Source organism: Amphiprion ocellaris, chromosome 4 (genome assembly GCF_022539595.1).
Source record: "Amphiprion ocellaris isolate individual 3 ecotype Okinawa chromosome 4, ASM2253959v1, whole genome shotgun sequence".
NCBI lineage: Eukaryota > Metazoa > Chordata > Actinopteri > Pomacentridae > Amphiprion > Amphiprion ocellaris.
This window is the reverse complement of record NC_072769.1, coordinates 16,044,505-16,115,932: the sequence shown is the minus strand read 5'-3', so window position 1 is coordinate 16,115,932 and position 71,428 is coordinate 16,044,505. Positions and strand designations below refer to the sequence as shown.

Sequence of the window (71,428 nt, the reverse complement as noted above, 5' to 3'; positions counted from 1 at the left end):
ATAATCTGTTATCAGTCAGAACCCTGGCAAACTTATTTTCATCAGTTTTTTTTAGTGGAAGTCACAAATAAAGGAGCTCTTGGTTTTTCCTGGCGTTACTGAGTCAAAAGCTGCTGTTTCAACACAGATACGTTCACTTACATCCACAAACCTCTCAGCACTCAAACACCCACAGACAGGCGGCCGGCTGGACCGAGGCTCGGCGGCGTCCTCAGACCCACGAGTCGGGGAGTCGGGGAACTTGTTGGTCCGGTTTGAAGGCCTCCATGTGGTCCAGTAGAAGTCCACGTAGTCGGTGTTGGCTTTGAACCACAGCGACTGGCTGCCATCAGGTGGACCGGCTCGTCCTCGTAGGGCTCCTCCTGTAGCCTTGAGGGGACCACAGGAACGTTCAGTAGCTGTTGGAGTTCTTCCTGTCAGGCTTGTGGTAGAACGGCTCTGAAGAATCTTGTATTTGTCTTATCTGGAACAATCTAACAGCCTAAACTGTTAACAGCGGTGTAAAGAAGCAAACACACAGGCATAGATTAGGACTCAAACTAGATTTATTTTAGAAAACAAATCAGCTTAGAGGCATTTGTTCACACATGTGGATGAATAGGAGGCCGTCCAATCAGATTTGAGGTCTTCACTCTGTAGGTTGTTTGTTTGGTGAGACTCTTGGACCTCCATCAGCTGACGTGGATGTTTGATGGTCTTCTTCTCTAGTACCAGATGATTCATCCATGAATTCAGCAGCTACAGACTGAAATGAAGCTCATGCTGCTGTTATTGAATTCCTGTTCCAGATCAAATGTTCAGAGCTCACCTTGAATGCAGCCGTCTGCTGTCTGATAGTTTTTCTCATTGTAGTCTTCAATAAAGTCTTTTTCCTCATGTCAGGATGTGGTGAGACTCTTTCTCAGTCTCTGCAGACGTCCCTCATTGTGCATCTCCAGAGAAGAAACAGAAAAACTGGTCACTGCTTCAGCATCAAATGCTCTTCAGCATTGAGAGTGTTTTAGGAATTCATTCATTGTGTTGTGAACTTTGAAGGAGCAGAAACTTTACAGCTGCCAAAGATATGAGCTCCAATTCTGGATGTTTTAGGAAATCAAATTCATCAAATGAACACTTGATTTTTGCTGATAACTCTCATTAAATTACTGAAGAAATCCAACATAAAAACCTGTAAACTCTCAGGCAGCTTTTGTTAAAGTTTGTCTATAATTCTATCATCATGTTCTGGAACCAGGACTCTGCAGAAGTTCCTTCAATCAGATACTTGTGTGTTTCTATTTAATGCCTCAGGTTTGAACGTACAGCAGAGGATTAGAAAGGAGTGATTTTAATATTTAAATCAGTCCAGTAAATGTTTGGCGTGAAAATTATTAAAATTTTGATTTAGATAGATTTGTGTCAAATAATATTGTAGAGTCTCACTTAAATATATCCAAATGAGTTCAGTGTATTTACATTTTATAGAATATTTGATTTCTTAATCTCAATACTGTAGGGTCTGACCCTAAATATTATAATAATGATGTCAATTTAAATAATGTTTTAGTGCAGAGTCATAAACTTTAATCAGCTAAACTTACATAATAAATATCACTGCACAATCTTAACCTGAACATTCATATTATTGAAGTAAATTTACATAAATCATGATATTCTAGAGTCTTAACTGGAATATTTCTAACATTAATCTTTTTGTATTGTGCTGATAAACAACAATAACCCGACTTTCAGATAATATTTATTGTCTGTGATTGTGAGACTAAATTCCTCCACATTCTGGAACTGGACTGCATTTCCCAAAATGGAAACATGGACAGAATTTAACACTCATGTATCCATGGCAACGCTAACGTTTCTGCTTCTTACCAAAGTTCACAACACAAGTAAAGATTTTAATGTAAAACTTCAGGGATGACTGCTGACCATAAGTATTCTGATCAATACTTCATGATCAATATCAGGACAGATGTTACAACTCCAGCTGTTGCATTAGACTGCAGTTATTCACAGAGAAATTAAAACATCACATTCATCATAAAAACTAGATGGGACTTCATAGGATAACGTTATATTTTATACCGACAAATCAAAGTAAAGATGGTTTTACCTTAGCTGACATGTTTCAACTGCAGTCTTCTTCAGAGCGTCATCCGACGTGTCCTTTTTTATCATGGGACCGGTCTGACCAATCTGTCAGAATCTGTCAGACTGGCCACGCCCCCCGCCGTCCGGTGGTCTCTGGAGGATGGAATCCCAGGTATGCGAGAGGGTGTAGACCCCCTCGTCCCGGTTCATGGAGCAGCTCGCCCGCTTCCTGATCAGGCCGTAATGTTGCACATTACAGTCTGACAATCCAACACCATCACAGTTTTCATCTGGTTGTTTTGCTCCAACATGCTGTGAAGTTCAGTTTTTACCTGAATCAATACAGAGATTCTATTTCCAGCCAAGACTGAAATAAAAATTAGAATGTTATGAGGTTATTAATGCAACTAATCCTTTCAGATGGAAGGATTTACTTCTAAGTTTTAATTCAAGTTTCAGTTGGAGCACATTGCATTCACAAAGAAAAACAGTGATACCTTCATAGCAACATTTAATAAACCTAAAGCTTCCCTGTTGGCTCATTGGTGGAGTTTGTTACTGAGCATCTGAACCTTAAATCCAGTGAGACGACCATCTTCAGTCGAGGCCAGTCAGAGAACTTCAAGACCTTCCATCAGCTGGACCAGATGTGGCATCATCTCCCTCTGAACATCTGGATGACAGGAGAAAAGACAGAAATCAAACACAGATCACAGAAATACAATTTATTCACTTTCATCACTTTATAAAAGTAGCATGAACTTTATTAAAACTTGACAACATCAGTAATGAAAGTAAATGTTTTTATCTTGTGTTGAAGCTAAATTTAAAGTCAATTTTAATGACAGTTTATCCTGAGAGGAGTGAGAATGGAGCTTTTCTTTCCTTTTTAGAATATTCCCTCAAAATATTCTGTTTATTATTGGCTGTAGAAGCATTTTTCTTTACTTATTTTTAAATACCTCAGACTGATACACTTTGCTGGTTTGCAGATAATTTCATGTACAATGACAATAAAGATCTTCTATTATAACATATTTTGCTAAAACAAGAACTGCAAACCTTCTCAACCATCTCTCAGGCTGCAAAATTCCAACTGCACCCAAGAATTATCTGATGAAGTTATTATTATAATCTTTACTGAACCAGCCCTGGAATTAATAAAGATCTGTATATGGATATGATTTTCTCTGATGGAACCACTATGGAAGCCGTAGTAACAATTAACCATCCTTTGAAGGGAAAGATTAGGTCTTCTTCAGGTGGATAAAAAAATGCTCTCCCTTAAAAAACAAAAAAAACTGCATACAATAAAGTAAATCTCTTCTGCACTGCACACATACTACACTTTTGTATAACTCTGGATGTCAGAGTAAAGGCAGACAGATCCACCAATCAGCCACAACATTCTGACCACTGACAGCTGAAAAGAACAACATCCATCATCTTGTTCTAATGCAACGTTCTGCTGGGAAACCTTGACGTTCATGTGGATGTTTGACATGTACCACCACCTAAACACTGCAGGACAAACAACCCCCTAGTCTCCATGGCAACAGCATTCCTTGATGCCAGCTGCCTCCCTCAGCAGGACAAACTAAACTGCTCAGGAGTGGTCCGAGGAACACGACAGAGCTAAGCTGTTCACCTGGGTTCCACACTCCCCACATCCAGATCTGATGGAGCATCTGTGGGATGGTCCAGGATCAGCCTGGTCTAGGTAGGACCCACCCTGCAACCCACAGGATCCACAGAATCCACAGGACATCCCCAGAGGTTCTGATGAACCACTGGGTCAGAGGAGTTTTAGCAGCATAAAGGGACCAACACAGTGTTAGTCAGGTGGTCAGAATGTTATACGGTTATATTGTCATGCTGATTATATGATCAGTAAATGTTACCATCAATTATAACGTCCACATTGATCAGGAAAAAACAACTATCAGTTCATTCAGAAACTGTGGGGTTAAACCTAAAAACACAGACCTCAACAGCAGTTTGTTTCAAAGCAGAACACCAGCTGGTTTTCATTAAAGAAGCTTTCAGAGCAACAATTAAATGACAGTTTTGTTCTCATTAAGTTCAGAGTCAGCCAAAATAATGTACACACATCAGGAAAAGAAAAACTTTTATAAATATTTCATTTGTATAAGTACTTCTATACATACAGATTCCTTTTTCTAAGTTTGATCAAATCACGATAACTCTGTGTCCTGTTGTACGATGTTTTCCCAACAGATGGCGCTACCCTCATGAATGGAGCATCAACAAGTGACGTCTACAACACAACAGAAATGTCTGGAAGCCAGTGGCCACCACTTTGAGCACCTCTTGTAATTGTAGAGGCCAAAGATAACTTTTATTAATCTTGTGATGTCTGAATAAATTTGGTATTGAAATATTTATGCAAGTTTTTCTTTTCCTGATGTGTGTAAACATTACTTTGGCTGACTCTGTATGATGGGTTTCTGACAGGTCACCAGGCAACATCTTTTTATAATAATGACAAACATACCTGCATTCTACAGGAGTGATTTTCCTCATGTGCAGGTAAAGATGTGTGAGGAGCTTAGAGATGACAGGAGCAGGAGTCATCCTCACTAATTCAGCTTCCACCTAGAAACAGAAAGACCACAAACAAAAACACTGATATACTCTCAAACGTTCAACCTCACAGCCTCAAAATATCTGTTTAGGAAGTGTTGTGTTCCTAAATTCTTCCGTAAGCATTGACAGACATTCTCTTACAAGGTTGTGTAAAAAGCAGCCTGTCCTCTGAGCTACTGAAAAATTTTCCTGAACAAAGTTTCTACGTGTAAATCAGCTCAACAAAAACTAAAGCCTCAGTCAGAGATAACAGGTACCGCAAATTATAAAGAACTTTCTTTGTTAACTCAGACTTTCTGCTTCAACCTCACAGAAAAAGGGGAGTTTAACTCGTCAGGTGACTGAAAATGAACGGCTTGTGCAGTTCTAGATCCAAAAGTAGGATGTTTTAACTCATGTTTTACTACAAATACATACAGTAATAAATAAATACAATGGCTGGTTGTTAGTTTATTCACTATTAATGTCACTTTATATACTGGATTGAACTTGAGCAGTGGAAGAGAGAAGGAATTTAATGAAATTATGGAGATTCAGAGAGGTAATGTTGCGCAATGTTAAGCGCGGTTTAATTCAAACCAGCTGAATGTTAAACTTCAGTGCAGCTCAAATGGTTTCAGTTAACCTTAAAGTAAAATAACTTTTTAAAAGCTCAAATACACAGCAGAGAAATACAGGTTGAGAAGGTCTTTCTAATAATGACGGACAGCTGTGGCAGCAACTAACACAGGTGTTCAGCGGTAAGTTAGCCACCTGTGTTTATTAGCCCGCTAGCTAACTTAGCCGCTTAGCTAGCTAACGCGTCCGGACCAACTGCTCAAACACGACAAAACACAACTCTTCACAAGTCGCTGACTTAACGTACAACAAAACAACGCTACTGGTTAGAAGTATTTATCTTCTTACCGTGTTTTACTCCAAGAACAAGATCAACAGCAGCCAGAGATGCCACCAGACATGCCGACCATAGATATACAGAGACTTGATCCGCTAGCGCGCTGTCTTCTATATTATCTGTCTGACCAATCACTGCTCTCTGGCTCCGCCCTCTGAGAATCTTGTTGTTGTTTCGCTCCACACTTGCTGATGACCATTTCCGGTCTCAGAAAATGAAAAAACGGACCTTTTTTCGTTTCTGTCTCTTACTGATTTTACTTTCTTGTTATTCTAAATATAAAACGAAAATCAAAGCATTTAAAAAAATCGTATATCCCTTTTTGATCATGAAAAGGAAAAACGCTTTGTATTTAAATTTTAATATTTGTGTTTTAAAACGAAAATCAAATAACCACTCGTTTTTTGTTTGTCAATACCCGTTTCAGAAGGGAAAATCCAATTACCAGATCCGTACACGGACCCACCACACACACACCTTTGACACACTTCCACACATTAGTTGTGGAGCCGCGAAAACCTGGTCGCGCCAAACTATTTACATCTGGAGCAAAGCTCTCCAGCAAACTCCAGTCGGATGAAGAGTCCAGCCACTCATCTGGCCCGGATTCTGCCACCAGCGCGGATGAAGCCGATCTTATCGAAGGAATTGATCATTCCAGTGACATGTAAGTCTGTATTCATGACAAGTTGTTTGTTTTGAGTTGGACAAAAGTAAAGAAAGTATAATATACATGGAACGCCGCCGAAAGCATTCCGCGCAAAATACGCATCATTTTTACAAGTCATGTGCTGCGCACAGCTAATGTACCACGTAACTTTTTCTGTGTGCAGCATTTACAATGTTGGGAAGGAGGAGGAGGAGGAAGAGGAGAGAATGGAGGTCTCCTGCTGTCCTGGTACCCAGCGAGAGGTAGAGGGACAGACCGCCTCCAGCCAGGAGACGCTGCAGCAGCCGCTCCACCAGCGAGCGCTCCGGGCCAGAGGCGCTCCCTACAGCTGGCTGGAAAACTGAGAAGGAACCTGACAGCTTACCTTCTCTGCCACATTTCCTGCCCAAAAGGAGGCCAGGTGTCCAGCCACCTCTGTCAGAATATGTGGACAGCCCTTCTCCATCAGACCTGTCCAAGTACTTGGACCAGGAGACCATCAAAATACTGTTTCTGATTCAACTCAGTAATAACGATTTTCTTTTATTTTCAAATGCACTTTTTATGGTCTGACCATGGTTTTGTACATAAAATATGTGTGTTCATAAGTATCTGGCACACTTAGAAATTTGATTGCACTATTGTAAATAATTTGTTTTGATGTTGTCTCTTTGCAAATTTTGCAGTTTTGTTTATTTTTTTTTTTTACAGGTTATAAAATTGACCATATCTCAAAAAGCAAATTATGTACAGACTCCAAATAAATTTCCTGTGGTTCCAAAGGATATTGTGCAACTTTTTTACATTTACAAATCTGAGGGATACAGCTATGCAATTTCTGTATTTTGAAATATATGTGGAAAAAAACAAAACGATTTTCATTTTTTTAAGGTTTATTGCACTTTTAAGCAATTTTTTTGTAGTAGTTAAAACATAAGTCAATACATATTATTAAAAACTGGGATATCAGGGTTATTTTGATGTAAAGCAAATAAAAATACTCCAAAAAATGGCACTACAGCATGTAAAAATGTAAAAATATGTCCTGGCGGACTTGCACAATGGTGGATCTTAAAGGGTTAACACTAGTCCTGGTGATATTCTGTCTCTTATTGTTAGGGGAACCTTATGAAAACACCAAAACCAATAAATGAATGATTGCTCCTACTGACAAGGCACATTCTTCTATAGCACAGACCGCTATTGTTATTAAAAAGGTTTTAAATGCATATAAGTAGGGACCTATTTTGCCCAACAATCCCATTTACACTGTCTGCTGCTGTATACTCTGATATCAAACCAAATTTGTATTAATCAGTTGCTCAAAGTAGTCCAACAAATCCTCTGTTTTGTTCTTGCTTGAGTGTTGTTTGCTAAAAACTTTGGTGCCCAGCTGACTTAGAAAATCTGTTTCCCCTCTTTATAAACTAAACTCTGTAGCTGTGCTTTGGTTTAGAAAATGTTAATTCATAGGAACAGATTTACTTGAGCTTGAAAGTCAGATTGTTCATGGTCTTTCAATGGGTCTTTCTAATAGTAAAAAACATTAAAACAGAAAATACCAGCCCTGCCTGTTAATGTTTTTGTAGTTTTTCCCAACATTATAGGAATTTCTCATGAAACTCGTTGGTATTTGATAAAAGGCAGTAAATGTGGCAACCGTTTACCTCAGTCTAATATTCATCGCTGTTACCTGCCAACAGCTGGTGTGGTCAGTGGGTTTCTCTCAGCAATAGCTGAGCTCTAAATCAGGTTTGAAGGACTGGACATAAACATAACAGATCACAGAGAATCAGACAACAATCTTCAGCTGAGGGTTCTGAAAGATCTTAATGGACATAGAGGATGACAAAAGTGGAAGCTTTGAGTAGCTGGAAACACACATCCAGGACATGAAGATGCACTCAGATTAAAGGCTGGCTGACAAATGGTGCCTCCATAGGGTAAAGGCAAATATGGCAAAAAAAAATCCAACAAGCCAAAAGGTTCATGTTTTTTTTGAATGCACAGCTCAGTATCACCATCTACTGGTTTGTGACTTAATTACATGAGACAATTTCACCATAATACCTGATCTGTTCTTACAGAGCTGGACAAAGCAGAAGGTTCTCTGAAATATTAAAAGACTGGTTAAAAGATAAACAAATAAGTGTGACTTGGCCATAACTGGCAACATGTGGGATTGTGGAATACACAGATTATATATGCAATTTGTTTTTTTGGCGGTAAAACAGTAAGACAGCAGCTTCACTCATCTCTTTGGAGGCGCTCCAGTCTTGCTCATTGCCCAGGGTGTCCCAGTCAAATGATGGAAAATCCCCACACTGTTCTGGATGGAAATACCCTCCTCCTCCTATACAATACTGGAGACACAAAAAACAGGATTGTCAGGCTTGTATCACTTCTTGTGTTTCCTCGCTGACAGCAAAAGCCTGATAATGGATTGAAACTCACATGTTCAGAGTTACAGCCGGTTGGCTTGAGCCCAGAGCAGATAGCCATGGCTGCACGCTCATAGTTTATTGGTCTAAATGTGATGAATCCTGGTTCAGACTCCCCTGTCATATGAAAAAGAAAAAAACGTGCAACCTTCATGAGCAGAATGGTTCATTAGGACATTCTCAGCTATTTAATAATTTGAATATAATTCTCTAATTTATAAAAATATTATACATAACATTTGTGTAGCAAATATATAATTTATGGTCCCAGACATTAATCCAGATTGATATCCACATAGACCAATGACGGTGACAAAGTTCTTTATTGTCTTCTATCTCCTTTGCTACGTGAGCTTCTTACTTCTTGGTTTCGGTCCATAAAACTGTCTGGTGGACTCCTCGTCTCCAAAGTCATACACAATAGGAATGGCTGGACCTCTGTTGCTGCACGAACCAATGTTGTATCTCACTGGATATTGCTGGAAAAATGCAACAATCTCATCATGACCACTCATTCAAATAATTATTTTTGTATCACTGTTATATATTTGCATGTCGAAAATTCAGCCTGAGTCTGAGTCTTGGTGTTTGAGTTATTTATGTCCATAGTAGCCTTGCACAGTCAGATGATACTGCAGTACAGAATGGCCTCACTGCACCTCTTTACCATTCCGCTATAAAGGGAAAAACTGTCTGCCTTGTTTGCATTTCTTCAAGCCAATCACAATCATACTGGGCAGAGTGAAATGAAGGAAACAGCGACAGTGCCTCATCAAATGACGGGGAAATTGTTTTAGAGGAACATTTCCATGTACGGATTTGAGCACTGTCATTAAAATGGTTTATATACTTTTTAAGAAAATAAGTAGCAGAGCTGCCTTAGTGCATGATCCAAATCTTCTGCAAAATGTTCAGTTTTCATTGTTGATAGTTGTTCGGTAAATTCAGTGAGGGGGATTTTGAAAACAGTAACATGTAGATATCAGAGGACATAAAAACCACAGGAAAGGCATGGCCAATGGCAGGTCTTTCCCTGCAATCTACATGCAGTGAGTCAAACTATGCAAACACCAGCAACAAATGCAAAAAGATAACAGGCTTCTAATTGACAACCACACATATTTAACTTTGGGCAGAACCCATTGTGTCTCTATCTTTCTTTTGTTCTTTTTCTGCCACTGCAGTCTATCACCGCCCTGAACACCATATGATAGGGCCCATTTACTGAGGACTATCCACCAAGTCTTCTCACCAAGTTTTATGCCAGTACCTCGAGCACTATTTGTTACAATGGGTTAAAATTGGAGGTGCATTTAAGCCTGTAATGTTTAAACCATATGCCCAATTTTCAAACATAATGCACCATTGGATTCCTTGGATTTAGCCACTTCCAGTGCATGTTGATGTCAATTGTCACCACATTGGACTCCCACTATATTGGATTTTATGAAAAAGTTAAACAGCAGCACACAAATTGTTTTCCAAAATTAATTTTCACCAAAATTGGTACATACAATCTTCAGACCAACCCTCCCAATGTTATCATTGGATTTTCTATTTTCAAAAATACTCATTACATTTGTTACAGCACAGGAAGCAGCTTCATATCTCAGCAACACTTTGATCTTTTAACAACAAATGTTGATGTCGCATTACACCACTAGGGGAAAATGCAAGTGGAAAAACTATGTTTTGCATAATTACTGTTGATGTGTTTGTCCTACAGAAATGTTTTCTTGTCAAATCAACAGAAAAGCTGCTAAATCTCAGAAACTGTTCTACATATTGACACCATGCACTTGATGTATGGACTCGGCAAACATTTGTGAGGTTGTCCAAATAACTGCATCTTTTGAGCACTGAACGGCACTACAATGAGCAAATAGTCTTCAGATAAAACATATGTACGCATAACTAAGCCACTGATCATCCCAATCACAGAAAAAGGCAAACAGTAGCAGCAATCTTGACTCCTGACATTCATGTGGATGTTTGACATGTACCACCCACCTAAACTTTGTAGGTCAAGTAACCCCCCAGACCCCTCATGGCAACAGCATCATTGATGCCAGTTGCCACCCTCAGCAGGACAATGCACCCCGACACACCACACAAACTGCTCAGGAGTGATCCGGGGAACACGACAGAGCTAAGCTGTTCACCACTCCCCAGATCCATATAATGTGCCAGGATAAGTCTGATCTAGGTAGATCCCACCCCACAACCCACAGGACCCACAGAATTCACTGCCACCATCCCAGTGCCTCAGGACATCCCCAGAGGTCCTGTGTCCATGCCCCACTGGGTCAGAGGAGTTTTAGCAGCATAAAGGAGACCAACACAATATTAGGCAGGTGGTCAAAATGTTATGCCCGATTGGTGTATAATTCATGGTCCCAGACATTAATCCAGATTGACATCCACATCCACCAATGATGTTGACAAAGTTTTTTATTGTCTTCGTTTTTCTTTGCTACGTGAGCTTCTTACCTCTTGGTTTTGGTCCATAAAACTGTCTGGTGGACTCATAGGCAGGTGGTCATAATGCTATGTCTCATTGGTGTATTGGTGATGTCAGAAAAACATCAAAAGAAAGGTACTACGATAGACACCTGCTCATCTGCAGATCCTGAATTCCACTTTTATCATCTTGTCATCTGACATAAAACATAAAAGCTGCTGTAGCGACTGTGTCCTGCTGAATGGTTTGGCCCCTTAATTACTGCTTGCATCTAGACACGTTTCATTAGAATGTTGTTAGGGTTTTTTGTCTACCTGAGAATTAATTAGTGGATGGATCACTTGTTTTTTGTTTGTTGTTCCAGGTACAATTTGTGATTTAGCGAATTAGAAAATGTGGCTCTACAAAACTTAAGAAAACTGTATATGCAACAAGTAACAGCTTTTTCACCTTGGTGTCATTTGTTGTCACAAATTTCAAACATTCAGCAGTGTCTGAATCTACGCTTGTAATTAAAAAACAACTCATTTACCTGGAAGAGCTCAAAGAGGTTCCCTCCATACAGGCTGAGAAAGCGGTTGCTAGTGTGGTAGCGCAGGATGGATGCCAGGTTCCAGTGCTCCAGCGGAAAGTTGTTGGGAACGTGCCACACAGACATATCTTTTGCTGATATATCATAGTAACCTGGATTCTGTAAAAACACACACATTATTATTGTCATAACTGCAATCATGGTTGAGATTATATTTCAGTTGTTGATTCATTCAGCATTCAGTTGTCTGTCTTGAATCTAAAACTTGCCACACCTACAAAGCAGTGAAAAAGTATTTGCTCCCCTACAGATATCTTCTATTTTTGCATATTTGAATAAAAGACAAAGATAACCCAAGAAAATACAGAATGCAGTTTTTGAAGGCTGATTTCATTTCCTGAAGAAAAAAATGCTGCCCATTTCACCAGCCACACCCAGGTATTGTTTCTGTCATACTTGTTGAACCTAAACATCCCTTAATAGAACCTGTCTGGCACTGTGAAGTAGCTGAAGGGTCTCAACAAGCAACACATGATGCCACAATATAAAGAGATTCAAGAATGGGTACAAAATCATTGACATTTATCAGTCTGAAAAGGGCTACAAAACCATTGCTAAGGTTCTGGCACTCCAGAGAACCACAGAGTCATTGTCCACAAACGGAGAAAACATTGAACAGTGATGAATGTTAGTTCATAAGGTCACTCCACGTTTAGTTCAGGAAAATTTATTTTGCCTCTGGCATGTTCAACTACCTCGTGACAACCAACATCAACATGGTCATTCACTTGAACAAGAACATGCACCACAGGAGTAATAGAGCCCCCTAGTGGAATGGCATACAACATGTACATACAACAAAGGAGTAACAATGAACCTTCCCAGGAGTGGACCAATGACCAACATTTCCCCAAGAGCACAGCGACGATTCATCCAGGAGGTCACAAAAGAAGCCAGATGAACATCAAAATATCTGCTTCCCTCAGCTAAGGTCCATCTACATGATTCCACAATAAGGAAGACGCTGGGCAAGAACAGCATCCATGAGAGAGATACAAGGATCAAACCACTCCTGAACAAAAAGAACATATTGGCTTGACCAACATTTACAAAACAATATCTAGATGAGCCCCAAGACTTTTGGGATAACATCCTCTGGACTGATGAGTCAAAGGTGGAAATTTTTGGGAGACTCCATTAGTTCTGGTGTAAAGTTATTGCTGCATTCCAGAAGAAGAGCATGATACCAACAGTGAAACATGGTGGTGGTAGTGTGATGGTTTGAGGATCTGGACGACTTGTCATAACTGATGGAGCCATGAATTCTGCTCTCTGTCAGAGAATCCTCCTGGACAATGTCCAAACATCAGTTCAAGACCTAAAGCTCAACACAGATGGGTTATGCAGAGTGACAATGACCCAAAGCACATAAGCAATCATGAATTTGAATGCCTCAAAAAGAACAAAATTAAGGTTTTGGAGTGGCAGAGTCAAAGTCCGGACTTCAGTCCAATTGACATGCTGTGGCAAGAATTTTAAAGGACAGTTCATGCTTGAAAACCATCTATTGTGGCCTAATTAAAACTATTCTGCACAGAAGAGTAGAACAAAATTCCTCCAAGGACATGGAAAAGCAAACATTTAACTGCAGTTGTTGCTGCCAAGGGATCAACCAGTTATTAGGTTTACATGTCTTTGTTACAGGTGTGATATAGATTTTCAATAAATCTTTAATGAATCATCATTTAAAAACTGTATTTTGTATTTTGCGGATTATCTCTGTCTAATATTAAATAAATATAAATATTAGTTTAATGACCTGGAACATTTAAGTGTGAGAAATATGTAAAAACAGAAGACAACATATACTTTTTCCCAGCACTGTAGGCTATAAATTGACTAATAAAATGCTAATAGCAACCAGTCCTCAAGAAAGGTTTGCCTCACAATCTGTTAACATCATTAGAGAACGGCTTTGCAGACCCACAGGGGTGAAATATGACCTTGAGTGGAAAGTGCAATAACACTGGCCACAGTAGAAGGTGCTGTTTTCAACTTTTCCAGTGACTAATAACTCAGAAAGTTATGCACATGTCACTTTTGTTGCAGTCTGTTCTGCAGGACGTAGAATCAAGTGTGGAGTTGATCAAGACAAGAAAAAAAGACAAAAAACACTCTAGCCCACAGTGTTTACCCACATTAATAGATGCTCTCTGAATAGATGCTATCATAGGTCCCAAATTTCCCATATACCTTATAATCATCAGAAGTGGTGCCCTCTGCAGTTCCAAATGTGTTTCTGTTGGACCAGTTCCCATCTCCATCTGGCCGGTTGGCGTCGTTGCCCTGTTGACTGGACCAGCGATCACCCACTGTGCACCTTCCACTAATGCTGCTCTCATGGATGCTGGCCACCAGCGTCCAGCCACCTCCAGCGGTGGTCATGTCACAGAAAGTCTGATAGACCATGCCATTGGCTGTGGTCAGGTAGTACAACCCATCTGGAAACATGATAGTAAACATAGTTGAGAGAATAACTCCCACCATTGTTTTGAATCTTGGGCCATCAGCTTCAGCTACATGCCAACATATTTGTACAAATCATGTTTGATGGGACTAAAACATACTGAATTGATTAAAGATTTTCATTTTTATTGCAAATAGAAATGTCTCCTACAAACTAGGCCTACTTACCTTCTTGTTCATCATATCTGTCTCTGATGTCTTTACAGCTACTTGCAACATAATTGAACCTGTTTCTCAGCTTCTCCAGTTGTGCAAAGTTTGTCCTGGTGAGGGCTGGGTTGCATTAACATTCCTGGCAGCATCAGTGTCACTGAGCTCCAAGTTTTCTGAAATGAAAGCCAGATTTCATAAAATAAGAAAGTTCAATCATAATGATGTGCATTGGAAAGACAGTGAATGAGCAAATTTGTGTATGTGTTGCATTTTACCAGTTTGAAAAGAAGCAGCAGTAGAATATGTGTGCTCCACTAATGCCAAAATCAGCAACAGTGAGAGAATTTGTCGTAGCGTGTCTGTAAAAATATAATATAAATGTAAACATTAAATTGTCACTCATTTCTTTCTTTTATGCTTCTTGTCTATTTTCAGAATTCTAATCAATAAAACTCCATCTCAACCCTCTAGTCGCTGCCAGATCAGTCTACCGATACATGTGGTAGCATTGCCTCAGACAACCTCAGTTTTGTTCTTCTGGAGTTTCTCTTGTGGTTTAAGTGGCTCTGCTACTCCTTGTGTCTGAGGTTCAAGTCTGGAGCTTCTCTGCTTCACACATTCTGACAGCCTCTACATGGTACACCTCTTCTACCTACCAACCCACAGACATTCCTGGATTTTATCCTGGAACCTTCTTCCTAGGTTCCTGACCAAGCCTCCATCGCCACCAACAAAGACCAAAAAACTGACAATAAATGATCCTTAAAACCTCTATCCACATCTCTTAACTGTGTGTACTGAGTACCACATTTTGGTCGAGAAAATAATTCAAACCTGATGCAAAAATCACAATAATTGCAAGGGTATCATCCTCCCACTGTTAAATACTGTTCTTTATAGCTTTACGCTATGAATTATTCCAGACAATAAATCATTTCCAGAATTCTGAAAATGCAGCTGGAAATGAGAACAATCAGCCACATAACTCTAACAGTGAGTTAAGACTGAACAGTGCTTAATTACAAGTGTCAAGTGTTATACCACTATCACTTGTTTTCTTAAATTAGGTCTATTTCCTACCTGTCTCTTCAACCGTGAGAAGTATTGATGTAAGTTTTCGCTCAGCACTTTACTGCACATCTACACAGTCCATGATGTTGATTGTGAGTTTTGGTAGCCATATATATAGTTATGAAGATCCCAAAGGTCTTTGTTATCTTGCTTGGACTCTTTTCATCAAATGTCATGCTAGCAATCTACTATTTACCACCCACTTCATGAATGAATTATCTCAATGGCCCATGTGTAGCCAGTAATAAAACATCATGTCTCACGAAACACTTCATTTCTGAAGTCAGGCTGACAAATGAAAGAACAAAACTGAATGGTGGACCTCTACATTGAGGAGATCTGGTGGCTCTGTTGTGCTGTGGGGGGCATGCTGCTGCCATGGTTTGGGTTCATTTGTCCCCTTAGTGTGAAAAGAACCTGAAAATCAATACAAAGTTGTTCTATGTCATCACCTTTATTTTATGAGGAAGCAATTATGTCCTAAAGGGAGTGGTCTCTTCCAAGAAATGCACTAATTCCTTTTTCAGGTCACATGTGGTCACTGAATAGTTCAATGATGATAGAACTGTGTCTGCCAAGGGGCAAGGTGCATTAAAGATAATATGGTGGCACGTGTTGATGCAACACCATACTGAGACACTTTATGTAGGTTTTCCCCAACCAGGAAATAGAACACTTCAGGAAACGCTAAAGTAAATGTTGTTGAGAGAGAATAGTCTAGTCTCACTAGGGGACCAACACCTTGAATGCATGATTTTAATGATTAATGTTTGACTTGGTGCAGTTCTGGGTTTTTCCTCAAGGTTCTTTGTGATCCTAGTCTTGGAAACTAAAAATATAGTTCAGTATATTCACCTATTAGCAATAACCTGCTGTATCCTGTAGAGGGTCTCAGGGGGCTTGAGCCTGTCTCAGCTGACACTGGGTGAGAGGCAGGGTACAACCTGGGCAGGTGGTCTGGGAAAATACAGTCAATGTCATTAAATAAGAATGTTAGATAGCAAGGATGTGGAAAAGCACAGTACATTAAGGAATTTATATGCACATTAGTGGTGACACCTTTTTGAACACTACCAGTCAAAAGTTTGGATACACCTTCTCATTTAATGGTTGTAGGAGCCATAAATGAATTGTTTTATTTTTAGGGTTAAAAGTTATATTAATTGTTTGTTTATATATTATATATATATTATATATATTATATGTATATATATTATTTTGTGTTTATGTTAAATACGTTGATATCGGGTCACCTGCATATGGGCGGGGATAATCAAACAAATATATTGACCTGTCTTGATTTTTTTCTTTGTTTGAGAGGGGGTGAGCTGGGTTGTCCTATTTTTTTCTATTTTTCTTTGATTACTTTCATTATAACTTTGTGCACGTTATCATGAGTTGATTATCTTTTTCCTTTAATAAAAGGTTAAATTTCATATTTACTAATCTCAATGGATTCTTTTGTTTAGCGCGTCAGACAAACAGGCCCAGTTTCAGTCTCTCAGCGACTCTTGTTCGTTTAAGTCGCTACAATGGTTTTTCTTTATTTTTATGACTATTTATATTCTAGATTCTCATTGAAGGCATCAAAAATATGAACGTACACGTGGAATTATGTAGCAAACAAAAAAGTGTGAAATAAGTCAAAACATGTTATATATTTTAGATTCTTCGAAATAGCCAGGACAGCACAGTTTCTGTTTGATAACGAAGTAAGAGTGTAGCTGTAATCATTGGCTCCCTGTATCATTTTTTCCTAATGTACCTTTAAAAAATTATCATGCAGCTGTCAAATTTTGGCATATATTTCACTAAAAATGTATCTTAAAATACCAATGTCTGGATCTCTCTGATCTTCAAGAATAAAAAAGTAAGCTCAATATAATTTTCTTTAAAATAGAAATTGGTGAATTAAAGCTTGTACTGCCCAAAGGACATTTAACATGTAAAGCCATTGCATGACAATGAAAATGACAGTCAGAAATTGCAGAGAAAAATTGTCAGGGACAGTGGAGGAATATTTGTGATCACCCTGAGTCAAAAATCTATAATCAATTACATACAGTTTCCAAATTTTAAAAATTAATTAATTAAAACTTAATGCCACCTGAAGATCTGTCATGGCTTAAAAACATCTGCTTTGTAACTGGAGTAAGACGTTTATTGGCAGAAGAATACATGTGTGTTGTGGTCACATGTCAGTGAAAGCAAAGTTTACAGTCAAACCAGGCTGACGGTAAATGACTGTCTGCTTTAATCATCAACTACAGTCCATAGTTGGATGTTATTGTTGCTGATGGCTCTCCTTCATAAGATGATGTCCTGCTTTCAGTTCTAAATGTCAAGGCCGGTGGTGGTTTATGTTAAATGCTGCACAGATAAATTCTTTCTGTTTCACTTTCCGTATTGCTGAATTAATCACAAAATTATTTTTACCTCTAGTTAAATTTGCACATTGTTGTGTTAATTCTTCTTTGCTCAAATCCTCCAACACAGCTTAGTGAATGTAATGTCTGATTTCTGCCACTAGGTTCCACTCTCCTCTTGAATATTTCTGCTTCATTCTCTGACCAGGAAGACATAAACTCCACTGTTTTCCTCCGAGCCTGTGCCTCTCTTTAAGGTCTATTTTTAGAATTCAGAAGGACATGGCAAGAGTGGGGTGGCAGGCTTTCACTAATAATTCAACTGCTTCACACAGCAACAGGAATAAGAAGTGGCAGCCAGCTGTGTGCAGCTGCACCGACCACATGTGGCTGTCTGCTGGAAATATTTACTTCCTTTTAATAAAGTATTTTGTGTCTTCTTTGTGCCCTTCCCTCACTGTTGCTTTATTCAGGCCCTTCACAGCTATTTCTGGCACCTTCCCTGTGTTAAAATGATGAGAAATCAAACGCATTATGTGAACTCGTATCTTTAATGTGTTCATGCATGGCGACTACGATGGATGCTTGGAGTGTGTAAAAACTTAGTGGATCTTCCAAATGTTTGCTTTTACTTATATCTGTAATATATCTGTAAACCTGGTTAGGTCTACAATGTTTAGTTTTTACGTAATGTTACTTTAAAAAACACAAAGCTATTTAAGAAATTACAGTTTCATCGCTATATTTGTATTTTATTCTACAGCTGTTATAAATCCAGTTCACATTCTGGTGTTTTGTGAAATCCATGAAGCCAAACATATGTTGATGTATCTGTCATGAGGCCCAACATCTAATCTCCCACATAATACAACACTTACAGGGGTTTACATGTTGAGCTTTTAGAATGCCGTACACATGGATACTAATAACCTACAACAATGGATAACCTCTAGTTCTTTGTACTATATAGTTTAAATTTTGTAGAAATGACTTGATAACTGGATTATAAAGTTAGAAAATACAGTGAGACAATGCCTTTTGTGTCTGTCTGCAACATATATGTCAAAATTACTATTTACTGGTTAGACAGAATCTACTTTGTTGGTCAACATGTAAAGTGTAAGAATGGCTAATAGCAGTAACTGTTAACGTTCACTAAAAGGAGCGCTAAATCTGATTTGGTTAACTGCTGAGTAACTTTTTCCTTCATTGCATGTGTCCCAGTAACCTTTCTGTGCACTTGCATTTCCGCTGACCCAAAAAATCTCCACATTTCACCCCCAAATCCTCCTTTTATTTCATTCATAGTTCAGAGTTTACTCTCGCACACAAACACACACACACATTGTGGCACTTTTCTCTGCTTTTTCCTTTTTCTGTCTTGTCTGAATGAATTACTTTTTTCAAACCAAATCATCTAGAATCATTCACTTGAATCATGAATGAAGAACATATACAGTGTTTACTTGTCAGACTTGCTCTGGGAGTTCCCAAACACCAAATACAAAGGACATATAGGATATAAGATTCATGTTGACGTGATTGTAAGTAAAGCTGTAAATCTGTTTTCCTCGTGTATCTGTAGTAATGCAAAAGTCCAGGGACCTCTCCCTCTGTAGAATGAGGATTATTGCAGCAAATAATGTAACAACATGATCTGATGCCCTGAAAGAGACCAAAGGGGATTATAAGGTCTTTCAGATTGAAAGACTTTGCCAACTGGATAAGAGAAAGTAAACATAAATGTCAGTCTATGTATCTGACATATACATGCACATTCTAATGTAAACATTTGCAAAACTATGTTTTTTTTTAACTTTGGAAAACAACTTTTCAGCCAAATTAAAGTTTCTAAAGGCAAGTCTTATCAGTCTGAATGGACAGATACGAAGAACCTACAAACTGATGTGATTATAAATCAATTTCATTCAGTGAGATGAGTCTACATGTATGCATTAACAATCCAGACGTTGTGACCATTTCAGAGGGTCCACAGGATAAATCTGAGTGGTCATGCAATGTAGGAAAGAAGATCAAATCTTTGTTTTACAATACAAATCCTTAAGGGACTGAAATACATAGAAGGTGAATCAACATTACTTTATTTCAAGGAGTCACAAGTCAATAAGTTTTGGAAAACTGGCCTAAAAGATTGAAACAAGATGGTCTCAAGGTCACCAACAAGAAATAAAACATGAAAGCTGTGCAACACAAATTTACCGTAACTTTATTTTTCCAGATTTTCCTTTGACTCTTTTTATTCTTGTAAAATATTTGGTAGTGCTACGACTGCAGGCCTCCTAACAATGCAGTTCTCAGACTTAACAAGTAGAGGAGTATACTTTGTCACAATTACTGTTTAGTTTTTTCCATTTTAAAGTTCATGAAATAAAAAGTAACCATTAATTCACATTTGAAAAGGGCCTCATTTGTCATGTCTGCTTGCTGTAAAGGCTGCATTTTCTTCTCTGTACTTGAAAAATCAACAAAATATGTCATTTGCCCATGGCTGGCCAAACTTATTTAATATGAATATTATTTGTAAGTAACACTTGCTCACTCCTCACTTAAAATTCCCTGTATGCTGAGGCCTCAGGACAGAAGTCACCTTTGTTAGATGAATCTTCCCACCTGAACCACAAAAATCGATTAACATTTCCCTCTGAAACTCTCTCTATTCTTCACTTGCTCTGATTTTCCTGCAGCCTCGAGGGCTCATTTAAGTCTCAGACATTCAAGGTGGGCAGGTGTGGCCCATAAAAAGCTTCCCTCGGCAAACTACCCTGGGAGGAATGTTAATGCAATGAACTCCTTTTGGGTGACACAAGAATAAAATAAGGACAGACATTTGTCCGTCAATATTAAATGATGTAATCACTTTACCATGAACTGACTTCCAGTCAGATCTGTAAAGACTTTTCTAACTTAATAGCCTTCATCTGCACATTTAAAAAATTTATTTGACCTTTGTTTAATTAATCTTCTTTGGTATGGTGACTATTCTTACACGCATTGCACGCCTGCAGCTGATGGATGTCCTATGTAGGTTAAAAGCCCATTACACCATGAATACCATAAAGATGCACATATTTCCCCTCTGGAAACAATTACACAGTAGACTGTGTTTTCCAAGTTCCGCATTACAGACACAAACATGTTATCGCTGGTGGCTACTACAGATAAACTGTGTTTACTCCATACATTTTCAGTGAAAGACTAGCTATTAATTGTTGATGTAAATTTAAAAAAATAAGTTAACATTTTTTAAATACATTTATACAATCAAAAATGCAAAAATAATGTTCTTAAACTGCATCCTTTTCCACAGAGTTAATGTGTTAAATCAGCCTCAATCTTCCAGCCTTTATGTGAGCTAGATTGCAGTAGTTTTATTTTTACCACATTGACATGAGAATGCCTTAATTATGCTTCTCCAGTGATACGCAAAGCCACTGAGCCTCACAGAGAACCTAGCACACACGCAACAAATTTCAATAAGGCATTGGTAGGAACTGTATGTCACGAATCCTGATTGGTTCATTAACTCCTTTCAACAAGCAGGTTTGAAACATTAATGAAAACGAACGTATGCAGACACTAAAGGAAACTGCAATGTTTCTGAGCAGGCCCAATATATAATCTAAGGTTTAGTTCTACTTAAAATCTCAAACTATTGCTTTAATAGTTACCATATGGTACAAATCCATTTTTCTCTTGTGATTGTTCTGAGTGTTATGATCTGTGAAGACACAAAGACATTTACTTCTGCCATTAATCTTATCACATACAACTAGACTTTTGTAAAGTGTCCTTGGGTGTCAAGAAAAGTGCATATACTGTGTATAAATGCATTATTAGATAGCCTCCAAGCTTTACATGGCAGTAAGAACTTTATCAGTTGCTACAATTCAACAGCGGAGCCAATATTCGTCTAGCACAAAGTTTGCATAATGCCCCCTTACTGCTTGCTGCTTCCAGGTGAGCCATTCACGAGGAGCAGATGCCTCTCAAAGCAAAGGAGTGTTTCGCTGTTGGCTGAAAGAATGAACACAAGAGTCTACATGCACTCCCAGCATCTGAGGATCTGTCAGTGATTACTTACACTATCGTTCAAAAGTTTGGGGTCACTCAGAAATGTCCTCATTTTTGAAAGAAAAGCATTTTTTTTCAATGAAGATAACATTAATCAGAAATACAGTCTAGACATTGTTAATGTGGTAAATGACTATTCTAGCAGGAAACAGCTGATTTTTAATGAAGTATCTACACAGGGGTACAGAGGAACATTTCCAGCAACCATCTCTCCTGTGTTCTAATGCTACATTGTGTTAGCTAGTTGTGCTGAAAGGCTAATTGATGATTAGAAAACCCTTGTGCAATTCTGTTCGCACATGATTAAAGTGTGAATTTTCATGAAAACATGTAATTGCCTGGGTGACCCCAAACTTTTGAATGGTAGTGTAGATTTTTGATGGCAATTACCCCACAACAGCAGGAAAAACCTCAGTATCAGCACATTGTGCTTCATGTGGCTACTGTTGCTATTAGTTATGATCATATGGCCACAAGTCAGACCACTTTGGAAGTTAAGGGCCATTCAGAAATGGTGGAAAGTCATTACAAGTTTGAAATGAATAAACAAGGACTGTGTGTGGGTTAATTTGTTTTCATGTCGCCATGTGTGCTTCCTTGCAACATAAATTCCATCAGTGTTTCCATCTGCTTGCTTCTCTCCTGCTCTCTGTGCCCACATTTATTACAATTTAATACAGCCAAATTCCTAATAAAGCTGTTTCGTTTTAATATTCTTCTGTTTCTGCTGTCAGGCAACAGAGCAAGTGTGAAATAGTGACTGAAACCCAGACCATCAAGATCAGATGTTAACCAGCAGTCACTCCAGAGCCATTTTCAAGCTGCTACTCTGGATCGCTATAATGCTGACTGTATAAACACAACATTGTCTGACAAACTATCCATACACATGAATAACATGAGTACGATAAGTGAATCAGGCTGCCCGCCCCTGTCCAAAGATACCAACTTTGCTTAGTCCATAGGACAAAGAAAGTGTAAAAGCAACAAATTGTGGTTTTTCAGTGGCTATATAAGTTCCAGACTATTCTTAGCCACATACATTGGCTTACTGTCTGGGCTTGTTGCCTAGAAACCTGGTGGTGACAGTAAGACTCAATAAAGACACTGCACTATTTCAGATTTTATATTTTTAAATCGCAGGTGAGTGACTTTAGAGGAGCTGGTAGGTAGATTGCGTTGCTTCTTCATGCTAAGCTCAGCTCTCTGATTGCTGGTTCATGATACTTACTAAACTGAATATGAGTGATATCAATCCTCATTTAGCTCTCAGCAAGAAATAGAAAAAGAATGGTTTCCAAAATCTCAAATTATGTCTGTAAATTGTACAATAATGAACAAAAAATATGGGAATCATAGGTTTTGTTGGTTCCATTAAGACTTGTGGCTCCTTGAGGTTACAAGATGGGCTTCCATATTTAACAGCAACAAGGAAGTCTCATTAAACAAAAATTAACAGATGTTAATATGTAGAAAGTTCATCAGAGAACAGAATATGAGACTACATGCCTCTGCTGTTATCCTCCCCATTCCTGCATCAACCTCACTGCAATGAATCACATCTTACGTTTCTGAGTGTTGTCACCGTAAAAGCTTCTGTGTTCTCACTGGTCAGGGCATCTTTCACAGGAACAACCTTTACAAATTATTCATGATTGTTTCTTTCAGGAGGTAGAGGGGGAAATAGAGTGCACAGTGCATCCACCAAGATGCAAAGCTGACGAGTGCAAATGTGAGTTAGTTATATAATCCCATTTCTAGAGATTCAAAGAAATCCTGACCTCTGATAAATCTCTCTGTCTCCAGGGTGAGGAAAGGGAGTGAGCAAAGCTTGACATTTGACCTTGAATGGTCACACTGCAAAAAAAAAACCCCTGTCCTCACAAGTAAATTGTTCTGCTAAATTATAGATTTTTTAAGTTAAATGGGTAAAAATATTCTCACTTCTTTGCTCTAAAAGAAAAACTTTAGCAATGACAAATTTTGTGTTTTAGCATCCATCCTGATGTGAGATTTACACTAAAAATGAGAGAGAGATGACTGCACCTCTCCAGGCCTGATTCAAGGCGCAGAGCATCCTGCAGGTCTCGGTTCTGAATCGACTAAGTAAAGCAAGAAGGAAAGTATCTGTTCAACGTTGGAATTAATTTTCAGTGAACTGAAGCAACCAAAAATACAGTCATTATCTGCCATCTGATCTTGCTTTAGAGCATTTTTACTTACAGTAGTACTTAAATCTGAAGCTATTTATCGCTTAAACACCAGTTCTGCCTACAATTATCCCAAATATGAAACCCCAAGAGAAAATGACATCACATGATTTTCAGGTGTGTGGCATAAACAGAGCTTATAGCCTATATGTTCTGTATTTAAGGTGGATTTATTGCCTGCATGTTTGACTAAGACTTACTAAAGTGCAAACCTCTTTGTGCTTCATTCTTGCTTTTTTCTGTACAACCAGAGTTGGACCTGCTCTCTGACCCCTCAACTGTCTGTTTTGAACCATGTCACTCATATGGGTATCTGCGTCAGTCTGTCCTTGTCGTTTCTGTCCTCGGTGTCCATCACCTGCTCCGAGGTTGTCCCTCTGTGGTAAAACACAGTCATCGTGGTGTTCCCGCTGTCCTCACTCCCCCTGGTGTTTGTGGCACAGGAGGCGTCCAGCCTCACCTTCAGCGGGCTCTCTCGCTTCGGGTTCACGGCCTCGTTGCTCGCCATCATCGTCTCCACCGCTGCGCTCACCGCCGCCAAGCAGCGTCGTCCGCGGCAGCGCAAAAGGCGCAAGAACGCGTCTCTGAAATCCGCGTTGAACGCGTAGATGACCGGGTTGAGGGACGAGTTGCTCCAGCCGATCCACACGAACACGTCGAAAGTCTTTTCACTGACGCAGTAAGGGCCACGCTGGGCCCCCGGAGCCCCCGGGCCGGGGCAGAAGGGCAGAGCGCAGTTAAGGATGAAGAAGGGCAGCCAGCAGCAGACGAAGACGCCCATGATGATGCTCAGAGTTTTCAGGACTTTAGTCTCTTTTCTGATGGAGACTTTGAGCTCGCGGTGTGACTGATTAGAGCGCTGAGACTCCGGATGAAGGCTGATCTGAGACTGATACGAGCTGGCACCGATTTCCGTGCACAGGTGAGGAAACAGTTCAGGTACGTCCGAGCGGCAGCTCTGCGCGTGCTCCGCCGCCCGCTCCAGCGAGGATATCATTCGGATCTGCATCTGGGCTATCCGGTAGATGCGGGTGTACGTGACAATCATGATCGCAACGGGGATGTAGAAGCTGATGAGGGAGGAGGAGATGGCGTACGTGCGGCTCAGGCTGGAGTCACAGCTCCCATCCGTACTCCCACCGTGGTGCGCCAGACCCTCCGCTGCCGGGTCACCGATCTCCGCCCGGTGCCAGTTGAGCTGCACGGGGACGAAGGAGATGACCAGGGACACTGTCCACGTCACGCCAATCATAACGGAGGCCACCTTTTTGTTCATGCTTCTCTCGTAGCGGAACGGGCTGGAGATGGCCCAGTACCGGTCCACGCTAATGACGCACAGGTTGAGGATGGAGGCCGTCGAGCACATGATGTCGCAGGCCAACCAGGTCTTACAGAAGCTCCCAAACGGCCAGAAACCGGCCACCTCAGCAACAGCTTTCCATGGCATCACCAGCACGGCGACCAGAAGGTCCGACAGAGCCAGAGACACGATGAAGATGTTGGTCACTTTTGCGCGCAGGTGCCGGTAGCGATAAACGGCTGCGCACACTGTGAAGTTGCCTAAAAGCGTCCAAACGATGAGCAGCGCCAGGACGCAGCCCGTTAAAACTCGGTGCGCTGGTAACTCTTCCCGGCTGCCGGCTCCTACCGGTACCCAGCCGGTTGTGTTATTCATTGCCCCGGCCACATGTCAAACTGAAAGGACCAGAATCTAACCCATCCGTGTTAAGAAGAGATAAAACACGAGGCTCAACAGTCGCTCTCGGTGCAGATCGCGCGTCCTGCTCCGGTCGGGCTGATCTTTTCTGCTGCTCTGAGCGCGGAGCAGATTTTCAGGGGACCACATGCACCACCAGCTGGTACTCAGCGCTGACACACAGCTCCGAGACGCGCAGAGAAGTTTGCCACTTGAGAAAAGCAGAAATCATGCCGAGCCATTTTTAATCATCTCTGTAACTCCACTTTCATTTCCCATTAATATTCCATCTCGTCCCGATATTTTTTGTTTCATTTCTCCTGAATCTCACTCAACACACGCACCACTGATTGGTGGTTCTGTTGAAGTCTAGCTCAAGACTGACTTATTTGAACTGCTGTAAACATGGCAGCACTAATAGCAAATAAGAGTGCTTTAATTGCATAACAAAGACACAAAGTCCCTGAACATTGCATTAAAAATTAAATGGAATACAATCCCAGTTGTAAAAATAAGACAAAGAAGGGTGAAGAATACTAAGAAAACAGATAATGCATATTAGAACTGTGGGGAAAACTGGGGTAATAGAATAGAGCTGAAAGGCCAAACTGACCACTGATCAATAAATTAATCTAAAATTAACTGAATATATGCCACATGGTGCAGTTAAAATAAAAGGAAAATAAACGGGTAAATTTGTTCACAGATAATTAGGAATTCATTTTCTGAAGTGAATCTTTTACTCATCCACAACCTTATAGTGAGCAACCCATGAGACTTCTTTCCTAATATTGTATCAGAGGCTATTTGGTTTGACTCATTTCACTTGAATGATTCCTTAAATCTACTGTTATGAAATTATTAATACAGGTCTAGATTTTGCATGTGTGATTATCCATTTGGTGCATTATTAACTATACCACATATAAAAGGTGAAAAGTGTTGCCATTTCCTCTCCCTTTTTGTAACCCCGAACATCCAAGAAAGTCTTCGTATACGAGTTGTTTTTGTGATATCATCTTAATTTTCTCACACAATAAGCCACTACACATGTTATGCACAACATAACATAAATCTAGCATGTAAATGTGGACGATCAGTACAAACACATCACACTAAACACACACATCAACACACTTTTTCACATATCCTGTATATCCATTGCTACAACTCTTTAGGCTAGTTATGTTTACTCATCATGTCACATCTGTACATACATGTAAACTCACAATGTCATATGTACACATATACCCATGGATGCATTTAAAGCTCTGGAAATGGTCATAAATGGACCAAACTACCATTTTCAAAGAATAGGATAGGATTAAAATCCAATGTTGAGTTGTCCAGCATAAACAGGGAACTAAAGACATATTTAGGGATTTTAAGCTTCCATATCAAAATCACAAATAGGATATTTTACCCCCTAAATGGCACAATTTTGTTTGAAGAGGATTCTAGTTGAAACTGATTTATTTACTGATGCGTGTGTCATCAGCGGAATCGATGTCAATAGCAAATTAAAAAATCAAAAGTAGCTTTGTAGTAAAATATATGCAGTTAAAGTACAATAAAAAGGGGGGCTCCAGTTGAAGTACAAACTGTGCTTTCATTTGATGACATATACATAAAAAACAGTTACTACTGAAGCCATTCCTGCTTAATAGATAAAAGATGAAAACACACTGACAAGGCAGAACATAAACAATGAAATTTTCCAATGAAACTGACAGATGTAGTGGATCCCAACTGCTTTCAACAGACTTCTTTCTTCTTCTCTACAAACAAACACCACTGATCCTAAACAGCACTCCAAAGCATACCGTATCCAACAATGCCCTTTTCTCGTACACTAACTGTCGTGACAATGGTAGGCCTGGTGGACAACATGAACGCACACATACCTTCAATTATACACCGATGTAGGCTACAAATATGCAAGCTCGGTTTTTATAGAAGCCATAAGAACATTTTTCATATGAAATGAACAGAAATACATAAGGTCTCAGTCCCACAAAAAGTGACCTTTTCTTAAAATAATGCATGTCTTCATGGATTATTACAGTTAAACTCATGTACTTATAGCAAATATCTTTAGCAGATTTGAAAGAATCCAGTCTACTACATGATAAAAAAATCCATCATGCCTGGTATATTGTCTCTATGAGACCTTTATTATTATTATATCTTTATTTTCTTAGCCTTATTTTACTTGTAATTCCTCCTGTCCTGCTTTTTTCATGCCTAATCTGTATCCAGCTGCTGTAGCATGTATATTTCCCCGGTGAGAGATCAATAAGTTTATCTTATTCAACAGGCAGAAACATTTGCTTTAAGTTATATCTCACCATCTCAAAAGGTTTTCCTCATGAAAAAGTGAATAAATTAATGTTATGAGATGTAAGTTGAGTGTCAGATGGACTTTTCTTGTATTTTTTTCCCTCATGCAATTAAACTTTCATGTGTTCCGCATGTCTTTAAAATTCAATGCAGGCGTGTGCAAAGTGTGAATTACATTACTGCACTATGGTGTGCTGGATGCTTTCTCTCTCCTCTCAGTAAGTCGTGGTCTCCTCGGTGTCATCACCTTCTTGCTCAGCGGCTCCCAGCAGACATGTTTCAACCGAGGCCCTCATCACACTGTCAGGGTCACAGTCGGCAGCAGAACGTCTGTCCTGGAAATACCCGCAGCCACCCCGACTCACGCAGCCTGGAATGAGAACAATAACGTTACGACAGGCTGCATCTGGGGAGAAGTCGTGGAAACTGGAAGTAGAGCATTGACTGTCGAGGAGAATGCTGTTGTCGGCAACACTATGTGGACCACATGGAGCTGCTGAGAGTGATGCTTGCTCAGTCTGCTTCTTCAATGCGCTGATAACCTTTAAGAAAGCAGAACAGTCTTCTTATCTCCTTGGTGCTGAAACTAGTGGAGCAGCCTGACGTTTCCTTTCATTAGGCTCCCAGCAGGCAACAAACTCCAAATCTTCACAGACATAGAGGCAGGATGCAGCAGGCCATCCACAGATCCCCAGTTTCAGGATCTTCACAGGGGACAAGGTTGGTCACAGAGAGCTGAAGAGACTCCTGAACGTTCATAAACCCTGAGCTTTAAATCTGGTTTTGTATTCAATCAGAAGTCAAAGTCCATGCAGTGAGTTGTGTGAGAGAGATGGAAACTGTGTGCAACAAATGTCTCTAAGTGGAATCACAGCAAGAATGTGGTATTTTATGCATCTTAACTTCTGGACAAGGATTTCTGTGGGATAAAATGTGTGTTCCAGAGTCATATAAAACGTAAGTGGATCATTTGCCTCTCACCAAGTTTCCCGTCTGTCCACTACTGTCAGCTGTCAAATGAAGGCCAAAATGCTGAAGAAATTATTTTTAAAAATTCTTTTTAAATGGAAAGGCAAGTTCTGATATTATCACAGTCTTGTAATCACTTTTAATTTTGTAGACTCAGTGCATGCAAGCAGGAATTAACATCCATGTCTGGGGTTCAGGTTGGCTATAATCAAATCAGGAGAAATCATATTTACTAGTTGTTTTAACCTCCATAACAGCCTAAAAATCACATGTCAAAGGTTAAATGGTTATGAGGCTAACAAACAATTGTTCACTTCTCCTTGTAGCTCTGGACCGCTTCAGTCTTTGCAGATAAGGATCATATGTCTTTGCAGAACTAGGTCACATCCTATAATGTAAATCCAGGACAGTTGTAATCAGAGCTGTGATTCATAAATATTTTTTGCCATATGTGTGTTTCTGTGTCATATTACTGAGAGGTAATGGTAACTTTAACAGTGTTCATCCCTGATAGATGAACCAGAGTGGAGTGATGTAACAAGAAATGAATCAAAGTCTATTTGGTTCCATTCAAAAATGTTGGGAGATCCTTTAACTATTGATCCAAATAAACTGGTGCTGAGGGGTGGTGTGGAGTTTTTTTGTTATCAGAATTGTCCATTAACTCTTTAAGATAAAGCAAATCTATAGGATATTCTTCTTTCACCTACGTAATGCTGTTAAAATTACTAAAATCCCGTCTTAAACTGATGCTAAAAAAAATTTTAAAAAACACTAGTCTATACATTTGTAAGTTATTTGTTGGGCTATTGCACCTCTAACCACCGGTCCAACAAAATCAAGGCCACGGATCATACAGATGTCTTTTGAACATTTATCGCTCCCTTTTGTCAAAAGAAAAAAAATTAAAACGCAAAAAATAAACCAGCAAAGGTTTCAAATACACATCGTTCAACTGTTTTGCAAGTTTTCCCGAGAAAGTGCCTCTAATTAGACGGACTCTCGAGCTAGCCTCAGTTGATAGACGGGTCCAAAAATGTTGACTCGCAAACGCACCAAAACGTCCATGTAAAAGCACTTCGACTAATAATACACATAAATACGAAACAAATAACGGTACAAAAAATTTTAAAAAATCACAAATTTACCGTGTGCGCCTGAGAATATGGTTATTTTGTTACTGGCTTTCCTCTGCTGTCGTTTCGTGTCTGACCCATAATTCCACAGGTGAGCGTCTCAATTAACCTGTGGTCACGTGGCCTGTCACAGTCGTCATCAAAACAAGACACAATAAGAAAGAGCATTACATTGTTAACCAAATATTAACTTTAGGGTGGTGCATTCTTCGCAAATTTTCTGTTATTTTTCAACATCTTATTTTTTTGCGCTCTTGGTAAATTTTAATGACGGTATGGATTCAAACTTTGATGAAATTATGAGAGGCTCAAAACAAACAACCAGTCTGTTAATAATGTTTATTCCTGACAGAAAAAACTGAATGGAGTGATGTACTGAGAATTAAACCAAATTCTATGTGCTTTCTGTCAGAATATTTAGAGATCCTTTACCTCTCGATGCAAAGAAATTGGTGCTCGTTATCAGTATTTGTCCTTTAAATCTTTGAAATAAATGCATTTGTAACTTCTGGGTCGGACTATTGTAATTTATTTGTTATCCTGACGTCCAAATGCTTCTCTAAAACACCTCTGAAAATGTCAGGCAAATCAGAAATGGTTGAGCTGAAATTGTTCTAAAAGTCTGATTATTTAAAATGATGTTTTTGTTAGATAATCATGTTTTTCAATGTCAAACCTTCATCTGAACTGCATGCACACTTAAAATATAATGAATTTCATACCCTCTAGAATGTTGACAGGACTTTTAAGTCTGATACCACGTTCCTGAAAAAACTAATTCACACATTTGGAGTAATATTATTAAAGTTAAAGATAAAATTCATATGAACTCAAATACAACATTTGACTTGACTTTAGGACAACCATAAAGCACAACAAAAATGGATTTTTACCACATGGGGCTTTTAATCAGTGTCACCCATCCGCCTTTTCTCCTCTGGAAATGTGGTGTCCTCTTCATCTTTTTCAGCTGCGTTTTGGTAAAAGATGCACAGACAACCCTGTTTCTGCTTTGTTTAAAGACATAGTTTGACGCTTGGACTGACCAGGGGGAAGCAGTCGGCCTGAATCTGTCTATCAGCCACACTAAAAATCACAGGTTATCTTCTTTATTTGATCCCTGGTGCAGTTTTACAGGAAGGGTTGGTGCCAGACAAATAGCATCAACTTTCTGAAGTCCTGTCATTTCCCTGAGGTCATCTGGCGACCAGTGCAGACTCCACAAGTCGAGAAGGATTTTTCACATTTGGACAGAGCCAGAATAGCTGTTGTTTCCCATTTTTAGTCTTGATGCTAAGCTAAGCTAACCAGCTGCTGGCTGTAGCTTCATATTTACCCCAGAAGGTATTATTCTGTCAAGTAAGTTAACTAAGAAAGTCCCAAAACATCAAGATATTCTTTAATTTACACTATTATTGTTATTACTGTTATTATTATTGTCATTGTTGTTGTTATTATTGTTGTTGTTATTGTTTTGTTGCTTTACCTCAGGCAGTTTATTGTAATAATAATACACTTTAAATGTAATATTCTCTGTGCCCAAAGCACTCATGCAATCGCACGTGCGCGCGCACACACACACACACACACACACACACACACACACACACACACACACACACACACACACACACACACACACACACAAAGAGGCACAGGGTGTACTATAAAAGCAAACCTTTCGGCTGCAGACAAAACCAGATGGCACAGAAAAAGTCACAGCATTGGCACAAAAAAGTCTAAAATAACAAACAGTAATGTTTATTAATGGCACTGGGGTTTTGTTTGAATACAGATTTAGATGATGGAGACAGAGACAGCAGTCCCAGGCAGAGGGCAGGCAGCTCATAATCAGATTATCTCCATCGTTTTTGAGACTTTGCACTATTTTTGTGCATTTGCTGATTTAGGACACACAAAGGAATTACATCCATTTGTTGAATTGAAATTGCTTTCACATGGGCATTAATTTCTTTTCTTTTCATCACTGTGAGTTAATGGTTGGATCAAATAATAGTAATTTAACAGTCAAGTCATATGTTTAGGCTGCATTCCTGAGAAATAAGAAGTAAATAAGGTCATGGCAAACACATGCATGAAAAATATACAGTTGTCATGAAATATATGTGACCTGTTTGTGCCGTTATTGTATACAGCAGGGAGCTCCAATACTCTCTAAAGCTACATTCAGCCCCAACAGTCCCATCTCTTGCACATAACCAGTCACAGTTGTCATTGTGCTGTGTTTCTCTGCAGGCTTCTTCGCAATTGTGTCCGAACACTTCTTGTCACACAGCTTCTTCAACGCTGACATCTCCTCGTCGCACTTTTCTCTTCCTCTTCGCAGGTTGTCCTCCAGCTGTCTCTTGAGGTTTTCTTCGGTCACTTTTTGTTTCTCAATCTTCATTTTGATGAGTTTTAGCTCCTGCTGAAGGGCCATGGTTCGTCTCTTCTCCGCTCTCTGATTTTCCATCTGTAAGTACCTTTCTCTCTGGTTTTCCTCCCTCTCACGTCTGAGTATTTCTTCCATTTGTTTTTTCTTTCTGCTCTGCTCCTCCAATCTCTGGATGAGTTTATCCAAGTCCTTCTGCAAGGCGTCTCTCTTCATTTCCTCCCTCTGCCTGATGGCCTGCTCCCTCTGTATCTGCTGAAGTTCCTTCTCTCTCGCTCTCTTTTCATTTTCTGCTTTATCCTTTTGGATCTTCTCCTCCATCAATCTTCTCATTTCCACCTCCCGCTCAACATGCTCCTCCAGCTTTTTAGTAACGTTCTCAAGCTTTTTCTGAAGAATTTCCCTCTTCTCCTCCTTATCCTTCCTGTCATTCTCCTCCATCTGTCCCCGAAAGGTCTCCTCCCGATCTCTTGCCATTTTTTCCACCTTTTCCTTCTCAAGTTCCTGTTTTTTCTTCAGCTCCTCCATTTCATTCTTGCATTTTAGCTGAACTGTCTTGACCTCTCTTTTATACTCCTGCTTCTTTTTAAACACCTCCTTCTCCTCTTGCAGCTGGTGAGACAGATCCTCCTCTGCTTTGTGGAGCAGTTTGCTGGTGTAACAGCTTTCTTCATTTGCTTGCATCATTCCATTCACCAAGGCAAGCAGCTCGGACACCTGTTCTCTGTTCTTGGAGCTCTGGTTGTTGAAGACACAATACCTGCCCCCGCATCTGGCCACCAGCTCAGCCAGATCTCCATACCCGTCTATCAGACATTGCTTCACGGTTGTCCCTCCATCCAGACGGTCTCCGTGGGTAAAAACCACAACGGAGAAACTCAAAGCATGGGAGCCCATTGCCTCTTTGATCCGTCGCACCGCATCCCTCTCCTCTTGGGTGAACCTCCCAATCTGAATAACAATCAGAAAAGCATGGGGCCCTGGGAATAGGAGGCTAACACTCCTCCTCAGCTCCTTCTGCACCTCCCGTGGAGTCTGATGAGTGTCCACTAACCCCGGAGTGTCCAGGAGCGTCAGTTGTCTCCCACGAAATTCTCCACCAACCCTCCGACAATGCTGGGTGACCGAGGTGCTGCTGATCTTCAAATCAAAGGCCTTACGACCCAAGATGGAGTTGGCAGTGGAACTTTTTCCGCTTCCCGTCTTCCCCAGTAAAACTAATCTGAGCTCAGTGGTGGAGGAAGACATCTTTCTGCCTGAGGAGACAAAACATGATGATGATGGTGATGAGCTCGAAAGAAAGAAAGAAAGAAAGAAAGAAAGAAAGAAAGAAAGAAAGAAAGAAAGAAAGAAAAAAGAAAGAAAGAAAGAAAGACTTACGTGTACAGCTGATGGAAGACAGCTGCTTAGTGCTGGATGACATGTTCCTGGTCACTATTTTCCACAAACTGGGAACAAATGAAAACACTGCAGCTCTATACAGATCCCAACACTGTGACTGTGTCTGACCCTAAAGCCCCCTCTGAACTTCAACTATCGTCATTATCCCTGGGTTTTTAACCATCTGTCTGGAGAAACTGTAGTCCAGTAGTCTGTCTCTGAAACACTCGGCACAGCAGGCCTTTGCACCGAAAATGCAAACTCCAGCACGAGGTCGTGGTGCAGCTGAGGTAAAGATCTGGGAAAAGCCTTGGGAATATGTTGAAGTCAGTGTGATCAAAGTTCAACAGGCTCATCAGTTTCATTGTTGGGTCTCTTTATCTTGCAGACGCGCTGAGGAGTTGCCATTTGGAGACAAGTGGGGATCAATACACTTGTCAGTCTCTCGTCACCGTTGTTGTCATGCAGAGCAGACAAACTGACTCATGATGAACAACAAGACTACAAGTCTGCATGAGCACGGCTAAAAGTGTATGCAGTAACATACACTACTGTTCAAAAGTTTGGGGTCACTTACAAATGTCCTCATTTTTGAAAGAAAATCTTTTTTTTTTTAATGAAGATAGCATTGAATCAATCATAAATACAGTCTAGACATTGTTAATGTGGTAAATGACTATTCTAGCTGGAAATAGCTGATTTTAATGGAATATCTCCATAGGGGTACAGAGGAACATTTCCAGCAACCATCACTGTGTTCTAATGCTACATTGTGTTAGCTAATGGTGTTGAAAGGCTCATTGACGATTAGAAAACCCTTGTGCAGTTATGTTAGCACATGAATAAAAGTGTGAGTTTTCATGGAAAACATGGTATTGTCTGAAACCCCAAACTTTTGAATTGAAGTGTATATGGTGTTGGTATCTCCAGAAGAGAGGAAACTGTCTAATAAATGTCTTCTTTAATGTCACACTTACAAAACTCTGCTTAACACACTGAATTGTGAGTTAATACAGCAGTTTGTACAGTTTGTTTTTGTTTACAAACTCCACTAGATGGAGGCAAAGGTTAGTCCATGTGATGAAACCAGTCAGACACGTTATTGACTGTTTTAATCATGATGTGCTGAGACTTCAGACAACCTGCTGCCAGTATGTTTGTGCTACAAGACCAATAAGACAAGGATAAATGTAGATTTTAGATATTTCACTGTCACAAATGATGGTTCTGCCATTTATTCAGAGGACTTTTGTCACTTTATTATTGCAGTCTTTTAAAGTACTGACCAAAGTAAGACATTCTGTGAATCTAGGAGGATATATATTTGGAGTGAAAATGGGAACACCTATTATTAGAGATAATAATGTACTTCAGCTTGAGCCTGAAATATTCAGTTTGCCCGATGTTACTTCTTACTTAGAAATGATCATGGCAGGAGTACAGTTGGTATTTACCTGATTGTTTGGGTTTTTTGTTATTTTTTTTGTATTCTTCACTGTTTTCTTGCTTTGATTAAATTATGTCTTAAATTGAAATCTTCAGTGTTTCTGCAGTGAATTTTCTAGAAATGTTGTCACAAAGCAGCAGGCCTAATAACATATGTCTTGCAGAAAAAAATGCATTACAAAAATCAGATAATAAATTATGCTTTACCAGTTTTATTTTCATGTGGCGTTATGCGCTTTGCTACACATTTTTTAAACTACAGCCCATTAAAAGGATGTGTTGATGCTTTTTTTGATTCTTTGATTCTCTGTCATTTATGTCTTTTGTCATTATTAAGTTGCTTAAGGTTGGTAAATAAATGTATTTACATGCACTTTGTCATGCATGGAGTTCATTCATTAGATTATTCATTCATTCATTCATTCATTCATTCATTCAGCCAGTCAGTCAGTAACTGAATCTTTCATTGCCCTCTAGAGGCTTTCTGCAGAATGGAAATGTCTACAGAAACTTCACTTGGCTCATGGCCTCGCCTGCCCTCTGCAGTCTTGCTGAAATGTCAGGGAGCTTTGTTTGTGACACTGTTGGTCCATCACAGCTTATATAATTGCAGAGATTACATACATTTGAGTGTCCCTATAAATATTTGTTCACAGGAATTTTACCTTAGCTGCTACTGAGAGATTTCTGTGCCTTTATCAGATTTATATATGACTATTAATGCCAAATATGAGTTCATCTTCATAAACAGAACAAAAGAAATTACTGTGTGCATACATAAAATTTGTGCTTTTGCAGAAAAAAATGATTAAACATTACAGTGATAATTCATGACACAACCAAATTACATTTAAACCACAACACAAGCTGCTAAGAGAAGCAGTATAGCAATATTTGATACCACAATATCTAAGGTTTATTTTTACTGGACCAATGAGCAGGGTGTAAATCAGTCAGTAGATATGGTGCATCCACCCTTCATTCCTGGGAGGTAGGCTTTAAGGAGCATTGTGTTTAAAATGACAGATCTTTGTGAAATAAGAAAAGTAAACATTCACCCTTTTGCTCCAAGTCTTAACCTGTAAACCAATCTCAAACACTGAAACAAAACAAAAACACTTTACCAGTTTAAAGTGGCTATGGTATATTTACCTTGTGCAGTCTACCAGTAATAATCAGTTAAGTGCAGGGTTGATTCATCATTTAGTTGCTCAGTTGTCCCTCTTTTTGATCATTCATACAGTTGTTCAATAAGTATTTAAGGTTATTCTGCTGGTTCTCCTGTAATTGACTCTAGAAATCAGCAGCACCTGGTTGCTTAAAACGCAATGCAAGAAATGTAATGCCTATAGCGGGATGTCTGGCTGTTAGCTCATCAATAATGGAGTCCACGCATGTTCAAGGCACGGCCTAGATTGTCTTACCGCTCCACTGCTCCGTGACACATGCAAGCACACCTGACATGAACTAATCAAGCTGCTTCGCCGAGTTTCTGTGTGAGTGTGTGATTAAAGGGATGACTGTGTGTGGCGACCTTGTCCTCTTTCTGTCAAAGCAAAACAAAACACAACAATGAACCCTGACAAACCTACTCACATACAGACACACACACACACACACACACACACACACACACACACACACACACACACACACAGCACAATACTGACGTAGGAAACAATTTCCTTGTGGACAAAACAGTTTTGATTTATCTGATGTTGCATTAAGGTAGAAATAAGTAACACTGAGGCCCAGCTTTATCTGAGGATTAATGTTGATTAAAAGACAATGAAGACGCTGTCATGACGCCTTGGCAATGATGAGGATGCTCATGAGGAAGACCATGACGAAGAAGATCCACATGAAGAACCTATCCATCACCTTGGCAACCTTCTTCCACTCTGCTGCCTTGACACATTGGGCTCTCTGCTCACGGAAACAGTTGGCAATGTACTGTATGTTCTTCACCACCTGGAGAACAGACAGTTGAATTAAAGCAAGCACTTAAAGCGAGCTCTTCTAGAAACTTTAGAAGAAGAGTAATCAGATCAGTAGTTTGTGGCGGTAAAAGGAGAAACAGCGTGCTGTGTCACCTGTTTATGTTGGAGGCAGGGGCAGCAGCAGGGGCAGGAAGGGATCTGATACTTCTCTGAGGGGTAGAGGATCTGCTCCTTGAGTCCCCCATTCAGATGCTGGAGGTTTCGTGGATGAGGAGCGGCCTGGTAGTCCAGCTCATCCCTCCTGATGTGGTGGTAGCGGTGTGGGGGCTCTTGCTTTGTCTCACCCCTCTCCAGCCTGGAAGCATGATTGTTGTGGTTGTTATAATGGTGGTGCCTGCTGTTGGCGCTGCCATTCGCATGGCTTCTGTGATGGTTATTTTGATGATGCATGCTGTGGCCGTTGCTGTACTTGTATGGATCGCTGTCATGATGGTAGAAGCCATCATTGAAACGGTCGTCTTGGTAGCAGGCCCTATCGCTCATGGGTTCCTCTGGGTACAGCGGGGTTCTCTCACTCTCCGGCGTTGTACAGTTCTCCCCCACTTCATAGACAAAGAAGATTTTCGACATGTAGTCAATGATGAGCACTTTGGCCCAGTGAGGGACTGGTTTGGCCTCAGCACCGCAGAAATGAATGTTCATGATGAAGATGGTGAGGGAAGTCGAGGCAGTGATCATAGTCATAGTGGCAATGTAGTACTTTCCTAGAGAAGAGGACAGAGAGGAGCACAGATATGAAGGAGAACACACACATAGCATCCATTATTTATAGAAAACAAGGCTGCATATTTCATTCTACTTCCTGATTTCATCACTAAGGATCTGAAAAGTTATACCATCAGTCTTCTCAAATATTCAGTATCTTCAAAAAGATGTAGCCAATGTTGCCTCCAGGTAAAAGAGCAAGAAGCTAGTTTCTATAGTTGCAATAGTTCAAACATAGATGAATGCTAAGAATAATTCAAACCTATGTAGGGCATGCTCTCTGCTGGAGGCATGCTCTCAGCCACCAACAACTGGAACACAGTGAGCGCCAGCAGCACTGTGACCCCCAGGGAAACCTTTTCCCCCGAGTCGGCCGGCAGGTAGAAACCCAGCGGGGCCAGGAACGAGATGAGGAAGCAGGGCAGGAGCAGGTTGAAGATGTAGAAAGAGGAGCGGCGCTTCAGGAGCAGGGTGTAGGTGATCTCAGTGTAAGGGTCGGAGCAGCAGCCGTACATCATGACGTTTCTAACAGCCGGCATGCCGTGACACTCCCACTCCACGTTGTCCACAAAGTCAGACAGGTCACCACTGTCCATGCCCAAACTGATGTCCACCTGTGTGAGGGCACACATGAACACAGTGAAAGTACATAAACAATCAGAAAGACGAATGTATAAGCTGTTGATAGAAGGTAAACCAACACATAAAAAACATGCAAATGATGCAAACAGGAGCATGACTTGACCAAAAGGTTGCCATCAAAAGTTGAGTTTCAAAGACCTTTTTTGCTGAAACTTGGCTAGAAAAAGTTACTTACTTATTCAATTCATATCAAATCATGTTTATACATACCTGGTTGCCATTGTAGGTCCAGGAGCCAAAGGTGAGATTGCATTGCTGCCAGTCAAAGGGAAAGTAGGCGACGTCCACCACACATGTGCTCTTTGTGATGGCAGGAGAATCCCAGATGATCTCTCCATTATACCGCAGCTTCACATTGGTGTTGGACGGACCTGACTCCTCGTCATCTGCTCTACACAGACATAAACAGGAAAGGAAACATTCATACATTTCACCATTTCATTTCACCTTGTTTGCTCTTCCTCCATCTACATCTTTCACTCTTTGTCTTTTTTTCTCTTTCATCCCCTCTTTGTGTTTCCTACTCTGTCGTTTGTTACTAACTTGTTGTAAAGGACGATGTCTGGTTTCCAAACCAGATCACTGGGGATGTTGATCATCTCTAAGTTGTCATAGTCCTCCTTGTCCCACTTCAGGTAAGCATCATGCCAGACCTGCCTGATCCACAGGTAGGTGGTTAACACCTGGTTTCTCTCATCCTAAACACATAAACACATTTACAACGAGAGAGAGAGACAGTGATGACATTTGAAAAGGTTGAATCCCAGAATGTGATGAAGACAGATGAAATTTCTGAGACTCACACAGAGAAACATTTGAGTAATACATTGAAAGACAATGCTGTCAGTAAAATATGAGAACCACACATTTATTCTGTGGATGTAAATGGAGAACCATGAGTGAATTTAGAGGTAACCCACATTTTTTCATACATAGTCTGTGGAAATATCTGTAGAGCTTCAGTAGAAGCCAACTGGACTTCTCTTTTTGGTTCTCTCATCCATCCTTAGGCTGAAACAATTAAGTTTAAACACTCAAACACAAGCTGAGCAATGTTGTATATGTAGTCCAGTGCACAGACCTATATATAAAGGAGACTAAACAACAGCTCCACAAGAAAATGGCACAACACCAGAAAGGACAAGGCTCTGCAGTTCACCTGCATCTAAATAATAAGGGACATTTGTTCGGAAACTCCTTGTATGTTGAAATGAAACTACCATCTCTAAACAGGAGGGGGTCTATGATACCAATTATCAGGTACTTATAATGCAGTCTTGAGAAACCTCCCCAGAAAATTTCAGCACCAGTAACATCTTGAGTAAGAACTGATCTGTCTATGTCACAATCATTCACACCTTTAAACATGTGACTCTGGGCTCATCAATAGGCCATTAGCCATGTGAGCTGAGGGTGACAAAATATACCTGGGACTTCCCATCATTCAGTTAGAACTGAAGATGCGTTTTAGAAAAGGGGTGAAACACCTTCAGGAGCTTAAAAAAAAAAAAAAAGGCCAGTGGTCTCCTGCTGAAGCTCTTAGGATTACATTGAATCGGATGACTGAGAATCTACACAAACAGCTGGATAAAGTCTTCTGTGACATTAAAATGAGCTTCGTCAAGTATGAGAAATTTACTCAGGTGACATCAACCAGTTACTGGATATCAACTTGGGTCTGGGGAATGTAAATGTGTTACTGAAAGCTTTGAGTTCCAAAGATGTTGAAATTTACTAGTCAGGGAGGGTCTGACAAAGTGACGTGACAGATCCTAAACATGGGACCCAATGGTGGGGGAGCTTGTAATATAGATATAGATATAGTGTTTATATTGTGCTGTATATCAGCGAAAATAACTGATTTCATTGGACATAAACAATATCTTAATTTACACAAAGTGGCCACAATGTAGCGCAAATACATCGGCCCTGCCATAACCTTTATCTTTACAAATTTCATGATGTTCAGGGTTCATTTATGGGTTTATTTCCTGAGGTCTGTTTTGTATCATTATATTTACATAGATGATGGGGGCTAAATATTACAAACACCTCTCAGTATAAGGCACTCCAGGATAAAACCTTCACTAACCTGCCTCAATGATGCCTTGGCAATGATTCAAACAAGACAGATTGAAACAACTGAGATTATGCGGCTTATCGACATGATACATTTTTTTTGTTGCTTTGTAACTTTTGTGTCAATTTTTTTGTCTCTTTTTTGCTTTGTATCGTGTCGTTTGTCTCATTTTTTTTTGTCATTTTGTGTCTCGTTTTTGTAATAATTTGTCTTGTTTTTGTTATTTTTTGTCTTTTTTTGTCTGACTTTTGTCATTTTGATCGTTCCAGATACCTGTGACTAAATGTTTTGTGCATCTGCAGACACTGTGATTTGTAGGTTGTAATGTGTAAATGATAAACTGAAGTGTAATGTCATTGAAATTAAATTTGTTTTTCTTAAAAAATATTGAAATTGTTCATGATATTTTGCAAAAAGATAGTTCCTTAAATGTGAACATTTTTGCACTAAAAAAAGGAAAAATTCTGAGTTGCAGTTATTTATAGGTTATTTTGCTCTAATTTAACTGGTCTGACCCACTGGAGATCAAACTGGGCTGAATGTGGCCCCAGAACTAAAATGAGTTTGACACCCCTGATCTAGGGCATCTAAAACATTGTTGTGTGTGTGTGAGTGTGTGATTAAATAACTTATCTCTGGTTTAGTGTTGACCAATGATCCATATTTGAGCTCCGTCTCCACTCACCATATCTTTGATCTGTGACAGGGTGATCTGCAGGGAGACGTTGAGGGCTGCGTCTGTGTCCTCTACTGGTCTCAGAGCGTTGGAATAGTCCTCCATCAGGTCATTCAGAAGTTTGCGGGCATAATGACCCTGGGCACAATGGGACACTGAGGGGGCAAGAGGAAGCGCAAGAAACCAAGGAGAATGAAAAGTTACACTAAACACAAATAGGAAAATTTTAAGGGCAAGAAAAGTATCAGCAAAAAATGGCAGAGAAAACAAACTTCTGTCCCACTTATGTATCAGTGATATATGATACAGTAGCGGCATCAAACTCATCTGTCATGCAGAACCGACCTTGCACCAAAAGGCTGATCCAAATCATCAACGCTGCCTTCCTCATTTTTAACCAGTCACAAGCTGAGGGATCAATTATTCAGCAAAGCAGCCGCTGAGATAGCTTGGGTCCAAATCCAGAGTGTCACTCGACTCTGATCTCCATTCTCCCCCTGCTGAGGCTGAGCCAGCCGAGACCACAGAAAATTCTCAAAATCTTACATCCTGTCAGAAGCTCTGAATGCTTCGCTAGTTGTTAGTCGCAGTTCGCCTCTGTCACTGTTTCTGTGTGTAATTGCTGCTGTGGAACAGGACCTGGGTCGATCACACACACACAAACACACACACACACACACAGGTACACCGTAGTATCACATAGCACACAGGCACTGGGTGAAATGTGATGCCTGCAGCCTTATCCACTTGTGTACATGACCACAACCAGCTGTATGACACACACACACACACACACACACACACAAACACACACACTCAACCTTCCCGCGTTACATCGCTAATGACACGTGTCAGTCACACACATACAGTGACACTTTCTTAGCCATGCTCAGGTCACTCAGGATGAACAAACACACAAGTCAGTGAGGACGTGACACATGTCATACATGTCACATGACAAAGAGCTTCACGCAGGTCCAGGATCAGGTCTCATCTGTGAACAGGAATCTTTAACATTAGGACTGTAAAGCTGTTCACTGGTTGTAGATCAGTGATAAGAGTTAGATTTCATCTTCGCTTTGTTTGCAGGTTGTTAAAGAGGCTACACCTGACTGACCTCTGTAACACTGTACAGCAGTCGAGACTTCTTTAGCATTCAGACCATCCTGAATCGCGGATTTTATTTTTCATCATATAGCAAGGGCCACTGTGGGAAAGTGTTGCGTCATTTTTTATTAGTATTTTTTGTTTAGCTTTGTTTTTTGTCATTATTGTTTTGTGGATTTGGATTGTTTGACAGAAGAAAAAGGAGTGTAATTATGATTATGTACTCAAAGACAGCCCTGAAGGAAACTACTAAAATACTACTACTACTAAACAGAGGAAGAAAACTTTCCAATCGGTATCAATATTGGAGGAAAATAAAGGGCATTTTCTGGATCCCAGTCTCAGTATCAGTACGAATGACAGAAACAGTATTTTGACAGAGTAATAAGGCTTATAGATATTATAACTTATTGAAAACACATGAAATAAGCATTTTTATTGTAAAAATTGCTGTAATTATGTACGATATCTCTCATTTGACAAAACAAATTTATGTGAAGTTACAGAACCATTAATTATTTCTTTCTTTGTTAATTGTCTAGAATTGATTGATTAAACACATAACATCAATTAAGTTTATCAAGTTAACACTTTCATCTATTAAACAAATAGGAAATATTGATGAAATTATGATGAATTTGCAAAGATATTTTAACAGTGTTTTTAAAATTTTCTTTAAAAAAATTAATTATATCTTAATTGCAGTCAAAGGTTTTTAATGTTACTTTACTTTAAACAAGTAAATTAACAGTTTAATTTTGTGATTTTATTGATGTTTTTGTGCATTTCAGAAATACACAAAAATATCTGTAAAATAAAAAGAAACACTTTTATAAAATTGCAGATTTGTTTTAGTGTAGTAAATAAAAGAAAGGTGAGCAGTGACAAGAATGAATGTATGTAGCTAAAGTTATAAAAAAGGAAAGTACATTATTATCATTCAAAATTAGAGGATGAGACTTTTGTGTATTTAACGCACAACTTCTTCCTTTTTTTACATGCATGTATCAGCTCAGTTTTTTGGCCCAGAACGTGTGAGCGGCTGTTTCCTCTGCTGAACTTTCCTGTAACTCAGCTTCAAGATTTACAATTTCAAAATATATACTCTCCTCAAACATTTAAATGTAGCTTATAATAGAATTTCTGTTAAAAGCGTGTGGTTGAAGACTCTCCCATCCTTCAACATGTTTTTCAAGGTTCCCTGAAGTGGGCAGCAACAGAAGAGCTGCTGGTTGACGGTTTGTAAATGTGACGCAAAGCATTACTGAAAGACAGCAACAAATGTCAGTGAGCTTTACTCGCAAAACTGTAGATTTTTTAATGCAGCAAGTCAGTTTCTGAGATACAAAAAAATCTGAACATTACTTCAGGTTTCAGAATGGATCTATTTGTACACAGACTGTAGATACATCATTCACTTTTCTCATTATAAAATATACTGGATGTACAGCTGGAGCTATTGTTGATACGATGGATTGAGTATATTTTGGGTAGTTTCATTGCATATTTACTGCTATGACAACCACAAAAGCCAAATGAATTTTTACAAAGTGACAGGGAAGTTTCACTCAAAACCTGAAAAACAAAATCTCGCTTTTCAAAGTCTGTTTATAACATGCAGGGTAATTTATAGCAGTGCTCGGATTAAACACAGCACTGATTTAGAAAAGAACACAGGCTCCCTGAAGTTCAGAGTAAATCAATACTTTAGTCTCAAGAAAGCATCAAACAATGTCATAAGAAATGCTGCTGACATAGTTGTGCTCTTCTGTTCCGCAGAGAACAGCGATGTGATGTGTCAATGTGTCACTCAGTTTCTGTGGTACTGAGCTCGCATAGGACAGGTGTTTCCTGTGTGTGTGTGTGTGTGTGTGTGTGTGTGTCTGTGTGTGTGTGTCTACGTGTGTGTGTGAAAGGAAAGAAAGTGTGAAATATACATTGTGCCAGAGTTTAAAAAAATAAAGGGTAAACCATTTCTAATCTTCATTTCAGTGGTAAGCTCTCAGTGTGTGTTGTTGATAAGTAGCTTTGTATGTGTGTGTGTGTGTGTGTGTGTGTGTGTGTGTGTGTGTGTGTGTGTGTGTGTGTGTGTGTGTGTGTGTGTGTGTGTGTGTGTGTGTGTGTGTGTGTGTGTGTGTGTTTCAGTAGGCTGAAAGACTAAAGATGTGCTTGTGTGGTGAACATTGAATGTCATAATAGAACATGCACTATAAGAAACGAAGAGGTTCTGTTTGTTTATAAAGATGGGGATTCATGTATGTTGGAGAAAGTGGAGCAGAAAAAGAAATAAGTGAGGAGCTTTCCGCTTTCAGAGGCAGAGTGAGACACTGAGAGACAAAGATTGAAAAGTAGGGACAGAGGGACAGAAAGAGCGAAGTGTTGACAGCGAAGGAAATGTGTGTATATACCATAATGATCATCCTTCCTCTGTAATCGGCAAAGTCTAGTGAACAGTGCTCATCTGCAATGGAAGAAATCATTTAGACACACAGTCACTTAGAGCAGGAAAAAGTGTGGCTGGTGATTTTGTACATTTTTCTCATTGTCAACAAGCCACAAATCAAGAAAACTAACATGTAATCCTACAAACATGAAGCGTTTGTGTTGCTAAAACCTGATATAACTTAATTCCCTACGCAGTAAAGCTCCACAGTGAGGCATTTCATTGCAGAGGCAATGCCACTTTTTTCCCCAAAAGTCACTTTGACATGTTACAGTGAGAAAACTACAGAAATAAATAATGAATCAATCACATGTTTTTATGTACATTACCGTTCAAAAGTTTGGGGTCACTCAGAAATGTCATTATTTTTGAAAGAAAAGCAGTTTTTTTCAATGAAGATAACATTAAATGAATCAGAAATACAATCCAGACATTGTTAATGTGGTAAATGACTATTCTAGCTGGAAACAACTGATTTTTAATGGAATATCTCCATAGGGGTACAGAGGAACATTTCCAGTAACCATCACTTCTGTGTTCTAATGCTACATTGTGTTAGCTAATGGTGTTGAAAGACTAATTGATGATTAGAAAACTCTTGTGCAGTTATGTTAGCACATGAATGAAAGTGTGAGTTTTCATGGAAAACATGAAATTGACTGGATGACCCCAAACTTTTGAACAGTAGTGCAGCCGCTTCAGTTTTACAGTCTTGACGTACACGCTGACATGTCTTACTGAGAAACTTAGAGATCCACCGTCATTCGTGTTAGTTTCACCTGTGCTTATCCTGTCAGGACGAATCAGAAGGTCTGCTGTGAAAATGTCTCCTTAGATAGATATCTTGAGCTTAAGGAAGTTATTTTACAGGATTTGCTGACAATAACACAATTCAATTCAGTTTTATTTATAGAGTGCCAAGTCACAACGTATGTCATCTGATAGCACTGAACGAAGTAAGGTGAATACTTCACAACTTTTAAACAGAGAATCCAACAATCCAGAGTTTGCTTTGGATTCCCAACGAACAAGCAGTCAGCGACATTGTTACAGAACCAAATAATCCCCCCCCCCCCACACACACACACACACATACATACACACACACACACTAACAACAGAAACACTGTTTAAAGCCAGATATCATTATAAAAATGCAAATAAATTAGGTTATTTTCACTTTAAGTTTTTTTTCTTGGTCTTTTTGCCTTTATTTTGTATAGGAGAGACAGGAAATGTGGGTAGAAGAGTGGGGGAATGACATGAAGTAAATGGTTATGGGCTGGATTCAAACTCATGGCCGCTGCGTGAGGGACTATATTTCCTGTTTATGGGTCTCTTGCTCAGCCAGCAGAGCTATTTGGGTGCCGAGGTTAGTTTCATTTTTAGTAAATCTGCAAAAGAAAATCTCAAATCTTGAATTGAAATCTGAGTTTGAATAACAAAAAACATGCTTCACAACATATAGGACAACGATATAAATAACTGTAAAGCTAATTGGCTGCTGGTTGCCATGTTTGCAAGCAGGCACACAGCTTTAATACGACAGCAGGAAAAGCATATATATGAGCTGTAAATCTCTTAACTTTATCTGTACAGGTGAGCCAGTGAGTTTCAGAGCTCTGGAGCAACAAACTGCAGCCATAAATCCTAAATGATCTGCCTGTTTAGCAGCTCTTTGGATAATTCGGAGGCACCTGAGCAGTAAGTTCACCTTCGACCTGCTGACTGTGAAGTGGCTCCACCGTCCTGGATGCCACCGATCTGTGTGCGTCTGTGTGAAAGAGAGAAAACTAGAGAAGGGAAGAGAGACAGAGAGGGTGACATCTCCTTGTGGTAGCTGTGGCAGAGAGCACAATGAGAGATGAAAGCTCTGACCACAGCAGGCAGTCAGACACGCTGAACAGTCAGAGCCAAGCAGTTCTTTTTGTCATTTCAGGCACACAGTATTAGAAGTGTAAATGTGTACTTTAATTTTAACTGCATTGTTGGAATATTCCAAAAAATATGTTAAGATTAGCGTAAAACTGATGTTTTTGTTACTTTAGGTATTTAAATGAGAGAACATAACGAAGAGGCTAATGTAGGATTTGTATTTTATTCTACACAAATTAATCTATTGCTAACATGTTTTTGGACATGTATCTAATAGTGAAAAAAAAAACTAAAGTCAGTCCCTATTTTTGTCTCATCATGTTTTTTCAAATTCTAAAGTAGCAAAAACATTAGTTTCACTCTACTTACATTTAAACAGCACTGGTTAATACTTAACGAAAGAGTTGCTCTGTAAATTAATATATAAATACTCACCATATGGGATTTCTTTTTGCACAGGTCAGATGATAGATGTTTTAGGGCCCGAAACAAATGTGCAAAAGGGAATAATGTAAGGCTTAATAAAGTGGAACAATAATAAATACCATTAAACATTAGTACTCCTGGTACTTAAATGGATTTTTAGTAGGTTTTTAATAGAGTTAGTGGACATTCAGAGGCCTAAGTGAGGTTTATTCTGTGTTCAGGTGGTCTCCTGTGTGTCTACGTGACTCGTAGGTTTGTCAGCACTAAGCGAGTGTCTGTGTGTGAAGTCTGTGGCAGCGGCTGAGACCTACAGTGCATTGAGTTTGTGTATAGAACGTATAGAGACATATGTGTGTGCGCTGGGATGTGGTTATGTGTTTTTCAGCATATCCTTGAAAAGTGTGTATTGTAGCTCTCATCCTCAGCAGCTCTGAATACCACATAAAACATATCATATCATAGAGATATGCAGAGAAAGAGCGGGAGAGTATGAGGGGGAAGGAACAGCTTCTCTGGTCGTTTGCTGTTCCTGGTTGTCTTTTGGGGGATTTTTTTCACTTTCATTATCCTTCAGTTTAAGCATTAAACATTTAACATGCACTAGTTTTCTCAAACAGCCTTCATGTCGTCCTCTGACGTGTATATTCAGACATATTTTACACACACCATCTCACACATCATATACATGGGCATATACAGTATCGTATAGTATTGTAAGTAAAAAAAAAACAAAAACAAAACTATATTTGAGACTATAAGACTTTTGAATTTTAGGAGTATTAGGACTTTTTTCTTACCTGGATTCAGCCTCTATGGATGGGCCACAACTTCTACAGTCATTTTGTGATTTTGAAGTAATTATATGAATAAAAGTGAAGCTTGATTAGGAAAGACACAAAAGTTTAAAGTTCTCAACCCCATCATTTTATGCCTCCACCTCTTTAGTGTGTTGGCCATTATTTTTACATTTTGCTACACATGACTGTAAAATGAGATCATACAGATGCTCTACTCTAAATATTCAAACACTAAAATATGGCAGCATAAATGACTGACTTTATCCACCACTAAAGATAAGAATGAGCTTGTTAAACCCAACAAGCAAAGTTTCCTGCTTGCCTGCAGACGTCGCACCTCCATAAATATACTGGAATCTTATCATTTAAGTCGTGAAAATGTACAATTTCGATGATTTCTATAAGAATTTGAGAATTTGTCTTACACAGATTTCAATCACACTTCATCAGGCAATTTAATAGCTTATATATTTTCTATGACATGCATATGAAATGCAAAACCTACATTATGTCAGGACATGTGGCATATCATACGATATAGAATTCTGTATCAAAGCTGACATTATAAGACAATACATATCAGTTTAACAAAATATAAATTACACCTCTTCCAGTGTATGATCCTAATAAAGTTTATTCAGGACCAGTAAGTAATGTAAGACAGATAAATGTGAGGAATGATGAGCAAATACAACTTTAAATTCAATGTCATTACACCAAAAAAAACCTAAAAAACAAAAACAAAAATGATAAATATAGGCACAAAACTGACATATGAAAAGTCATAAATGATTGATAATTATGCTGACTTTTTCCAGTTTTTAGATTTGCTACCTCCCCGTATTTATTCATTCAGTTGTCCATTTTGGGTAAGACTGTACAATTACACAAACTGTACAGATAAATTAAAACAAAAATGATAAATGTGTTGAATCTGTAGTCTTATTTAGTTTTAAGTGAGTTAGTTGTTCAACAAATACCACGCAAAGAAAAAAAATGCAGACAGAAGGTCATATGTTGATATTTTTGTTGTATTTTCCAAAAGAAGGTGTACAAAAAACAAACAACAATGCACAAAAATCTAACAATAGCCACTAATACGTGGCATGATTTTAATTAAATGTGAACATTTCAGAAAATGCTGATGTTTTGTGTTTGTCTATTTTTTAATAAACATTAGGTGGGTTGCAAATTACGTCTGCAGACATTTTCCATTAATTTTCAATCCACATTTTTAAGGTCATTTTGATTTTTGCAATAGCTGATATGGAAACATGCAAAACAATAGAAACTTGTTAACGGATTTAACATATTTAAATAGGATACACGTATAATCTGGAGAAAACGTGCGGCCTGTAGGCATTTTTGCCAACATTTTTACCGGTCAATGGTTCATTTCCTCGTCGCATCAAATACAATTCCTCTTTGAAGAACATATAGAGAAATATATTGCATGTACAACCTAAAAAAAATACTTTCATCACGCTATCTGAGAAGACACCTACATTATCCTATTACTGATAGTTTAAATCATTGCTCACACACCATTATTTACTAATTTCCTTTGAATAAAAAAGAATTTTCTGCATTTGATTTTGTCAGATGTGAACAGCATATCATCATGACCCCGTGCCACTATATAAAGTTGCTTGTGTCGTTTTATTTGTGATAGCAAATGCACTTATTTGGTGTATTCTGCCTTTAAAAGTTCATTTGCTGATGTGACTGTAGACTAACACGTCAGGCTTCAACTACTACAATTAAGTAAAAGTCTTTGTCAAAAATCCTTTGTCCCATTAGACATAACTCCATGTAAGAATCAGCACTATGTCTGACTACTCCCCTGGATCTCTCAAACATAGATCCTGTTTCACCTCTGTACATATGCATGAGGGTCCGTGCGGTATATTTTTTAATCAGTATATGCTCAGTTTGAAATACATTTTGGGAGGTTAGTGAAAAAGACCCCTAGTTATATCTGAGAAATCACATTTTAGGTTCTTGCTCCTCCGCAAGGTCAACTGAGTTTGAACCGCACACTAAAAGTCTGATGAGAGGTTCAGGTGTCCACCACATGGAGGTCAAAAGGCCTTGCACTGGTTGATGCTGAACATGCTCCTCCTGGCCCGTTTCTTTTCCTGCTTCACAACAGTCCGCACTGCATACTCGAACACCTGCTGCACACCGCGGTTGCTCAGCGAGGAGCACTCCAGATAGCCTTTAGCGTGGATTTCGTGCGCCACACGTTTCCCATCCATTGGTGAGATGCAGCTGGCCCGATGCACCCCCACTTCCCTCAGGTCCGTCTGGGTCGCCACAACCAGCACTGGTACCTTGGGCAAGTTTTCCCGAACCTCAGCGATCCACTTGTGTTGGACACTGGCCAGAGAGCTTGGGTTCGCCACAGAGTAGCAGATGAGGACGACATCGGCCTGCTGGTACGATCTCGGCCTGATCTGTCTGAAGTTGTCGTTGCCCGCTGTGTCCCACAGCCCCAAACTGATCTGGACGCCGTCCATGTAGACCTCCACCCCGGTGTTCTCAAACACTGTGGGCTTGTAGCTGTCCGGGAAGGTCTCCGAGGTGAAGCGGACCAGCAGGGCCGTCTTGCCGACTGCGCTGTCCCCAACCAGGACACACTTGACTGACATCTCCGGATAGCCGTTCATGGCTGCCTCTAGTTATCTCACACCTCAAAATGTCTGCGGTTCTTCCGAGGAAGTCAAAGATCTAGCTGTTCTGGTCGATTTACAGGGTCCGCCAGGAAGTCAAAAGCAGCGATCACTCGGTGTGTGCTGTACTTCCATATGTAGATGGTAGGTTTGGTAGCAGGTGATGTGCAGCTCAGCTTTGCGGAAAATCCATCACCAGAGATGCTCTCCTGTAATGGTCATTCAGTTAATTGAACTAGCCTTTGATGCACCTCCTCTGAGTCCTCAAATGTCTCTTATATACAGTAGATGTGTACAGTCAGCACAGTGTTATATACACTTCACATAACCTCTTCTTTCTTTAGGCCATCTCGGCACGCCTCACTTCCGCTCGGCCTCTGCAGCAGCCTGGTCAGGTTCTGGTCCTTGTCTCTGATTATCAAGAAGATTGTCATTCTGTCCAGACAGATCGAACCTCTCGGCACCAAAGAGGGAAATTTACTGAGGAAGAGTGACGAAGAGACGATATGTTACCAACACGAGGTAAATGACAGCACCCAGAATGGTTAGAAATGTTCATTTAACTCAAGTTTTATTTAAACATTTCTCTACACAGCTGCCAGTTTGTTCTCATACAACATGTAGTCTGCTATGGAAGATTAGACATCAGTACGGCTCTTAAACCAAGATGCTTTCATGAGGAATTAAAAAAAATCAGCTTAAATAATATCTAAATAAACAACTGCTAGAATATTGCATGTGGTAGATGATATTTATATATTTACGAAAGAAAAGTAAAAGCATACAGAAGAAAACAGGTACAAAGTACTGACTAAATACGGAAGTAAAGATCTGTATGTTTGGGTGTGACCCACAATCCAAAGCTTGATCCTGAAGCCTCAAACGGGGGCTCGTTAACCACATCTACGTGACATTATCAAGCTCATAAGTGAGATTCATCTGTCTCCAGTTACTCTAATGCATCTCCTTGACCTCAGAGCCAGTCTGGATTCTGCAGTTTACACCACAATCTGTCACTCACAGTGGCCGATGGCGTCTCCGTTTGATACAGTGACAGGAATTAATCTTTACAGTTACTACAAGGTCTAATCCAGTCCTAATGGTGGTCTCTTCTGACTTGTCTGTTCTATTAAACTGACAGTTTTTGCTAATGTAGCAGAATCACAAAGCAGTAACCTCAAAACCACCTGCCATCTCACATACAGTCATCTAGATGGAAAGACCAGCACAACGGAGATGGGACACTTGAATCAGTGGGTTTTCCACACTTTGACATTCTAAATTATTTCACTAGAATAAGCCTCAGTTTGGTACTGCAGAGGAAAGATAAATGATTTACTAAAAAGTAAGAAAAAGGAGCAACCAGGCCTTTATGTGATGCAACTATACTACTCCCGTTTATCCAAGCAGACACGTTTTTCAGTGTAGTTTACTGCGAAATGTTATGTGATACACACCTAATTATGTATTCGCACTGCTGGGAGAGTAAGAATACACACTGAGGCGTTCACTTGTGTTATTTCAAAGATTTACTTGTGAAATAAGTTGGGCTTTTTTTCTACAAGGACCGTGATTTATTTATTGATTGATTGATTGATTTTTAAATTTAAGAATACAAAACCAAACACTGTCCCTTAAAGATGTCAGACAGATCGTTACATCGAGACAAAGAAGAAGATGAAGACAAGCACAGTTGGGCCTACCTTTCTTGTCGGTCTTCTCGATCTTTAACGGATGCTGGCTGCCGCCTTTGAACGCAGCGCTGTGCTGACAGAAAACAGGTTTAAACTCCAGAAAAAGTTAGTTTATAATAATAATATATCGAATCGGCCACCGCCATAAATTTGAACCGACGCAGAGACGAAATATTGCGAGACCTTTCTAAAAATGTGGCTGGTCTGTAGAGGAGCGAAGTGAGAAGAAAAAGTCAAGTAAGACGCATCCGCTTTTTGGAGTGTGGAGGTGTGACTCACTGCTGCTCGCCTCCCCCACAGCAGCTGCGCTTGAAAGTGTGAGTTTTTTTGTCTCTCGTGGATTTGTGCCATTGTGCGTGCCATTTTACGCAGCAGCGGAGCGCACAGCTGGCACAAAGAAATGATTTTAGTAAGAAGATTTATTTATTTATGCATGATCACGGAGATGTTGTAGATAGTAATGGCTAAAAAAAGAACGACAAAATATGACCTCCAGTTAGTTACCACCAATAAACCAACTCTAAATTAAGATTAGAATGTTCCGTTGTGGTTACTGTGCCATATACCCTTGGATGAAGACTGGAGTGACAATAACTGACTCTGGAGAGTTTGACCAAAATGACCCGAAAATTGCTGAAAATGACCCAGAATTTGTACAAAATGACATAAAATTGTCCACAATCCCTGAACGTGTCAAAAATGAATCACAACCTGCCCTGCCCAGAATTAATAATAATGTGTCCAGAATGAGTCAAAAATTGTTGATAATGACTCAAACTTTGTCCATAATAATAGAAATTCATCCAGGATGAAGTGAAAATTGTTTTCTCATTGTAATTGGGGGAACCCTGCTGATTTTTCACGTCAAATGTTTACAGCTGTTAAACGGCAGGCTACACACCGCAAAAAGACTTTCAAAATGAAAAAAAAAATCAAAACCAAAGGAGTGAGCTTCAGTTACAAATGTTTTACCAACATTTAAATATATACACATTTATGTCTACAGAAATAGAAATAAACAGTTTTTGCAGTAATTTAACATTTCTTGTAACCAAATAAGAAATGTTTGCAGTTTATAGCATATATTCTACTGATTTAGAGAAAACTTTGAAATTTCAAACATTATTTTGATGGCTTAGGTTGAAATAACCATGTTGATTATTGCAACAACCTAAATTTATGTTGTAATTTAAACTAGAATGTCTGCATTAGTTGATTTAAAACTAAATTCAGGTCAATGCAACCTAATGAAACTGGCTACATAACTGAATTTTTCTTCCTGTTCAGGATTTCGAATCCTCTCCCGTTTTTACCAACTGAGACCATTTCAGAGGATTAAAACTGGTAATTAGAAATACCTTTGATTGTTGAGGAAAAGCTGGTTCTCCTCAGTGTAGATTGTTGGTTGATCATAATTTCCTGTAAAGTTGTCATAACTAAAAAAAATTTGTTTCAACTTGATTTCATTTTTTAGTTGAGCCGAATGGTATGTTTTTGTAGCACAGTCAGGCATGATATTAGGATTATTACAGGCAAATCCATAGTATTGCTATAGGCTGTGTTTGGTTAAACTGTAATTTACATTAAGTATGGATGGGTTTTATATGTTAAATATAGAAATCAATTCTTTTGCTATTGCCCTATGGGCAATAGGGTGAGTTAAACTTGGATAACGTAGTTTTCAAATTTCATTCATGATGATTATATTTTGACGATATAATCCATAGGATCATTTTAAAAAGGTAATTTCTTATTTTTTTGTATTAAACATTTTCATAAAGCATGTAATTACAGTCTAAACTAAAATATTAGACATATAAGGCCACAATAACCTCTGGTAATGGGCTACAATACAACGTGAATGCAACGCAATGTCAACCAAACTTTTGGTGATTGAGTTGCATTGTGGGTAAACAAGCAGTAAGTTTTAACATTCATTAAGAACAGGGATGGAGCAGACATTGCTTCTAACTGTATATATTGAAGTTATGAAACTATAGTGATCATTTATAGTATCGTGGTCTGGTCACAGTACACTGTATGTAATATTCAGTCTTTACACAGAATAATATTAAATAACTAAATCCATTTGTCAGTGTTTCATGATGGCTTGTTTTGTTGACACAGCAGCAGCTAAGGCTTTATTTTGTCCACTACGACCAGTTGACACTTATATTCTAATCCAGACATCTAACTGGAAATTATAAATTTAAAACTAAAGTGCAAATTTTGCTAAAACTAAAAAATAAAAGGCTACTTCGATCCGCAGAAACACAAACTGTAAACAAATAGGATTTTATTCCACCATATTTTATGCTCTGTAAAACCTTACCATCAAATGGCTAAAAAATACAATATTCTTGTCATATTTCTTGAGCTCACAACATTCTGTACAGTCAGTAAAATTTGTTAACACCTTTGTTACACTTTTATTAAAAAAAAATATTACACAGGTAGAAAAAAAACAGAAAAGATTTTAAGTTTACAAAACTAATGTAGCAATATTAGCAACACAGCTGCTACAAAATTTGGCACAATGTGTTTTAAAAAGCTACCAGGCCAGAAACAATCAACCGGTCTTGAAAAAGACGAAAAACTTTGAATTATTAAATGGTCACCTGAGTTTAAATATCAATGTATTAGCAACTAAACTTTGTTTGGACTTACACAAAAGTAAACGAAGAGTATAATGTTGCAGAAGCAACTGCGAAGACGAGAATCACAGTGGAGGTTCAAACTCAAGGGGTTGCTGGCCTTTGATCATCTGTGGAGTTTCAAGCTGGCGTTCTAAGCATTTGGCTTTGTGATGGCAAAACAATAAATGTATAACCGACATTAAATACAATGGTTAAACTATGTCTCAGATAAGTTGTTTTATATTAATTAAAATCCTCAAAGAGAAACCTACAAGCAGGAATCAAGCGATCATGATTCAAATTGTGTAAAATATTTACAATGTGCTCAAACATGATTCCAAATTAATAAATGTTCAAATGATTCAACAACTTATTTAACTTGGAGCCTGACAAACAGGAATTTTTCTCTCTTTAAAATACACAAAAGGCAAATTTACACTAAAATATTTTTAAATATAAAACATAGTATCAATGTATTCTCGCTTTACAGATGCAGAAAAATATTATTCTTTTTTTATGTTTCACACTAATGCAGTCCTTTTCCATAAACACAGAAAAAAATAGATTCAACATTAAAATCTGAATTGAATATAGCCTCAGTTAACCAGACATTATGTATCTGGAAGTTTATAGATAAAACTACCAAAACTGACTAACAGAAGTAAGACACGTAGGCTGAGTGTATCACACCGTACAGACTGGAATATTTGTATTTGGGCATCGCAGACGTGGAGAATGATGGATATAGAAAGAGTTGTCCTCCATAGCAGCTGTAGTCTGAATCCAATAAACTGGTTCTTTTCACTTCAAAGAGACCAACACAAGGCCTGGCTTTGGCTCCGTGAACCTGAGAGATTCACAGATAGAAGAAACGGTGGGTGGGTGAAGATGAACATTTCTGGCTCGGGAGTTTTGCTTTGGTGTGTGTGTGTGTGCGTACCTGTATTGTTTGCTGGTGAGGTAGTCTATAACGGCGGGGCGGATGCGGGCCACGCCCCCCTGGCTGTGGTTCCCTCTTCCTGTGATGACAGAGAGCTGAGGTCGACACAGACCCTGCTCGAAATCTACACAGAAAGAGGCCAAAGAAGAACAAAAGACACACAGAGAGAACTTAAGTAAGAGCAGCAATGTGCACAAACTTCAAAAGCGGGGCAGGAGCACCAGCTTAGAAAAAGCCGCAAGCTGGGCGTTGTGATTGGCAATATGGGTTAGATACACCACGTACCAGTGACATTCCTGCTTGGTGTCTGGACCTCAAGGCGCACATCATCAATTTTACACATTTAGGAGGATATCTTAGCTTCGTTTTATCTTTCGTTCAAACCAGGCGAACCGTACCACAGGTGTGAAAGCGATTCAATATGCAAGGCTCATCTTTCACATGCTCCTTTTGGCCTCAAACAGCCCTTCTCAGACATGGAACATGTTGTTTATCTACTAAAGTCAAGGCTTTTGTCACTCATACACTGGTGACTTTCCGGTTATTGCTCCTTGCAGCTTTTTTTAGACATGAAAGACACAGTACTTGTGTGATGTTTGGCACCTGGTGAGTGAGAGGGAGCAGAGAGCAGCAGAGAGCGCGAAAGACACGAGATAAAGGCTATGATAATAAATCTAAATAGGTGGTAACACTACAAAATGCACATTCTTTATGTTCATATTTTACCCTGTGCTGCAGCAGCCTTCAAATTTGCTAAGACCTTTACATGAAAGTGACAATAGTGCTATTCACATGAGACCCACATGGTAATTTTCCAGATTAACAATGAGAGGTGCATGTTTCTAAGGACCTATACTGAGTGTATACAGTACATTGTTAACTACCTGCGGTTTTGTCCTCTAAGACTCGGGCCAGATGCTCTCGAGCCTCGTCTACATGCAGCCCATGGAGGTCCAGGATGTTTTTGGGCAGCAGCGATGAGTTGACCCTCTCAAAAATCTGAACTGCTGCACGGTGATTGGCCTCACGCATCCGATGGCCGTGCAAGTGTCCCTAAAAAAAAAAAAAAAAAAAAAATAGAAAGAGAAAATTTATTTACTCAGCAGAGCATTTGTCAACATTAATCACAGACATGCTACAAATTCAAAACATAAAACAGGAAAGCTTAACAAACATTACTTCTAATATTACATATTCTCTCAGTGAGGATATTACATAGAAACAAAAAATATTCAGCAATTATTTAAAAAGTGCATAGCAGCTGAAAATACAGAATATGAAAGTAAACTATTCTGCTTCAGTCACTTACCTGCTGTGCATAAAATGAGGCCACTTCTTTGCGCCCCTGCTTGTAGGCCTCTGCAGCCTTAGCAAAACTCTCGAGCTGTCGGCTCCTCTGCAGTTTGGCCTCAGCCCTGAAGTCTGTATACTCGGGGTCCTCTGTGTCCTGATAGCTTGGTACAATTGATTCTAGAGGTTTCTGTCTCTGACAAATAAGAAAAAAAAGTGACAAAGACAGTTAATAAGGAGTGAGGAAAGTAGATGAATTATACATTGTGATACTGATCTGCATAAGGTGATTATGTTTGATTCAATTAAATTCTTACCAATGCCTTTAAGCAGTTTATTACTAACTGAGATTTGAATGATGCCATAAGTGTTTTTTTTTATACTGCGTCGATGAAACATACAAAAAACTATAAGCACTGTGGTACAGTGTTGCATCACAGCTGTCTAAGCTTTTGTGAAATGGGAAGAAGGCTGAATGTTGCTTAAAAAAAAAAAAACATTTACCATTGTGGATGCACAATTTTCTCACAGAATATGTTGCACTGTAGATGAATATGTGCTATTTATCAATACTGTCTATACAGCGATACAATAATTGTCAAAATGTCATGTTAAAATGTTGCAGTGAAATTCAAAGTGATTCAACAAATAAGTTGACAACTACCTGTTAAAATATGCATAAACATAGATATGAAGGTCAGGAGAAGTAAGTTTATACATTAGTTCAGACCCACTGCTTGCTTCTCTTTCTGCCTGTATTCTTAATACCTTTTCCCTCTCCTTGCTGGCTGCTCTGTGGTAGTCGGACCGAGGAGCTTCTGGGGCAACTACTGTCTTCACAGGCTCCTCATCCAGCAGAGAGCGAAGAAACAACTCTGTCTGAGTCAGGCTGTAACTGTGCGAAGACAAACACATGCACGAGTTCACCCAAAGTATAGAACACTGTTTCAACACATCGGATCCATACGTTTATACATGGAAAAAATGACTTTAAAGCTTTATAGAAATGTCTCACAAACAAAGTGAGTACAATCTCAAAGTTCTTTTCTCACTTGTGGTCTCTGAAGATGTCCTGGAGGAAATGCCTGTCAATGGAGGGGAACAGGGAGTACAGCTGGTTCTCTTTCAACAATGTGGCTCCGTCACGTCGGTCGACTTCTACACGATTTTGTCTGGTCTGAATAGGAGCGTAGTTGGACAGACATTAGTTAGGATGAGGGGAATAGAAAAGACCATAATGTTTATGTGCAGAACATACAACAATCACAGGTGCAGCTGGCATATAATACCTTCTTTATGTTTTCCTGTAAAGCCTGTTCCTCTTTTATAATATCTCGAAGAGAGACATGCGGACGGGGAGCATTCCAGTGGTCCATGAACGGCATCCGACTAAAGGCGTCTGGCTGGTTGTCCAATGACATGTGACTGTCTGTGTTAATCAGAAAATTAGCTGCCGGTGTCCGCTCTCGTATTCCAGGTTTGGTCACCTGTGAGTCACCCCAGTGTGTCGAACCTGATCATTCAAAGATGGACATTTAGTAGCTGTGAAACAAAGTGGTGTAAGGACAGGTGTGTAAAGGTATACTAAATATGCCTAAGCCTTATGGATTTCATCTAAAATTGTGCTTGTGTGTGTTACGACTCACTTTCCTGCAGCAAGTGAAAGGAAAGAGTTGCTTGTCTTTGCCGTTCCTGGAACAGAAACAAAAAACAAAGACCCTCTCAGACTCACACACAGTGGATCCAAGTACATTTATGAATGGACAAACCTAATGCCGGTAAAGAATCGCCTCACCTGGATGGTTTCCTTCCACTTCTGGTGGAGCAGTTTAGCCAAGCTCAGGTCCATCTGCACTGTGTAGTCATCAGCTGGGCAGGTATCTGAATATAATGAAACAGACAGGACAGATGCAGTTATGTGAGTTCTAAGGAGTAGAGCAGTACACCTTTTGAGCAGGTTAAGCAGTGCAGTGATGAAAATTGTTGAATAAATTTACCTGAAGTTGTTATGTGAAGTTTGCTACAGTAGGGTGTTTGTTAGTATAGCAGTATACAGTGGGCTTACCAACACAGAGCGTGAGTCTGTGAAGATAAGCCGACCCAGAACGTTTACAGAGTCAAACATTTCATAAAGCCGGTCAGACAGCTGGAAGGGGACAGTATGTAAATACAGAACAGTGGTCAGTTTGCACAAAGTTGCTAATCAGTGGCAAATGGTGATGGAATCAAGTGGTCTGGTTGACAACAAAAGTTAAGAGAACAGTGATTGAATCAAGAGGAGTCGCCCTCAACAAATGGTAAGGGAGTTATAAGTGACAAAAGTAATGAAATCAAGAGTGACACTAAGGGTAGAGGGTGTCCATAGCAAAAGAATGTGCTATTTTCTTCATTAAAACCAACAGCCTTACTGAGAACAGCTAACCGAGCACGTTAAGCCCTCTCCAAGGTGGCCAAACTAGTGAGTTCTGTACAGCATTTTTTGAATGACACCCACATTACGCAGCAGCTGGCAAGTTGTGTGGAGCTGTGATGGAGATTGAATTTCTCTACCATCATTTTTCATGCATAAAAGCCCTGAAAGACACTTTTCTAAACTGCATGCAGTTATCTGCATCTGTGAAAATAACTATTTTTCCCTTTCCATGACAGATGGCTCTTGACCCTTCCTCCCATCATGACCTATCAGATCATGTATAACCACACCATGTCAAGTGGTGAGAAACTATTTTTCATTGTAAAATCTGTGTCAGTTACCTGGGTCTATTCCAACAGGACCGAAGAGTTCAGTGAGCTGCAGTGCCAGTTCAGTGGGTAGTTTCAGCTCCACACACTGAATACTCAGGTGTTGGCTTCGTCTCTCCTCATTCCTGCTCTTTTTCTGTCTCTCCATCTCCTCCAGGTTATCCAGCAGCAGGCGGGTGATCTCCTCCAAGCTGGCAATGTCGTCCTCAGTCTCAATTCTTGAGTCTTCAATTGTTACCCTATTATCAAAGCTTCCACCCCAAGCTCCACCCTCTAGGTCAGACTCAGATATCACTTTGTGGTCAGCATCGTCACATCTCTCTCCTTCCTTTACTGCTTCAGGCAAGTTAGGTTCTGCTTGTGGAGATGTTTCTAAGTCTAAGGTTGTATCAGGATGAGGATCAGGATTGTTGTTCGTAGCTGGAATAGCTGCACCTCCAAAACTAGATACTTCAGTATTATTGGCGCTGTCATCTGACTCTGTAGCTGTCTCACAGTTTGACTGCTGGGATCCATCCTCTATCACATTTGTCTCTCTCTTTGGCCTGTCTTCAGGTTGATGCTGATCGAACACAATAGGACATGAACTGGTTTCTATAGCCTCAGATGAAGCTGCATGCAGAGTGGATGCGTGGTAGTCATCTTCATCAGCTGCACCAACCTCCTCCCCCTCACAATCTTCATCTCTAAAGAACCTCTCTCCAGAGTCCAGCAGCAGGTTGGTGGTCCACTCTAAGTCCTGATGGCATTTGTCATATAGGTCTTCTAATGTGTCAAAACTAACTAGCTTAAAATGGCGACTGAGAATGCGCAGGTTCTCAAGCCGGTCTTGAGTTACTCCAAATTCTCTCTCCTCCACCTGTGTGCCTTTCTCATGCACTACATGGTAGGGTACCTCCCTGTGGCCAGACGGGTGAACTGCAACTGCTGCAGAAACAGCAGAGGAGAGCTCCGGCACAAAACGAGAAGAGTCGCCACAGACGACTCTGACGTCACTGCCATGGCTACCTACAGTGAAAACTGCATCATCAGGGCTGCCTGCACGATTGAGACGCCAAAGAAGAGCAAAGTCCTGAGGCTCTGTCTGAGTGAAGCGGCCTGTGTCCACCAGAGGAAGAGGGGAAGCCTGCTGCTGGTCTGTCGCAGATTTGGCCCCAACGTTTGTTTCAAGGATAAGACTGGTATTAGGATTAAAGTTAGGTTTGACATCACAGTTGATGCTGTTCTGACTATTGTCTAGGTCTTGAGCTGTGGTATTGAGACTGTCCAGAGTGTTCAATAAGGAATCGGGGCAGTTTTGAGTGAAGGTGAGGGCTAGCTTGCACTGCTTCCCTGATCTGCGACCCTGACGCTGTTTCTTCTCCTGACTGAAGGGACTACTTTCTGTTTCCACAGAGCCCTCGCTCACAATACTCTGACATGTGTCACTAATGTGGCTGCCATCAGCCTCAATTCTTGTTTCTCTGCTGTTCTCTGTGCAGCTGTCCACATCTATTCCAGTCTCACCTTCAATACTGTGGGCTACATTTTCCTCCTCAGTCTTCTCAATAAAAGTTGGAAAAGGATTTTCTGCATCGGGTGCTTTCAAACCCACGGACAGAGCTTCTCTGTCAGTCCTTTCGGTGATTGTTGTTCCAATGTTATCATTTTTTATTTCCCTGATAACACAAGAGTCAGCTGCGTTCCAGTCTAACACACAGTCAGGTAATTCTCTGCTGATGTTAACCCTGCCAATGTTTAGCTTTCTCTCCTCACTGTTAGATCTACTGCCATGAGATTCCTCAAACAAGCCGCCTGCCTCATCCTCTCTCTCCAGTTCCTCTCCAGAACTCAGCGAAATGGAGCGTGAGCGGGAAGAGCTGGTCTCAGCTGCGACTACACCAGTCTGGATAAGATCAAAAAGTTTCTGAAGCTCGGTTAAATCAGGGCCCGAGTGTGTGCTCACTGTTTTTTCATGGTCATTGCATTCTTGAGATGCATCTTCATCTTCACTCCCATGTACTTCTTCATGGGTGTCTCTTTTTCTCACCTGTCGCTGCTCAAGAGGCCCTTCAGAAGGCCAATCTCCTACAAAATTCAACATCTTATGCATTTCCTTCTCTCCCATGTGCGCTGCTAATTCAGCCCCTTCTGATTCCTCTTCATTTGTCTTTTCCTGGTTGGTATCTTTTACTGGATCTGCAGGCTCCATGTTGTCAAATCCAGACCTCCTGCTCGGCCTTTCTCTCCTCACTCTCTGTCCAATAGATTCAGAGAAAGCAACAGGTTTTTCAGTTCTGCATGAATCTTCATTCATCACTGATTCCACAATACAGTCTGGGATTCTCTGGTCTCCATTTGGAGGATTCAGCTGGTTCACTTGGTCATCCAGCTCAGAATCCAAGTCCCCTAAATCAAAGTCGTCCCCAATAGAAATTTCATGGTTTTCTGTGGATCTTTCACTGAGTTGGACATTGAGCGATTCTGTGGATTTGTGGGTGCCGTCTTCAAGCATTCCCACCTCTCCAGAGCGACCAACAGATGACACATCGGGGAGGGAGGAAAACAGCTGAGGACGGGATTTCTTGCATTTTTCAGTCAACCCAGGCTGATCTACAAGGTCAGGACAAGGTGTTTCAGGAGACAGTGGCCTAAAGCAACAGAAAGGTGTAAATGACACAGTAAATATAACTGATGATAGGTACAATATAACAATAACACACTTAACCCAATGATTTGGATGATTCCTGCCATAAATTTATGTTTTCATGTATTTTAAGCACAACAGAGTATGGCCTTTAATACCATAAAATACTTAGCCTTTAGCAGAACTATCCATTTTAATATGTGTGTAAAAACAGTTTTATCTTGAGGCAACATAGAGATGGAAATGGAAGACAAATCAGGTGAGTAAATTCTACATTTTGGAAATTTGTGCTTCTCTTTATGTGACTGCAGTCACTTAGAAATGAGCCTGAACGTCTCTACATATCTGCAACTACAATGAGTTAAAGTTAAGATCTACATTCATGTTTTCATAGCAAAAACTAAGACACAATTTCTATAAAAGTTTCAGTGAACTATCAGTTCACAGTAAAAATCTCAATATTGTGAATCCCTAGTTGACAGGAAGGAGAATTCCAAAGTCAGTTACACTGCTTACAATCTGTAAATAATGCTATTACTTAATGTCACACCGTACTAATTTATCAAGACAAGTTTAGATTGCAGCTCAGTAAAAGTTTTTGTGAGATTCTACACTGACAGTGTCTAAAAAGAAAGTGATTCCAGTGGTTCATCAAATCTTCTGTTTGAATCTATCTAAGAATATTCACAGACTCGCAAATGCATGCTCATTTTAATATTTATTTATACCAGAGTCTTCCTCATCAAAACACCATTTGATACAAGTAGGATGTCAGTACAGTGAGATAAGACTTTTTGAGTGAAACTCACTGTGAGTCTCTGTTCTCCAGAAGGAGCTGCTGTTTCCGCTCAGGCATCTTTGAGCCCATAATCGCCTGGATCGTGACGAAGCGCTCGTATCCATTAAGCATGCGGCGGATTTTTTCCACTGGTATGTTATGTGTGGTACGTCTGAACGTGAAAATACAGGTAAACACAGACACACAGACATCAAATATACAAAACTGTCTCCAACAGCATTGTGCTCTGTAACAGTAAAAACTAATTTAGAATACATTCTACATTAATCTTCAGAACCCCAAAACCCACCTGTAGGTTTGTAAGATATGTTGTCTTTACAAAATTGCCACTTCCTACACCACTTTCTACAAAGGCAACACAGAGAGCATGCTGACCAGCAGCATCTCTCTGTGGCATGACAGCAGCAGTGCCTCTGACTGGAAGGCACTGAACAGAGTGCTGAGACGATCATCAGGGTCTCACTGCCACCTGTAAGGGACATGGCAGAACAACGTTGCCTGTCAAGGGCATTGAGGATCACCAAAGACCCCACTCACCCTGCCCGTGGACTGTTTTCCCTCCTACCCTCAGGCAGGAGGTACCACAGCCTGACATGTAGAACTGTTAAGTTCAGGAACAGTTTGTTTCTCACCGCCATCTGTCTTTTAAACAGAGGACTGTAAATATCAACATAGACAATCTCTACTGCCTTTCACAAGTGCAATTACCTTGGGACACGTGCAATAACTTTTTATTTAATCTCTGTTTTCACTTATTTATTTTCATTCACTGCACTACTGCACCAGTATTTATAACCTATTTTATTTTATCTCCGATATAATTTGCCTGAATGACAATAAAGTAATCTGAATCATTTCATCATCAGATTTGGACTTTCTGACAGTTCTTTAACTACTCATCTGTGACATGATGTTTGGTTTGGGAAACTTAACCAAATCTAACCTTAAAATTGAGATATTTCATCAAAATCACTTAATTCTACATATCTCCTTTAAAAATTTGCCAAAAATAACACAGCTGTGCTAATCAGACCGGGAAAAAAACATAAATAAAATAAATTCAGTGCTTGTCGGTGGAACTGTGTAGTTATGACTGACTTCACTGTGACCACCAGTCACATGACATAGAGCCAGTATATTTTCAGCTTTACTGGGCTGAACTGCGAACTGTGCTTACAGAGAGCAGATATAAGACACAGACAGAAACAAATTAAAAATCTGAATAGTACCACCTGCCTAATATAGTGTTGGTCTCCTTTATGCTGCTAAAACTCCTCTGATCCAGTAGGCCAGTGCCACAGGACAGGATGTCCTGTGGCACTGGGATGATGGCAGTGAATTCTGTGGGTCCTGTGGGTTGCAGGGTGGAACCTACCTAGATCAGGCTTATCCTGGAACATCCCACAGATGCTCAGTAAGATTTGGATCTGGGGAGTGTGGAACCCGGGTGAACACCTTAGCTCTGTTGTGTTCCGCGGGCCACTCCTGAGCAGTTTGTGCAGTGTGTCGGGTTGCATTGTCCTGCCGAGGATGTCAAATGACCTCAAGGAGTGCTGCTGTCATGGGGGGGTGGGGGTTATAGGGCGTTGTTTGACCTTGCAATGTTTAGGTGGGTGGTACATGTCAAAGATCCACATGAATGTCAGGAATCAAGGTTTCCCAGCAGAACGTTGCATTATAACAAGATGATCGATGTTATTCACTTCACCTGTCAGTGGTCATAATGTTGTGGCTGATCAGTGTATTTGTAGTAGAGCCCCCCCAAAATATTGTATATGTTGAGTCCAAGTCCTTTTTAAAAAAAAAATACTGGTAAAAAAAATTCAAATTGGCATTATAACTGTGTATAACTGCACAGAAATCAATTTTTGAGTTCCCTCTCCTCCAACCCATGGTTGTGCAGTTTCCACAAAGGTGCAGGATTTTATAATGGGGTTAAAAAAAAAAAAAAGAGCCCACGGTGAGTAAAAACGTGATAGGAGCAAACATAAAGAAACTATTTGGGACTCAGAGTGTTAAACCAGACACTGCTGTAATTCCTCTACTGCTCTCACCTCTCCAGCTCTTTGGGTTTGTTCTTCCACCAGGTGTCCGGCTCTCTGAACAGCACCTTATATCCATGTTTTAGTGCCTATAACAGATGCGGGATCAATAATTTTTTGAGATTCATCACAAATGTATGTACCGGGGGGTCCTCAATTTAAGTCGGAGTTATGACTTGAGGTGAAAATCGACTTACATCGATCCGTAGGAATGGCGAAAATGTAAGCAAAGCCATTATGTGCATCACGATATCAATAAGTTCTTTGGAAAAGTCATGAACACCAATGACTTTCATACATATATGAGTCATTTTACAAGAAGATAGCAGAATCTGTTGCACTGTTATTACAACTTGAATGTTTTATTATATCAAATTTCACTTTCATGGGGATGGCTTTCCTTTTCTTCAAAGTACTGTCATCAGAAGAGTCTGACTTACGCCTGGGAGCCATAATGGAGGGCAAAAAGTTAGCGGATGTAACACAATACAAGGTGGCATACAACCGGAGAATGTAAACAAAGCCGTCTTATAGTGCCGCGTGACGACGTATTCATCCGCTATGCTCGCCAACTAGCTTCACATAACCAGTTCCGACATAACGACGAACGCTGTAGGTCGAGGACGACGTAAACCGAGGACTCCCTGAATACTGCAGAATTTCCAGTCACTTGTCATAACAGCTATACCTAAAATGCTATGTATATTCACATTTTGCTGCGTTAGAAACTATGCCCATGTCACTGGAAAATACTCTCTGAATCATACATTGTACGTTGATACTACACTGCTTGTGTGAAATTACAGATAATGGGCAAAAATGTACTCTAAGAGGATTAGCATATTTACAACATTTACCGTAGCTCATATTTAAGATGGGGTTATTAATGCAGATGTAGAATTAGTTAGCCACTTAAGTTCTATTACCAAGCTTTATATATTCTTGCAATGCTGACTGACCTGAGCTACATAGGGTCTCATCTCCCAGCCCTGCATGTTGGTATTGTCAATGATGATAGGTTTAGTTCCCCTCATAAAAGCCTCCTTGGCTGTGGGATAAAGTTGGAATAGGACAGACAGCACAAGAGAAATAATCATTTGTTGTTTTAGTGCAACTGAGGTCAAAAAACAGAGCAATCAAAGGCAAAACAATGGCAATCAATCACTCAGACAAAAAATGCTTCAAAGGGTCACTCAGGCATGTTCACTTGCTACTGCTCTAGAGTCACATCAAAACTGTGTGTGTGTTTGTGTGTTTTGTTTACCTCGTTTATGGTTCCACTCATGAGCCTCCCCCAAAGTAGTGGGGTCAAACTGATAAGTTCCATTACGGTAGTAATAGTCGTCAGTGCTGAGTATGACTCCACCTGGATTATGCTCCAGCAAGGCTCTACAGAGACACACACAGATGGCTTTCAAGTGACGTAACTTAGCTTGTGATTGTTGTGTCAGACGTTCATGACTCTTATGCAACCATGGCTGTTGATTATGACTCTGCTATCTTGATTGAATTCTCTTAAGTTAATGAAACCACCAAAGACGCATCTAATCTTTTTAATATTTAGATAATGTGATCATGGTAGGTATCCATCAGCTCGGCAACAAAATCTCCGCCCTTTTTTCAAAATATTCTGGTTTATAGTTTCAACATTACTGCAGGTTGAAGGTAAGTGAGTGAGAAATAATAGACTCTTTTCATGCTACAACAACCAAAAGGAAGCAAGTTCAAGTCATTTGTTAAAATCTTTTAAATTGCAAACAAATATCTTTTTACTAGATTATTAAGGTATTTATGACACCGCTATCAGCAGAGATAGAAATGTGTTTTTTCTTATTTGGAAGCTTTTTACACAGACCACTAAGTGACAAGAGGTACAGGACATAGTATATGAAGTTAGATTACCATGTAATGCTTTGTGTGCAACAATGTGCCATTATAAAAATCAATCCTAAAAACTCAAGCTAATAGAAAAAGACTAAGTAATCTTGACATAATGTGAATTTGTGATTTCTTATTTTGTTAAAAAACATGTTTTAAAAAACACTGGTGATATTATGTCTGTCAGTCAGATAAACTGGTACCTTCTGTTAAACTGTTTATTCTCTTACGTGTTGCATATAGACTCTCTACTCTGCTAGCTGCAAAACTACACCACTGAATAACCTACATTACTAGAGGACATAGTGTCACTGTTTAGACTACTGCAACATTTCTTACCTTGCCATGGTTGACTTGCCAGATCCTGGAGCTCCCCGAAGCAGCACCAGCAGCTTCCCATCCAAACAAAGCCTGCTGCTCTTAGCTGAGACCTGCGGAGCAGCAGGTACGGCCCACGATTTTGGAATAGTAGCAGAAGGTTTGAGAGGTGCCTGAATGACAGGGCCCTGACTCAGCCAGGAAGAGGCATGCCTGGGCTGGCTGGGCCAGTTGGAGGGGGACTGGGCCACAGGAGTAATGAAGGCCGGGCCCTGGTTTCCATGGATACGGGGCAAAAAAACTGGGGCATCTGGGTTCCAAGAGGAGTTAAGCATGTCCACCTTAGATCTTGCTCCACCGGCCACTGCATCAGGTTGCATGAGCCCAGTCCTGTCTGAGAGAGTGTGTGGAGGGTCTTGCTTTTTATACACCTGAAAAGCTGAGGGACGCCCAGAGGCTGCCAGGTCCAGAGGAGGTTTGGGCTTGTCTGCAGATGTTTCTGTTGTCAGGTGTGTGAAATCCAAAACAGATTGCTGCCCCTCAGCAATGTCATCTTGCCACGTGCTGAGCTGGTTGGGGGGAGAGGAAGCTCCAGACAAGGCTCCCACTGGGCCTGGCTGCTCGGCAGAGGGCCCTCTGAATCCAGGCTCCAGGCTGGACTGAAGCAGCTCAGGGAGGGCCTGCTGAGGAACAGGTGGTGGAGGGAAAGAGGAAAGGGATGTACCAGCTGGTAAATACTTGCTGTTATGATGCTCCTCCTTCTGATCTTGCAGTCCGGTTAGTGTCTGTAGCTCCTGATCAACTAGCAGGTCCAACTCTTCTGTCAGGAGGTTCGTGGAGGGAGGAGATGAAGGCTGCTGCGATGGTTTGGAGAAGTCTGGGTCTGGTGTTGGTTTAGAAAAGTGTCTTGGACTGAGCAGGGCTGCAGCAGTGTGCTCGAAGCCAGAAACAGGAGGAGGGATCGGGACTGCATCTTCTGCTGCCACAGACAACTCCAGGAGGGAGTCCATCGCATTTTCAACTATGACCAGACACCAAGAGAGAGACATGAGTCACACAGTACTCGACTGTCATTTGAACACAGTGTACAGGAATTTACATTAATGAATTCAAACAGAACTACCTGACAACAAAGAAGCTAAGACAACAACACAAAACTGAATCAAACAGGTCTTATCATCACAACAGGCATCACAATTCAGTTTCAGAAAAGCTTTGCTGTCACCTTGACTCCTCTTTGTTAGGGGTGTCAAACATACGGCCAAAACTGGACCACCAGAGGGTCCAATCCGGCCGGTGGGACAACTTTGCACAGTGTAAAAGTTACAGAGACAGCATTAATTGCAATTTTTCAATAAAAGTAACTGCCATTTTAAATTTGTCCACTGCACTGCCACAACTTGGAGATTTTTTTTTTTTTTTAACATATATATTTTGCACATTTCCAAGGCACTTAACCTTCTTCCTTAATAGTTCCCACTTCAGTTTGTGTGGTATGTCAGTTCAGGTGGTCAGGATTACTATATAGATGTGGAAATGAATGCAAATTTGAAATGATTTCTAGATCTTGACAAGTTGGTTTGATCATAAAGTAAAATACTGCATTGTTCAGTTCCAGGTACCTGTGACTGAATGTTTTGTGCCCGTTTAAATACAGTGTGATCTGTAAGTTACAATGTGTAAATGATAAACTCAGGCATAATATTGTTGAAATTGCACTGATTTTTCTTAAGAAATTTCAGGTTGTTTGTAATCTTTTGTAAAAAGAATGCATTTTTTTTGCACTAAAACAGGGGGAAAGATTTTAAGGTGTCATTATTTATAGGGTATTATGCTGTGATTTTATCGGTCCGGCACACTTAAGGTCAAATTATTACTAAAATGAGTTTGACAGCCCTGCTCTATGTAGTAGAAAAGAGACCGATTAAATATTACCTGTTTCATTTCTACTTTAATTGAGCCTAACTGATTTGAGAATCACTTGCTGCCTTATAAGCAAACATACAGGATCTGTCATTCACTTACAATGAAGATATATAGTTTTACATTTCCATAGCTCTAAACAGGTGCAACAGGTGGAAGAGGGTGCCCGGGTGTGTAAACAAAAACAAATAAAGGGTGCAGCTTTAAGTTGTACTCATGTCAACAACACATACGGCGCTTTACTATTCACAGTGAAGTAATCTCGTCCAGTAACCTGCGCTGACAACAAGCTACACTTAGCTAACTGGTTAGCAAAGTTACAACGACTACTTTCACCTCCCAAGAGTCCTACAGCAGGTTTGACAGCTGCTTTCCGTGTGTCGGGTCACCTTTAAAGTCACACTCAGAGAGCACGATGTAAATAACTTCGGGGTCCAGGTGTGAGAACATCTCCTGCATGCTTCTGACCATCTTCTCCTTATCGGCGCTGGATACCGACGCGCCGCCCGGAAAGTCGCTCGCCATTGCCCCCTCGTACAGCTGAGGTAGTTGGTAACCCGAGTTGTGGCCGAGGCTTCCCCCCTCTGGCGGCCCGCCGGGTAGCCTCGCCGGGCTCTGGTCGTTCTTCTTTCTCCGAGGCATGCCGAGGTCGAGAAGCAGTCGCCGTGTGCGCTCATTAGCGGCTAACGGAGCTAGCTGAGTAGCCGTGGAGCTACGGGAGGTTGGCCCGCAGCCGAAGACATGCCTCTGTAATACCGGAGGCAACTATTCGAGGTTTATGGTTTCTAACAGCACTCCAAGTGGTGGAAACAGACACTGTGTGAGTGGAAATGCATCAGAAAACAAGGAGAGTGCCAGGTCCGCTGGACTTGGTGACTCCGGGAATCAACACAGTCCCTTCAAAATAAAAGTCTGCCATGAGATCTATAAACACACTAATCTGTATGGGAATAAACAGAAACTCTAAATTAATGTCTCACATGTCCCCGAAATGTTTTTTTTTTTTTTTTTTTTACCTGAAAACACTGCAAAGGTGCTCACCATGACTGCATGAACCCGTCCCTGATGACTTCTTTTAAATCACTTCTGAAAACCCATTTTTATAGACTGCTTTTATGTGAAGTTTACTTTTAGCTTTAGTTTTAGTGTTCTATTTTGTATTATGTCCTGATTTTTTTAGTCGTTCTCCCTTGTTTTATTTTACTTTTAGCTGCCTGGTCCTTTGATGTGATGTCGTCTCTAATTCTTTAATTCTCAATTATATTATTTTTTTAAAATTATTTTTAATTTCTAACTTTAACCCTCAATGTTATTCTTTAATTTTCAAACTGCCTGGTTCCTTTGTTTGACATGAGTGCTAATCTAGCTAATTATTAATTTAATTTATTATATTTATTTATTTTAATTAACTGCTCTGACTTGTCTTCTATATCTTGTTTGATTGTCGCTGTTGCATGTTTTGACTGACAAAGCACCTTCTTAACGGTGCTATATAAATAAAGCTGTTATTATTATTATTCAGGAAAAACACTTTCTCTGCATCTGTGATTGGAAGTCAACCAGCAATTTCTTGCAGCCTCTCTGGTTTCTGGCAGCTAAATGATCATTGATGGTTATTCAGCGTTTGAATTCATCATAGGATTTTAATAAGTGCTGTTTGGTGGCCACAC

At 39.9% G+C, this 71,428-nt stretch overlaps 5 protein-coding genes and 1 long non-coding RNA gene across 7 annotated transcripts in view; 1 reads left to right on the top strand and 5 right to left on the bottom strand.

Moving 5' to 3' along the window:
- LOC129348725 (uncharacterized) overlaps positions 1-94 on the top strand; it is a 10,707-nt gene extending 10,613 nt beyond the window's left edge. The window contains exon 3 of the long non-coding RNA XR_008601384.1: positions 1-94. This exon is cut by the window's left edge and continues 2,339 nt beyond it. This is a non-coding gene — a long non-coding RNA (uncharacterized LOC129348725).
- Positions 95-7,137: 7,043 nt separating this feature from the next.
- LOC111583540 (intelectin-like) lies at positions 7,138-15,800 on the bottom strand. The gene is made up of 7 exons (XM_055009560.1): positions 15,749-15,800; positions 14,365-14,469; positions 13,924-14,171; positions 11,671-11,829; positions 9,039-9,156; positions 8,691-8,794; positions 7,138-8,599 (listed from the first exon to the last, which is right to left on the bottom strand). The coding sequence occupies exons 1-7, from the start codon at positions 15,798-15,800 to the stop codon at positions 8,435-8,437; spliced, it is 951 nt and encodes a 316-aa protein (XP_054865535.1). The 3' UTR covers positions 7,138-8,434.
- Positions 15,801-19,037: 3,237 nt separating this feature from the next.
- Positions 19,038-26,130, bottom strand: LOC111583548 (D(1) dopamine receptor-like). The gene has a single exon (XM_023292690.3). The coding sequence runs from the start codon at positions 25,761-25,763 to the stop codon at positions 24,390-24,392; it is 1,374 nt and encodes a 457-aa protein (XP_023148458.1). The 5' UTR covers positions 25,764-26,130; the 3' UTR covers positions 19,038-24,389.
- Positions 26,131-35,612: 9,482 nt separating this feature from the next.
- chrna9a (cholinergic receptor, nicotinic, alpha 9a) lies at positions 35,613-42,132 on the bottom strand. Its single transcript, XM_023292685.3, has 7 exons — positions 41,896-42,132; positions 41,560-41,705; positions 39,338-39,492; positions 39,005-39,185; positions 38,415-38,766; positions 37,541-38,151; positions 35,613-37,418 (listed from the first exon to the last, which is right to left on the bottom strand). Exons 1-7 carry the CDS (start codon positions 41,939-41,941, stop codon positions 37,248-37,250), a joined length of 1,662 nt encoding a protein of 553 aa, XP_023148453.1. The 5' UTR covers positions 41,942-42,132; the 3' UTR covers positions 35,613-37,247.
- Positions 42,133-48,806: 6,674 nt separating this feature from the next.
- Positions 48,807-52,832, bottom strand: rhoh (ras homolog family member H). The gene is made up of 2 exons (XM_055009604.1): positions 52,574-52,832; positions 48,807-51,350 (listed from the first exon to the last, which is right to left on the bottom strand). The coding sequence occupies exon 2, from the start codon at positions 50,865-50,867 to the stop codon at positions 50,280-50,282; it is 588 nt and encodes a 195-aa protein (XP_054865579.1). The 5' UTR covers positions 50,868-51,350; positions 52,574-52,832; the 3' UTR covers positions 48,807-50,279.
- A 2,011-nt stretch (positions 52,833-54,843) lies between these two features.
- Positions 54,844-70,636, bottom strand: n4bp2 (NEDD4 binding protein 2). Of its 2 annotated transcripts, none has more exons than XM_023292686.3 (16): positions 70,148-70,636; positions 67,857-68,856; positions 66,904-67,028; positions 66,599-66,687; positions 65,652-65,728; positions 63,608-63,748; positions 60,185-62,802; positions 59,226-59,311; positions 59,077-59,122; positions 58,720-58,943; positions 58,483-58,607; positions 58,199-58,325; positions 57,450-57,626; positions 57,025-57,193; positions 56,141-56,264; positions 54,844-56,047 (listed from the first exon to the last, which is right to left on the bottom strand). In XM_023292686.3, the coding sequence occupies exons 1-16, from the start codon at positions 70,398-70,400 to the stop codon at positions 56,002-56,004; spliced, it is 5,427 nt and encodes a 1,808-aa protein (XP_023148454.2). In that variant the 5' UTR covers positions 70,401-70,636; the 3' UTR covers positions 54,844-56,001. The 2 variants fall into 2 exon arrangements, with proteins under 2 accessions (XP_023148454.2, XP_023148455.2); XM_023292687.3 differs by having other exon boundaries at positions 70,095-70,219.
- Positions 70,637-71,428: the final 792 nt, after the last annotated feature.

Excerpts from the sequence above, each read along its gene's own strand:
- LOC111583540 (XM_055009560.1), bottom strand. The coding sequence starts at position 15,800 with ATGGCAGCAGCATGCCCCCCACAGCACAACAGAGCCACCAGATCTCCT. Across the intron at positions 14,470-15,748 it reads AGCCACCAGATCTCCTCAAT|CCCTCACCAGGACAAACTTT; the intron begins GTAGAGGTCCAC and ends AATGCAACCCAG. Across the intron at positions 9,157-11,670 it reads ACCTCTTTGAGCTCTTCCAG|CAATATCCAGTGAGATACAA; the intron begins GTAAATGAGTTG and ends GCATTTTTCCAG.
- LOC111583548 (XM_023292690.3), bottom strand. The coding sequence starts at position 25,763 with ATGAATAACACAACCGGCTGGGTACCGGTAGGAGCCGGCAGCCGGGAA.
- chrna9a (XM_023292685.3), bottom strand. The coding sequence starts at position 41,941 with ATGAGGAAGGCAGCGTTGATGATTTGGATCAGCCTTTTGGTGCAAG. Across the intron at positions 38,767-39,004 it reads GGACCTACAATGGCAACCAG|GTGGACATCAGTTTGGGCAT; the intron begins GTATGTATAAAC and ends GCCCTCACACAG. Across the intron at positions 38,152-38,414 it reads AGAGAGCATGCCCTACATAG|GAAAGTACTACATTGCCACT; the intron begins GTTTGAATTATT and ends CCTCTTCTCTAG.
- rhoh (XM_055009604.1), bottom strand. The coding sequence starts at position 50,867 with ATGAACGGCTATCCGGAGATGTCAGTCAAGTGTGTCCTGGTTGGGGAC.
- n4bp2 (XM_023292686.3), bottom strand. The coding sequence starts at position 70,400 with ATGCCTCGGAGAAAGAAGAACGACCAGAGCCCGGCGAGGCTACCCGGC. Across the intron at positions 62,803-63,607 it reads CTGGAGAACAGAGACTCACA|GCCACTGTCTCCTGAAACAC; the intron begins GTGAGTTTCACT and ends CTGTTGCTTTAG. Across the intron at positions 56,265-57,024 it reads CTTAGAGGACAAAACCGCAG|ATTTCGAGCAGGGTCTGTGT; the intron begins GTAGTTAACAAT and ends CTTTCTGTGTAG.